Raw genomic sequence first — 72,089 nt, forward strand, 5'->3', positions numbered from 1 at the left:
CATGTTATCATAGCCCTAATTATTTTTTCCTTTTGGAAAATGTAGGCTCACTTTCTCATTCACATAGATAAATATACACATCCTCAATGATGTGTTTTGCAATAGTGACACTTATATCTGGCCTGTGGCCAGTACATCTTATTGTGCCTTGAACTATGGGAGACTATTGGGTAACTCAGCAAAGCATCTGGGAAACTGAGCTTTTTACCTTTATTTTTCTGGAAATGGTGCTCCACTTCAGTTCAGACAAAATAGAGGAGGGGGGAGAGAGAGAGGGGAGGGAGAGAGGGAAAGAGAGGAAGGAAGAAAGAAATTAAATAATTCAGCATATATAAATATTATCAATTGTTTTTAGGATTTTTTTCCATCAGTGCTGATTGTTTTCCCTTTCTTTACTGCATAATAAATGTACATTTTTATTTCCTTTATTTAGGAAATTTTATATTTTAGGAAAAATAGCCCATATTACTTTAATTTCTTCTTTCTTTGCTATAATTCAGTAATTTCATAGAAATACTCCAGAATGCTTATGTTACATTAGTAAAAGAGTTTGATTCATACTGAACTCACATTCAAATCACTTATTTAATATCTTCTTTTCTTCATGTGTCCTCTTTACACAAGTGATTTTTGATCAGGATATGTATTCTAATCATCTGATGTACCTCAAAAACAAAAATATTAGTTTGGATTACCCCCCCATGCCAATTAATAAAACCCTCTATCATGTATTTTTATTTGACCACTCTTCTCTATTTTTTTGAAATACACTATACTTACAAACTTTACGTAATTTAGTATGTTTGTTACAAAGTTAGTATATACACATATATACCCATGTTTGTGTTATATCACTCAAACTCTAATTACTAATTGGAGATTATTTAAACAAATCATAGATTATTAAGAGTTTAAGGAAGTTTTTTTTTCCCTCATGTCTTTCAATTATTTAATCACTTCATTATGTGATAAGTAAGAACCAGGTTTCAGAATGTACCATTGTCTGATTTAAGTGGGAAAGGAATGAGAATTAATATATCAGTTTACATGAGAATTTGGGAAGTATCTCTAAATTTACATCAATTATTCTCACTCTAAGACTGAGTTGAATAGAGAGCACACTTCTTTAGAGACTAGCTCAGTTACACTGGTGTTATACACTAATAATTTTATATACGTACACATCCTTATTTATGACCCTTCCTCTCTAAAAGAAGTCAGTTGATAGCATTAAAGGATAAAATTAACACCAATTTATTGTTAAAGCATGCACTTTTATTACATCAAATTAACATTAAAGACAAAATTATTAAAATATTATCAAATTCTTGCAACATTCCACCGCTTAAAATTGGTGTTCATCTTTTACTTTTGCAGTTACAATATGAGTCATTAAATATGATGTGTCATGTACATGTTGGATATGTAATTGGATGTATTAATTCCAATACATTGAAATTGTATTTTTGATGAATATTGAAATGGTAAATTCAATGCTTGAGAGTATAATCTGAAAAATAATTATCCTAGACTCTTAATAGATTTAGTTTCCCAGGCTGGCCTTGAACTTGGAATTTTTCTGCCTCAGACTCCCAGATTTCTGGAGAACTCTTTTTTTTTCACTTGGGAAAAATACTCTGCATACCATCTGTTCATTGAAAAAATTATACTCATTGTTTTTCCACTAAAAAACCCCAACTTTCCACTCTGCTTTATTTCCTCTGGTTTTGATTAAACAATGTAAGAAATTAGAACAAAGAGGAAAAGGTTATATAGACTTTTATTGAAAGGTCATATTTCTGAAAACTAGTTCAATCTAATTTATAGCACCTTCATTATACAGAGAGTTAGGTGACTCTTTTTGTTGTATTATAAGCATATTATTTTTCTACCTTAGGGTTGATTGCCCTGTTAAGAATTTTTTTGAAACCAAACCAAGTTGGTACTGCTAGAAGAAAATTTTGATGTATCTCCCCTAACAAAAAAATACTTTAAAAATACAGTTTACTTTAAAATGCTAAATAGATTAATTTCTCCAGTTTTACAATGACCTTACCATTGTTTCAAAAAAAGTCTTATTGTCACAAAGATGAATGGATTATGTCCAGGAAAATTTGCAACTATAGAATTAATGGAGTTTTTCAATCAATTTTTTTTTTAGCAGAATGTCCAAAGTTTCTAATTAAGGTCAGTCTCTGAGTAACATGTAAATTTATTCAATCTAATTTTGATGAATTTAGATACTACATAATGATTTACTATGCAGTGCTTCTACAAAGTTTTCAAGTTAAAAAGATTAATTGTCACTATATAAAATAACTTGTTATATGGAGTACCTGGTTGCAAATAAGTGTCTTTAGTACTAATAACACAGGGTACTTCAATTATGAAATTGTGAAAACCATTGTTACTATACGAAGACTTTTATCTTCTTGTTCATTTTAAATTACTAATAGAAATTGGAACTGTTGAATAAATTTTATTGTAATTTTTAACCAACTTATATGAAGCATTAGATATAGCATTATTGTTTGCTAATTTTAATAAGCAATTATAGAAATTTAATTTAAATATTTTCAATTAAATGCTATTAAAATTTCTACAAGGGGCTAGGGTTATTGCTCAGTGGTAGAATGTTTGCCTAGCACATGTGAGGTCCTGGGTTGTATCCTCAGCACCACATAAAAATAAATAAATAAATAAATAAATAAATACATACATTGTGTCCAACTACGACTAAAAAATAAATATTAAAAAAAAATCAACAAAATTTAATAAATGAAGAAAATTTTAAAAGAATTAGAAATGCTCTTGATCCTCAGCAATTGTTGAATTTTAAAGAAACTAGATAGATAGATTCATGCATACATACATACATGGTTAAAGACTGTGATAACATGCACATATCTTTGTACCCCAAACCATTTGTCCAAACAAGAAGACATTTTTATTCAAAACATTTGTTCCCTTTTTCATCATTTATTGAATTCTATCAACTAAAATATTATAAATTTAATTAAATTTCATAGGAATGTCTAACTGCATAATGTCATTTCAAAGGACCCACACTATACCCTGAGATAAAGGAGGAAAATATTTTTATATTTATTTTTAAGAAAAGAAATAGAGTGAACAACAGGCTCTATTTTGTGACTTCACATGCATCACCATTAATAGTCTCATTATTCATGAGAATATAAATAATTTCTAAGCATGCCTCATTGCATCACACCATAATGGTCCTTTTAAAAAGTGATTACTTCTTACAAAGGAATTAGTAATAATGTTCTTATTTTAACTCACTATTTATCAAATAATGTGTTTCCTGAATTGATACATTGTGACTACAGGAAATATCCACAGACATTGCCATATTGTTGAATTCTGTTAAAAAACTAGGAAATCTGGGTTAACAAAGTGGCTACTTAAAAGGCGCAGGGACTTCCAAACACACAGAAAATCAGATAAATTGTTTCCATGGTACAAACACATAGATAGTACCTTAGAAGAAAGTTTGAAATGATATAAATAATTTACCTGTATATAAGAAAATAGTATTTGAAATATGATTTTGTTTTATTTAGTAACATTATTTATGATATAAATGCTTTTTTGAAACTGGAATGGTATATTTATTATTCATTTTTAAAAAATCTTATTTTTACAAACAATCATTCAAGGACATAATAAATTATAAATCATGCTTAAGTTCTATTTGACTTTTATTCAGAAAAGATGGATCTCAAATTTTTAGTAACTTGACAAGTCTCTTCAGTCTTTCTCTGGTATTTTGGTTAGGACTGTAGCAGCACCTGATCCTTGACTATCAGCTCAGTGTGCTCTGTGACTGCCAGAGAAAACTGACTGACTGCTAGAGAAAACTTATTTTAAGGAACTTCCCAGACATATAAAAATGTGTTCTAAAAATACCACCTTTTGACATTTTGTAATCATGTAAATTTGATTCAGTGTTTATGGTAGCACCATTAGCATGTTGCCATTGTCATAGTTCACATTCGGTACATTATAAAAATATGCAAATAACACACTTCACAATTAGTTCACAAGAACAATTAAGTAAAAATATATAGATATCTCTTCTTCAAGATCCAACTGTGTATTATATTGGGGTATTATAACATGAAAATATAAATAAGTAATCTAATCTACCCAGGATGTCTTTGGGAATTATTTTTATTCTGTTTTCCTGAGGGTATGGTGCATCATTAAGACAAAAATTAAATCAATTAAGTGAATTATTTTAATGTATATGCTCAAAGAAATGAATAATTTGTATTTTTCTTAGTTTCTAAAACAGGAAATTTAGTTATTTTAGGACCTAATAATTACAAATAAACTATTCTAAGAAATTTGCATCTTTTTACTCTCTCAGGACTTTTTTATTGTTGTAAAAAATATTATTTTTCTACTTTCACAGTGGTTTAGAAGAATGTACTTAGTGGAAAAAATTAAACCACAATACTTTAACTTTTATACTAACAAGCTTAGCAACACAAAATGTTTTCACAAAATATCCTTATTTTTCTTGCAATTTTACAATGTAAAACAAATTTTCACTAGTAGTTTTCTAGTGCTTGTATAGATTTTATAGATATTCCCTTTCTTGGAGATTTAGTTTAAACACCTGATATTTAGATTATGTCAGGATATAAATGGTAATAACTTCCTGAGTTTCCAATATTTTTACCAGTGAAATTTAAATATCTTTGAACAACAGTCAAACTGTAACAGAAATAACTTTACTGATTTATTTTGAAGACATTTGTATTAAATCTTGTTATAATTCTATTCTTGGAAGAATTTGATATTATTTTAGAATATAAAGAAATTTTTGCTAATTTCCTACTATACAATGGCAACAGTTAATATGCTTATGAATGTATTAGGGTATATACTAAAGCATTTAAATACACATTATAAAATGGCAGAATACAGAAGTACTGGTGTTCTGATTCAAAATATTTTACTTTCATATTAATTCACATTTGTAGAATTAAATTGTAGTAGAGGGGATGTGTTCAATGTTGATCTCATTCCACCTAATCAGAAAGAATAGGCTAAATTCATTTTATGATTCATAGGGTGGAGCAGATTTTGGTTACTGGTAATTGAGCAGGTAGAGTCAGTATTTTTCAGTGAGTCATGTCATTGTTTCCAGCTGTTCATTCCCTTGTTGCATTCTGAGCCCAGCTAGGAAAACTGCACCCATACACTTGATTGGCAGTGTCATGAAATATGTTCTTAAACTTTTGCTCCTGTGTTGGCTTACACATTTTTCTCAACAGTGAGAAACATGCTGCTTTTAGAAATGAGGTAGAACCTGCAAAAGCTGAGACAATGCAAACAGATTAAAAACAATGTCAATATCTTACAAGATATTTCTTAATTTTTCAATGCTTATTTTATTACATAGGATGCAGCTAGTATCTGTAGTTACAAGTGTATCTTCCTATACTTATAATTCCAATCATAAAACCAAATTTGGAGATATCAGTAATATATCAGTAACAACTGGTAAAGATAATTCTTGAAAAATAAATGGTAAGGCCTCACTAAGTTTCTAAGGCCATCCTTGGAAACTTAGTGAGGCCTTAAGCAAATTTGCAAAAGCCTGTCTTGAAATAAAAGATTTTAAAAAAAAACAGGTGAGAGGCTGGGGAAATATCTCAGTGGTAAAGTATCCCTGGGTTAAATATCCAGTACTCTCCCACCCCCAAATCTGCTTTTCTCTAAATAGTGTGATGTCTCCACACAAATTCCACATCTTGGAGGAAACATCATAATCTGATGGACTACCTAGGTTCTAGGATTTGCTCTAGCAATGTTACTTTGGCCACATATCCATAGTCCCTTAATTTTAGTGCTTTACTTAGAGAAGAAATAATTAGGAAGCTATAGGGTTTCTAAAGCCAGTGTAGAGTTTATTTCTTCAATACACATTTAGGTAGTGAATGGAAAAGTTGAAAAACTGAAGGAATCATGGAAGCATTGTGGAAGTACCAGTTCTGCATATTGAGCTCATTATAACAAAAGGCCTATATGTTTTAAGTTTGACTATGAGGAATGGGCCCAATATCCAGAATTGACTCTGCTGCTGTTTGAAATAGTGGTACTCCTGTTGATCTTTCAGAAAATTTTACTTCTTTAAAAATCCTATAATCAATTAATAAGCTCCTTGAAAAGGAGCAGGTCATGAAAATTCTGTTTGTGTTTAAACAATGACAAAATGTACAGATGTACTCAATATATAACTTTCTAACATGAGTCAAGAAAACATTTTTACAAGTGTCTTGAATTTCAAATGTCAGATCTCCAAGTATATCAGTTGAGACAAGATAATTGGAGATTTAAGAATTTTACCTAAACGTCCAATTTTGACTTTGGGGGTTCTTTCTTTTCTTTTCTTTCTTTATTTTTCTAATATTGGTCTGTTATTTATTTGGTTGTAGTGATATTATATCATTGTACATATTAACTTTTTTTCAGTGTACTTTTGTTTCATTACATTCTATCAATTAATAGTATTTTATTCATTTTTCTGCATTTACCATTACAAGAATATATTTGTTAATTGAATTGTGTGTATATTACACATATATTTTATTTATCAGAGCTATCGATGCTATAGGTTGTCATGTAGAAACACTACAAAGAAGACTAAGAAAATAACAGTATGAGCTATATTAGAGCATATTCAATGGATAAAAATGTGAGTTGGGCTAGGATGTCTAAAGTTCACTAGTGAGTAATTGCATGCAGTTTTATGAGATTTAAAAATTTTAACATTAATTAGAGACATTTTAGGGGCTCATTTTTCCCTGTGAACTGAGAGGTGATTACATTTACCTCCAAAAGGGTTTTTTCAAGGATCAACTATTTTGAAAGAAAAGAGAAAATTTGTGGAGTAACATGGAAGTACTAAGTAGGAGTGGGGGGAGGCTGAACAGAGAGATGACAAAGCCAGGCTGGACTTTGAGACTCCTAGACAGGGAGGGCTGTTAGCAGATGGTCACAAATATATAATTGCCTAATGATGACATACTACAAATCTGGCATATAGCTAAGTTTCAGGAACCTGAAAGAAATGAGGTTCAGTAATAATGTGGAGGAAGTAAGTTTTCAGAAAGCTACAGATGGTTTTTGGTTTTGTTTGGTTTCTTTTTCTTTTCTTTTCTTTTTTTTCTTTTTGTACCAGTGATTGAACCCAGAGGCACTTAACTTCCAAACCATATCTATAGTCTATTTAATTTTTATTTTGAAATGATGTCCCTAAGTCATGGAGGGTCTTACTAAGCTACTGAGGCTGGCTTTGAACTCGCAACCTTCCTGCTTCAGCCTCCCACGTTGCTGGGATTACAGAAATACACCACCAACCCTGGCTACAGATGTATTATTAAAAGGACTTTCTTTGATCAGGTTTTGTAGGGTTTTGTGTGATTTATTCATATATTTATTTGCAGCATGTATGTGTAATTACTATATCTCATGAAACTGAGATTCACTAATTTTCTTTGAGATGTGAAAACTATAAAATGTATAGTTAGTAATTTAATTCAAGTTAATATAAATTAAATTCTTTATTAGCAAACAATAGCATTTCCCATAAAAAGATTCTAAAAGAGAGATGGATGTGGTTTTTTACTATAGCATTTAGTAGGTAGTCAAGAGCAAAGTAAAATTGTGGGGAAAGTGGAAGTAGCATTTAACTTGCATAACTTAACTTGATAAAGTGGGAGTGTGTCTTAGAAAAAGTATCTAAACACAGCTGTATTCTCAAGCACCTTTTAACACTGTCCTTATAAATCCTTCCATTGCTGGTAACACGTCTGGAAGTGTCCAACGCTTTGCCACCATTATCTCACTTAATTCCACATTGATCCTGAGGTAGCATTGTTGTTTAGAGTTTGAAGATCAGGTTTCCGTGGCTTAGAGGTTAAGTAACTTGCTAAAATTCACACAGCCAGTGAATGGGAACTCATTTAACAGGTAAAACATGGACTTAAAACCAAATGGTTTCTCTGGGTCATATGTCCTTATAGAACTGCAGCAGCTTCTAGCTGCATGCCAGAATATCACAGCTTGTCTTTAACCTGGCAAGATTCACAGTCCTTCTTTTAATTAGCTAATTATAGACTTTCATTTTTCTAAATTAGCTGTTCTCACTCCTTAGGGGTGTGGAACCCAGAGAACTGTCACTGACTCTGCTCTGGAGACCACCAGGTCCCTGCTGAAAAAAAACTTACACAAAATTTATCATGTTTAATCCTCTTCCTTTAACTATAATTTCTTGACAATGAAGGTAAATTTAGGCAGAAACTAAATACATGATGCATAATGTTTTCTGTGTCATTTGCTTCTATATGACTTCATATTTTGGCAAAAGCCTGGGGTTCATGTCAGACCAGGTTATTTTATTTAAGATATGTGAAAGTATTAACTGTGAATCATTATTGAACAGCAGTACATTACAGTTTTAAAAAGTACACACTTGAGTCAGACACCTGGGTTAAAAATCTCATTTCTACCAATCATTTCGAGTGTAACTTTGGACAAACTACTTCAATTGTTTATACTTCAATCTCTTAATCTCTTAAATTAGGGAAACCCTCTTCATAGGATACATGTAAAGTGCTTAGAAAAGGATGTGGCATATAAGAAGAATTGTAAAATAAATTAATACTGTTGAGTAGCAGTAGTAATAGTAGTAATTTTATTAATGCAATTAGTGAAAAAAATGCATTCTAGAAACTACTTGTATCTCAATAGTAAACTCTATTATGTATCATATTTCAAGTATAACATCATCATTACATAATAATTATTATATATACAATTATATACTATAATAATTATGAATATATTATATATACTTATGTAATATAACTAATATTATTATAAACAACAAGTTTGTGCTTCAACAAGTCAAACAACTCATTCTAGCCATGCCCCTAAAATCTCAGTGATTTTACCAATGCAGATTTAATTATTGCTTGGGCTGGACTCTCCAGTGTGGGTTGGAGAAAGATAGCTATCTAGCTTCCACCATGTGCTTTCACATATCCTTTGTTCTCCCTCAGAGAAAGTACAAACATGTGAAGTTTCTAAAGTTACCAACAAGAAGAAACTTATCACTTTATTCAGGTATTTTTGTCCCTTTGCTTTTGCCAAATCAAATCACATAGTCACACCTTACTTCAAAGAAGAAAAGGATGACATTCAGTCTGTAGCAGAAGAAGGGCTTTTGAAAAACAGCCCCATGACCTCACCCTGGGAATGAGCTCATCTTCTTTCTTGCACTGTGATCTTAGGTGCATAGCCACTGACATTCACCCAGAGCTTTCTAATGAAATTAATATATACCAGGAACCAGTTAAAATGCTTCAACTCATAATTTGAATATGTGTTTTTTTAAATTGTCAGGTTGCTGTAACCGAACATGAAAATATGAATGGAAAATGGAAATTCTCCAAAAGGAGTCAGTACTGGCAGAGCACCTCTTAGCACTATGATGGCATGAGAAAACTTTCCCCACCCCCATTGCTTACAATATGTGCATAATTGCTATGAATATTTTTGGATTATTTTTATTCAAATAGTTTAAGTGGGTATAGACTTACAGCTACTATGAAGAAGAAAATGAACTAATTATTCACAATGAGTTAAAATGAAGATAGATTGCATCAAATTTAGGTGATGATCTACTTTTCATCCATGTAAAATGAAGAATCATAAGCTATGCACCTTGTAACTGAATCTCTTCATGGAAAATGAATAGGGCATGGCAGAGTCAATCTGTTCGTTTCAGCTATATTAACCAGCAATGAGAATTCCTGCACTGTCTCTCAGAGTCAATATACAACAAGTCGATGACCTTAATGAACAGATTGTCCAACAGTTAGTGAGACTCACTGAAGTGTAAATGCAAAGATTGTGTTTTGTGTGTTTTTAAAGTAATTATTTTTGGAATTTATCTTATTATCACATTTGATAATGTATTTAGAGAAATTAAAAATTCTTTTAGCACAGATATTGTAAATTATAAGGAAGAAATTAAAATTATAGGTCAAGAAATATTCCAACTGATCTTAAGCAAGTCAAAAATATCAACCCAGTCATAGAACAATAATTTAAACATTAAGCAACCTTTTCATTTTTAGGATTTACTATTGTAGAATATTTATAAGGAGAGAGTAAACAAAGGTAAGAATAATTTTATTGTGAAAATGAGTGTATATTTGAGAGAATTTTTTTAAGACCTTTTAATCTAATTACTAAAAGGTATTGGTTTGGTAAATTTCTAATGACATGCTGCAAATACTTGTGAGAATTATGAGACCATGACCTTAAAATAAGTGAATCTCCGAACTGTTTCTGTTTCATGAAGAGTCCAAGGGAAACCTTCTAATTCCTAACTCTGCGGTTGAAAATTTAAATTTCCTGCATCTCTATCCTGAAGTATTTGCCTAGCTCATAATTGGTCTACTTATTTCTACTCATCCCACCTATAGTTCATTTTCAACACTTTAGCCCCAATTTCTCTGATATATAAATTAGAGAATACAATTCCACAACTCAAGCCTTCAATAATCTCCATTTCACTCCAAACCAAAGTCTTTCTCACAATCTACAAGGTTATACACACTCTCACTCTTTCTGTCCTTGTCTCCATTCATGCACCTACTACCTCTCTCTGCTCCAGTCAAGCTGGCCTCTTTGCTATGCCAGGAACATCTCTTCCTCAGCATTTGGTGTGTGCTGTTGTTTTCCTCAATACTTTGTAATCCATATTGTTTTCTACTGCACCAAAATATGTTTCAGTCCTTTCTCAAAAGCACAGATAGCCCTTTACAGACCACCCTCCCAAACCATTTCCTATTCTCCTCACCAGGTTTATTTTTTAATAGCACTTGTTACCATCTAAAATAGTCTATGTATCCCACCCACCCACTTGCAATCTCATTTCCCTAAAATATAAGATCTATAAGAATAAGATGTGTTGTCTATGATGTTCAATGCAATCTCTCAAACTTGGCTAATGCTAATATTCATTCTTGAATAAATGTTTTTGCTTGAGATTCAAGGAGTTAAAATATTTTCTTCACTTGATTAAAAAATTTATATTTTAAATGAATAGAGATATCAACTTCAGATAGCATAATTACTGTGAGAGTTGTAAGATAGATAAAAATAAATACAGAGATGTTAAGAGACAAAATAATATGGAAACATGAGTGTCTAATAAGTCTTTTAAACCATCATAACAGAATTTATCAAGTCAAGGGCCCTGTCACCTGGAGTGTATAATGTGATGGGCCAAGTGTATGCTGAGCCTTATGCTGAGCCCTAGGGTATACCATGCATGTCTTTCCAAATAGTCACTTTAACCCAAAGATATGAGATTTTGCTTAAAATGGGCCACTGGAAGATAAGTTCTAATCGTTCTTGAATGTTTTCTGTATTAGGGAGATAATTTGTTGGAAAGATTAGAGAGACACTGCTTTAGCACTACCTATGTTTTAGAGCTGAATTGGATTTACTTCATTAAATGTTTATTTGATTACTTACTAAGTGCCACAGTACGGCTGCAGCAAAATAACCAGGGGGTGACGAGCAACTTGTGTACAGTGATACAGCAGGAGTGGGAGCCATTTATTGTAGGACAGGAGCGGTATATATACATTCAACACAGCTTATCTTGATTAACATAAACTAGATACAGCAGTCAAATAATAAGGAATCTCCACACTTAATGGCTTGCTGGTGCCATCTCACAAACCACTCCCCCTGGCAAAATGCCAGGCGCCATCCTGACTTGTTTACAGACTCTAACATTTCCCCCTTTTGTTTGATTTAAATAACGACCATAGTGGTTTTTACACAAACACCATAAATAAGCTGCTACAAGCAGAAGTGGGGGATACAAAATGCCACAATACCAAGCCAATTGATGGCTCCATGCAAGAAGCCCTTGGGAAAATTATACCAGCAATGACACCATTAGCAAAGATACCGAGTTACAATTTGTTGTAGATTACAGTTTGTTGTCTCAATAGATTAACTCACAGTCCAGGTAAGTAACAGTCCAGGTAAGTTCTGCAGGCAGCTAGCTTGATCTGAAGTCTCGTCTGGTTCTCAGCAACACTGGAAATTCTTCCACCTTTGTCTTCACTGGCATTGGGACAAAAGCAGGAACTCTGGATGGCTAAAGAAAATCCTGTAGTATTCCAGCAGGCGCTAAGAAAACAACCATTGAAAATGACCAAACATCAGGGATGCTTGTAGCGTCTTCTGCCGGCTGTAGTGTCCAGGGCAGCCCCAGATGGCTCTGGGGAGTGTCCCGGACTCAAACTGCTTCCAGGCACAGGGAGCAAGAACCCGCGAGACTGTGCCTCCAGGTCAGGTTTGGATTTGGGCTCTAGCAGTGGCGTCCCACTCCCTGAGTGGGGGTGGGGAACAGCCCATTGCTGATGCTTGGAAAGTCCTTGATACGCCATGACCAACTCACGCATGTGGCAGCCTCCAAGCAGCTTCACATATACTCCAGTAATGAAAAGTATTTAGTAGTAGCCTTTTGTAATACTTTTTTTGATAATCTTTCCTCCTCTGAACTTTTTTCTTTTTTCTGACTATAATTACTGAGCTTCCATCAACACATGCCCTAACTGCTCTTGGTTCCACTGGGGTGCCTTCTTTCCTTAGTAATTTATTTAGCACACCTTCTATATTTTCGTCACAAAGACAATACAATACACCAAGACAAAACAAGACACAAACATACTACATCAATCTTCTTCATTTTCTCAAAATGGCCATTTTTCCTCTCACCCTATCTGCCTAGGGATGAGCAGATTTGCTCCAATCCTATCTAGGGACAGGCAGCTTTGTTTTCGTCACTTACCCCTGAGTGTCCTGGGTCTCCCAGTATGGGACACCACCTGCTGTAGTCCGGCAGCAGCAAAATAACCGGGGGGTAATGAGAAACTTGTGTACATTGATACAGCAGGAGTGGGAGCCATTTATTGTAGGACAGGAGCAGTATATATATATATATATATATATATATATATATATATATATATATATATATACATTCCACACAGCTTATCTTAATTAACATAAACTAGATACAGCAATCAACCAATAAGAAATCTCCACACTTAATGGCATGCTGGCTCCATCTCACAAACCACTCCCCCTGGCAAAATGCCAGGTGCCATACTGACTTGTTTACAGACTCTAATAACTAAGGTCAAGAAAACCATTACTGAATTTGCTAGATTTCTTTTATTACTTCACTTCCTTGTATAGCATTTGTTAAGGATAGATTGGCTCTAAATTATCAAGTTCCTAGAACAATGTCATACACATACTAAGCAATAAATGTTTAATTTATTCTTCCATATCTGTCTGCCTTTCTATAGTAGGATCCCTATGTTCAAACAAATATTTTCACTTTCTCAGTATTATATTTCTCTTACTGTTGATGTATAGAACTGCATAGAAATCTTTTATTATTTGTAATTTTACATGGCAAAATATGGACTTTGTTGTGATGTTCAATGCTTTCAGGCTTATAAGACAGTTTGAAAACTATAGAGTAGGCAAGAAAATCTAATAAAAGTCAAAGACCATAAATATTTTATATAGTTGGGGCTTTAACATCCTGATGTCAACATGGCAATGGTGGAAACCCTGTGCCAAGAACATCATCTATATAAATCTTAAACCCCCCCCAAAATTCTTTCAGCCAGTTTGGCATAAAAGAGTAAGTATAGACAATAAAGATAAATTCTCTGAGTTCCAGCTTTGTTACTCTAACCATATTACTTTGGGTAAGATATTTAATCTTCCTATGACTTGATGTCCCTATCTGAGGGAAATTAATGTTTATACACCATAGAATTTCACTGAGTAAATATCTGTACACATTCTAAAGAGTGTCTGCATGTACTATGTTAATAAGTAGACTTGGCATTCACAGACTCTTATGGCTCCCAAATTACCAGATAAGGTTCTTGTTGGCCTTTTGTAATATTAACAGTAATTGTATTATAATATCTCAATGTTTTGTACTGGAGTATAAATTAACACATTTTTATGGTGACTCTTGTTGATAAATGTCACATCAAAGCACCATCATTCTTTCTTTGATTTTAATGAGGTCTTTGTTTTAAGCAGTGGCAAAAGAAAGCAAATAGAATTGAGACACCCAAGCAAATTAATTTTAATAAGTATTCTAAATCTATTAATTTTTTGGCTTTTTTCACATATCATGATAATTAAATTTTAAATGTCATTTCAAGAATAATGTTAAATATTCTTCACAAAAGTAATTATTGATTCATAGAAATAGAAGTTACTGTATAGTCACAGTTTTGATTATATTTGGAATTTCATTTACTTTCAAGTAATGTAGCTAAATAAAGCCCAGATGTAAATTGCCAATTTTTCATTTCTGTGAATACATCATTGTACAGATAGCTTGTATGGGATTTTCAACCCGAGAAAAATAAACTATAAATAAGTGGTTTTAAGGCATCATTTCACAGAAAATGGAGACTATATTCTGTGGAGTTTTGAATTTATATCCATAAGGTTTGATTTGTGAGTTGTTATTTCTTATACAGCACCATGGAAGCACAGAATTGAAAGGCAATGAAAAGAACTTGAATAAGATAGTGCATTGAGGAAAAAGCACAAGAACCAGCTAATGCCCCACATGTGTAAGGAATGAGAAATTTCATCAGAGGGTTATGGGACTGTTTAGGCAGTGATGAATAGGTTCAGCATTGGAAGGAAGGAAGGGAGGCATCTGCACTAGAGAACTCAAGTTCTGTCTTTGAAGTAAAACTCTTCAGTTATTAAATCATGTAGGTGATTGACCTTAGAAAACTGTAGAGTGCTAAGCACTATGAGTATTAACATAATAATTGCTTATGTTAATTTTCTCTTTAACTTTATGGTATTTTTTTTAATCCATATTGGTTTTCTCTCCTTCATGCTGACTATTTTCATATGCAATTTTTGAGCTGTTCACAGCCTTCAGAGATAATTTATCCATTTGACATAGTGAGAAAACAATATAGATCAATTGAATAAAGCATCAATACAGCATTGATGTCTATTTATCTGTCTATAAATACGTCATGGTGCTGAATAATTAACAATTTCATGTATGTTGATCAATTTTTACTATATCCATTCATGTACTTAGCAGCACATTTTAAGTATATGATAGAAGATATGAAAATAGGGATATAAGTTTTGAAATTTAGAAATATTCTTTTAGTATGTTTAATATTAATATCTAATCACTAGGTATAAACTAAAATATTTATATGGTGGTAGAATGGTAATATTATTAATCCAGGTACTACAAGGACATGATTTTATAAATATATAATCCACCAAGTTCCTGTCACTTGAGCCATGATCATTCTTCGAAGTTATAAACTTAATAAAACAGATGTTGTAGTGCTCACAATTTTATTGTTGGAAACATTATTGACCCAACTTCATCTAGGCACGTCATTTGATGAAAATTGCAGAGTGTAAATAGACATGTCAGGTTCAAAAAAGCATTAGCTTAAAATGTTGCCAACATAGGTTGATTCTCTCAGTTCTGTGGGCAGCTGAGCCCTCTCCAGATTCCAAATTCATGCTGGATGGATAGTAGAGGTTCTCAGGCTGCCAAAAAATGAACAGGTGAAGCAACAACAGGGCAATTTCCCCATCAAAAACTGCTTGAAAGACGGGTAGCACCTGCTTATCCTAAGATTTATGAAGATTATGAATTTTAAAAAAATTAAAGATTAAATTCTTAAACTTTCATATATATGTCATGCATTATTTTCTGTGTATACTATATTGTGCTCTGTGTATCAATCATAGATTATAATTGTTGGACACAAATGCTTAATGTTTAAAAATGCATAGCACTGTATTTTCCTTTAACCATGTATATAAGTGAAAAAATTTTAATATCTCAAAAGCTAAAAAAAACCCTCACAACATAGTTTGTGTGACTAATATCTTCTCTCAGTTGGTGGCTGTCCTTTAAATTTCTTGTTTGATGAGCACAGGTTCTTACTTTTAACAAATTTATCAATCTTATAGCTAGTTCTTTTTTATATTTTGTTATAAAATCTCAAATTAGATTTTTCCTGTAATATTTTCTACAACACTTGGTTTTTCATAATTAAGACTTCAATTCCTCTTTGACATTATTTTCATAAGGTGAGAGATAGGATAGTCTTGTTTAATTTTTGTTGTTGCATTATAATCACACATACAGCAAACCACACAATTTAATCAGTTTGATTCCTCAGTACCGCTCCTCATCCCCTTTCTCTGTTTTATTGGTCTCTCTTCTATTTTCATCAGCATAACTACTTGTTCCAGACTCAATCTGTGAAAAGTTCCCTTTTCTACATTCAGCTGCAGGGCAATGTCTGTCATGTATTCATTTGTGTGTTCTCTCAGGCTTCAATTCTACTCTACCAGACAGTACAACTACCTCTTTGCAAACACGACAAACTCTAATCACTATAGATTCTTAGGAACTCTGGACATTTGCAAGGTGATATCTTTGCAAGAAAAAAAAAATAATCCCCTAACAGAAAAAAAGCACTTCCTTGGTTGTATTTTGCTTATTCTTTCAGAAGTCTGGACACTATTTTTCATGGACTCCTCTCTACTCTGCTACATAATGAAGGGCGGTAGAGCTAAGAGTTTCTATCCTTGATGGTCCTTTGGAAGATCAGCAGTGCCTTGAAACAGTTGCCTACAATTACTTTGCATCTGGACAGTCTCTTGGAACATCCAGTAAACCAAAATAATTTAAATAGATGTCCATATTTCAAATAGTATATTGTCAAATATTATCTTTTAAGATAAGGAATATAAATAATTCATAAATAGTAATATTATAGATATTTCTACTTCAAAAACTTACCATTTAGTCCACCTCATTTAAATCACTGTGAATTATCTTATAATGATACTCTCAGTCTCTTAAAATAGCAGATGAACTCTTGTATCTACTATATTTTAGAATCAAAATTTTCTCATTCATACACCGTTTCCCCCTGTAGTTTCACAACATCTTAACAATGGACATTGGAAGGTTGAGCTTTCTGATAACTAGAAAGGAACTACACGGTCTTTTCTGGTACACCAGCATGTATATCCGAATGAAGGTTAAGGTTAACTTAATTTCTCACTTCAGTTGAAGATCAGTTCTTCTACACTTTTGTCATAATCCTATCAACTACATAGAGAAGCTGCTCTATTTTTGAGTTATATTTGAATTTGCACAGGGAATTAAATTTTAGCTTTCAGAAACTGAAAGGTTTTATAGGATGACAGGACCTTTTTGTCTGTATTTACCATAATAAGTAGTGACCCTGGAGTACTAAAGGGGTTTTCATAAGGGGCCTTCAAAGAATAAAGGGGAGTCAGAGAAGGAAGGTGTGAGTGGATGGTGTTTCTGCTGCTGGCATATGGTGTACAAAAGGCATTGCTAAACTCATATGGGCAAAAAAACAATATTATATTTAAAGAACATTTAAAACCTGGGTGTTAGCATAGTCATTTACATTGATGTAGTTATTCTTGAGCAGTTGATGTTTTTCCATTTAAGCATCAAACACTGTCCTTATCAAGTTATAAAATAACATGTAGGAGCAATAAATTGTCTGTACTACATTCTGAGCTAGAATTTTTAATTATTTTGCTGAAATTCAATCCATTAAAAAAAGTCAATCAGATGACAAAGAAACTTCATGGAATGTAAGGTAGTTGGCCCATCTAGTTACATGAAAGGACAAATTTCATTTGTTTATTGGAGCTTTTTTTTGGACTTTGCTTCTAAGATCACTGAGCTGAGCACTAGTAGCCTTGGAAACAGGGACGTTCATTAAGAATGAAAAGTTCTATACCTCAATATTGTAAAAGCAATCTATGCTAAGCCTCAGCCTAGCATCATTCTGAATGGAGAAAAACTGAAGGCATTCCCTCTAAAATCTGGAACAAGACAGGGATGCCCTCTCTCACCACTTCTGTTCAACATAGTTCTTGAATCACTGGCCAGAGCAATTAGACAGACGAAAGAAATTAAAGGCATAAAAATAGGAAAAGAAGAACTCAAATTATCACTATTTGCAGATGACATGATTCTATACCTAGCAGACCCAAAAGGGTCTACAAAGAAGCTATTAGAGCTAATAAATGAATTCAGCAAAGTGGCAGGATATAAAATCAACACGAATAAATCAAAGGCATTCCTGTATATCAGCGACAAATCCTCTGAAATGGAAATGAGGACAACCACCCCATTCACAATATCCTCAAAAAAATAAAATACTTGGGAATCAACCTAACAAAAGAGGTGAAAGACTTATACAATAAAAACTACAGAACCCTAAAGAGAGAAATAGAAGAAGATCTTAGAAGATGGAAAAATATATCCTGTTCATGGATAGGTAGAACTAACATCATCAAAATGGCGATATTACCAAAAGTTCTCTATAGGTTTAATGCAATGCCAATCAAAATCCCAACGGCATTTCTTGTAGAAATAGAGAAAGCAATCATGAAGTTCATATGGAAAAATAAAAGACCCAGAATAACAAAAACAATGCTAAGCAGGAAGTGTGAATCAGGCGGTACAGCTATACCAGACTTCAAACTATACTACAGAGCAATAGTAACAAAAACAGCATGGTACTGGTACCAAAACAGGCGGGTGAACCAATGGTACAGAATAGAGGACACAGAAACCAATCCACAAAACTACAACTATCTTATATTCGATAAAGGGGCTAAAAGCATGCAGTGGAAGAAAGACAGCATCTTCAACAAATGGTGTTGGAAAAACTGGAAATCCATATGCAACAAAATGAAACTGAATCCCTTTCTCTCGCCATGCACAAAAGTTAACTCAAAGTGGATCAAGGAACTTGATATCAAATCAGAGACATGGCATCTGATAGAAGAAAAAGTTGGCTATGATCTACATACTGTGGGTTCGGGCTCCAAATTCCTCAATAGAACACCCATAGCACAACAGTTAATAACTAGAATCAACAAATGGGACTTACTCAAACTAAAAAGTTTTTTCTCAGCAAAAGAAACAATAAGAGAGGTAAATAGGGAGCCTACATCCTGGGAACAAATCTTTACTCCTCACACTTCAGACAGAGCCCTAATATCCAGAATATACAAAGAACTAAAAAAATTAGACAATGAGATAACAAATAACCTAATCAACAAATGGGCCAAGGACCTGAACAGAAATTTCTCAGAGGAGGACATACAATCAATCAACAAGTATATGAAAAAATGCTCACCATCTCTAGCAGTCAGAGAAATGCAAATCAAAACCACCCTAAGATACCATCTCACTCCAGTAAGATTGGCAGCCATTAGGAAGTCAAACAACAACAAGTGCTGGCGAGGATGTGGGGAAAAGGGTACTCTTGTACATTGCTGGTGGGACTGCAAATTGGTGCGGCCAATTTGGAAAGCAGTATGGAGATTTCTTGGAAAGCTCGGAATGGAACCACCATTTGATCCAGCTATTCCCCTACTAGGTCTATTCCCTAAAGACCTAAAAAGAGCACACTATAGGGACACTGCTACATCCATGTTCATAGGAGCACAATTCACAATAGCAAGACTGTGGAACCAACCTAGATGCCCTTCAATAGATGAATGGATAAAAAAAAATGTGGCATTTATACACAATGGAGTATTACTCTGCATTAAGAAATGACAAAATCATAGAATTTGGAGGGAAATGGATGGCATTAGAGCAGATTATGCTAAGTGAAGCTAGCCAATCCCTTAAAAACAAATGCCAAATGTTTTCTTTGATATAAGGAGAGGAACTAAGAACAGAGTAGGGATGAAGAACATGAGAAGAAGATTAACATTAAACATGGATGAGAGGTGGGAGGGAAAGGGAGAGAGAAGGGAAATTGCATGTAAATGGAAGGAGACCCTCAGGGGTATTCAAAATTACATACAAGAGGAAGTGAGGGGAAAGGAGGAAAAATATAAGGGGGAGAAATAAATTACAGTAGAGGGGGTAGAGAGATGTCTGCATCTACATCAACAATGATGTTGTTTTGCCTTTAAAAGACCCTGAAATGCTCAGGCTCAAGGTTGTTCCTTGCAGAGACAGTTATGGGTCTTGCAGGGAGCAGTCACCAGCCTACATGTTAAACAAAGACTCTCCAATTCAAATGGACTTTCTGAGTGGTCTGCCCCATAATACTTTCATTTACCCAAATGCCCATTTATATAGTAACTATATTCCCAAGAAAGAATAGCTACATCCCTATAAATTTCAATTTGAGTGTGACACAGGATCCACAAAACACCCTGAAATCTCACCAAAAACTTTAAGCTTTTTGGAATTTTCAGGACCCCTGTGATAGAATGATAGAGATGACTGAGGAGTAAAGGGGGGCAGCTAGTAGTCCTAATGTGTTTTTCTCTTTGTTTAAATTTATGTACGCACTTTTGTTTCACTGCCAAGGCCATCTACATACATGTTAACTCAAAAGGACATGACAATCATTTTTCTGCCACTTTACTGGTGGGATAACAAGGTCAGTCACTTGTCCTTAACTAAGAAAAGAACAATTTTGTAATATATTTCCACTAACACAGATTATTACAGCTCCCTATGCCCACAACTTCATGGGTCAGTAGAGTCTGCACTTTTACAAAAAACTAAATTCTCATTCTCTGACACACATGTGCAATAACACTGTGTTTAGGGTGCCAAAAACACAGTATAATTTCTTTAGCAAATCAAAATGCTAATTGAAGGGTATTTAAAAACTTCTCCACTTTTTAATAAAAGTATTGTTGGAAGACTGTGTGACAGAGGTTGTCTAAGTAATTCTTTCATAATGAATTGAATATACGTTGGAGGCTATGTATGAAAAGCGGTTGTCTCTCTGAACTCATGAAGGAATTGAATCACAAAAATCTTATGTCAGTGATATTAAAGCAGGTAGAAACTAATTGGGCTATGGAGTTTAGTGGTAGGGCCCTTGAAAATGATTAGGTTTGATTACTTCATTCGGATGGAGCCCCTTTCATGGAGTCCTGGTGGTTTTATAAGGAGAAGGAGATAGGATATAGATTTGAGAGATACACAACATGGTGCCTACCATGTTGTGATGCATCCAAGAGGGACTCCTCTCAGAGCCTTAAACCTGTAGAGATCTGAAATATCTGAAAGATTGGATAAATGGCCATGACCAGAATGCTGATAGAAATACAGACAGTAAGGACCATGCTGTTGATAACTCAGATGCAAATGAAGATTATTCTACTGGAAATTGGAATCAACAATTGTCACACCACTGCTGTGAATGTGGCTGAACTGTGTCCATGCTCTGATGCTTATGGAGGGCCAAATCTAGAAGTGATGGACTATAATATCTAATGGAGAAAATATGTAGTCAAAACAGCATTCAGGCTCCTTCCTGGTTATTTTCAATTGTATTCTATAGAACTTGGAACCAATGGGATAATCTAAAGATGAAATGTATAATTTAAAAGAAAAAATATGGAGAATTCACAGCCTGGTTAGGGAAGGATTGAGAAAAAGCACATTTATGACATAAGGGTAGAGTGGAAAAACCACGTTCTAAATGACATGTGCTCATTAGTAAGACAATTGGGAAAAAGCCTAATTTCAGAAATCTTTGTGGCTACCACTACCATCACAGGCTCAGAATCCTGAAAGAGCAGAAATGTTTCACAGAAACTGAGGTGCTCTCTGCAGGTTCATGCAGGACTGTTTGGGGATCTGTTTCCCTGCATTTGGTCAGCAAAGCACTCAAAAGTTGCAGCCACTGTTTATGTGGACTCAAATATACCACATGAAGGTAGCACACCTTTGTGTCATACATATGAGGTTGGTTTTGCAGGGACACAGAATGCAAAATGAGGGGGTGATGGAAATTTCATAGAGACTTCACAAGAAGCCTTCGAAGAGCAGGCAGAAGTGCAGTTCAGGGCTGGGATTCTTGCATGGAGCCTCTGATGGCAGCAATGCCTTGTGGAACTGTCAGAAAGAAACTACAGAGGAGACCCCAGAGAGGAGACTGAAACAGCACTGGGATACACCTCTCAAGGAAAGCTGCAGGCAGCATGCAGAACAAGCCCCAAAGAGTGGCCAAGTGGCTTGTAACAAGCAAAGCCAGCAGGCCCAGACTGTCCACCCTCTTAGGACTGGTGAGTTTCAGTCTTATTTTGGCTCAATTACTCTTTTCTAATTACTCATTCCTTTCTTTTAAAATAGAAATGTATACCCAAAGTCTGTCCTACTACTGGGTTTTTTTTTTTATTAGAGCATTAAATTTATACATAGTATTTGTGTTCCTTTTGACAGAATTATACATTTAAGTAATTTGATTTCAATACCCTCCCACTCCCCTCCTCTACTGATCTTCCTTTCATTCCTTTATTTAATCTTAATTGGTACTTTCTACATATACATCGAGGGGATAGATCATCAAAGTTTGTAACTTGTGTTTGGTTTCAGAAGGACTTATAGCTAAAAGTCTATGGTCTCACATAAGAATCTGCCCTTTTGGATTAGTGCTGAGATGAATTAAGCATCTAGGACTTATTGAGCATGGAATAATTCTATCTTGTATGAGAAGACATGGATTACAGGGCCTAAATGAAAAGCAAAATCTTGAATATGTTTTTTTTCCAGAACTCAGGAAGCATTTTAATCAATAAAGTCTTGGTAATGGTATTAAGAGGTAAAAAACTTTAATTTGACTAAAGAATTTAGAGGTGGAGCCTTCAGTAAGTAAATAAATTCAATTAGATCATTAGGTGAATATTCACTTAGATTATTAGAGTAGTGCTCTAATTCAATCCACAATTGAATTACTGATGGCTTTTTAAGGAGAGGTAGAAATACCAGGGCACCCAGGAAGATACATCTTTGATGTGAGGAAGCCAAGGGTGGGGACAGAAACTAAGCCATACTCTTTGGACTTGCTTAAAAAATGAGAAGCTAAATAAATACTTTTCTTTGTCAATTAATTTAGTAATTTAGCTATAGTTGTAAAAAACTGACTAATAGAAAAGATATAAGAAGGAATTTTGTGGCTTAGGGGAAGATATGACCTAAAAACTGCACAGTGTGTAAGAAATTACAGATAAACTTGCTCTGAGGAACAAAATAAAACATTTCAAGCAAATGTAGCATAGGAAAATGAAATTGCCTCAGTCCCCACATATACAATCAAAAGCAGAGTGATGGAGTAGGATGATGAGCCCACATGGAGGTGACTATAACTACAGTCCCTTTTGGCCAGAAATCCTTGCATATGCATATATGCACTGGCCCGGCACACTCATACTTAAGCACAGGCACAGTCAATTGTCAAAAGTAATTAAGAATATGGAATATAGGTATGAAAGTAGACTAGCATTAAATAATACAAATAGTAGTAGCCTAGACTGATATTAAAAACTTGCCATTGAAATACTATACAGATAACCGTCACTATGTGATCTGTCCTTAGGGGAAGACAGAAAATAAGATTTAGGACAGACATAAATTAAATTTTGAAGTATATAAAAATTTAGATATTAAAGAATTTGTTAAATATTAAAATTATCACTAACAGACATTTGAAAATAAGAATTTCAAAACATACTATTTAATAATCTAAAAACTCTTTATACACTCTATTCATTTTTCTTAGGGTTGATGGTGTGTTGCATAAGCAAAGTTTTAAGTACTGGAAAAATTGGCATCAATTGATGTGTTCTAACTTATAAACCTGCAACATGTAAGCCAGTCTGCTTTTTTGAATTCATTTAAAGCATATTACACTGTAGTACACCTTATGGAGAAAATAAAGAGAAAACAGTTGTTAAGTTTATAGAAAAAAATTAATTAGAATTAATATTGGCTATTTTCCGAATATTTCCTTTTATATTACTATGCAAAGCAAGAAATAGTTTCTTCTATAGGAAAAAAAATTTGTTTCTTTCTAAGCCAACCTTACCAAATCCTATGCTTCCATTAAAAAATACCAACATCCTAATACTATTACTGATACCAAAGAATACTACTTTAAGCAGTTGAATTCTGTAAGTTAATAATACATGACATAAAATATTAAACATTTCCCAGAAACTATAGGATGACCCATAGTATCTAAAAATTAGAGTTGAGGTCCGAGAGAGATTTTTATTTCATTTGTCTAAAGGGGTAAGTTAAAATTTTGTTTGTACAAAGTTATTAGTACTTTAGATATCACAAGGTAATTCTGATTCCAGAGTGGCTGAAATACATTAGGCTATGGAGTCTGTAGGCATTTTCTAGTACCTTAGGCTAGTTCTTAACCTCTCTCAGATATTTTGTGATACAAAACAGGGATTTATTAGAAAGTGATAAAATTATTATTTGGGAGAAATGAAATCCTGTTTGTGAAGAACTTATCCAGGATCTGGTATAGAAAGCAAGTTTTCTATATTAGGTATGTGTTTTTATGCCTTATGAAACACAACTAAATAGTAATATAGAACTACCTGGTGTCTAAACTTATTACTTCTATGCAAAAATCTCTTCTGAGTTTCTATTACCAACCGTAACAGCTATTGAACTCAGAAACAGCAAGGAGAAAGCCTGAGTATTTCTCCTAAATTCCCCAAAAGAAAACTTTACTAGGAATACGTAACATAGGGAGGTTCCAAGATGAATAAAGAGTTTTGATAAGTTTTAGGGAGTCAGTATTTATATTCCATTCAAAAATTCATATTTAAAAAACTTACCCAGTGAGATGGTTTTAAAATAGGGCCATTTGGAGTTGATTAGGTCATGAGGATAGAGTCCTCATCAATGGAATTAGTACCCATAATAAAGGCCCTGAAGAGCTCTTTACCTCCTTAAGTCTTGAGGATGTAGGAAAAAAAGAGGCTTTTGTGTTGTGGTTTATATACATATGGTATCCCTCAAAAGCTCATGTATGAAAAAGTGCAAGAAAATTTAGAGGTGAAATGATTGAGTTATGAGAGCCTTAGTCTAATAGGTGCATTAATCCACAGATATAGATTAACTGGTGGCAATCCTAGGCAGGTATTATGTGACCAGAAGAGCTAGGTCACCCATGTCTTTGTATATATTTTGTCCCTTGTGACCTGTTGACTGTTGACCTCTCTTCCCCACCCCCTTCCTCATTGCCATATCCTGAGCTGCTTTCTTCCACCAAGGCTTTCTGCCATGATATGATATTCAGCCTCACCTGAAATCTAGAGCAATGGAATCAGCAGTCAATAGATTGAGAGCTCTGAAAAACATTTTTTTTCTCCTCTACATTGTTCTTATCAGCTATTTTGGTCACAGTGTCAACTAAGTTGATTAAAGCACAATGAATTAGGAAGCTGTCCCTCAACAGAAAGCAAATGCTCTGGTGATTTAATCTGAGAATTTTTAACCTCCAAAATGGGGAGAAATAAATTTCTGTTCATTATAAGTCACCCTATTGCATTTTGATATAGTAGTTAAAACTTTTTAAAAGAGTAATGCAAATGTAAGATATTCATCATGGCCTGGGTTTGGGGATGAAGCAAAGTGGTCGACTTTGGGGAGGTTTCCAATGATCAGCTTCTGCTAGGCAATGCATTGAGAAGATAATGTCTGTTTGCAGCATAACCCATAATGTTTTTAGTGTCTGAGAGCGAATAAATCCATTTTCTGTTCTCTTCACCATATGCAAATCTCTAAGTTCTCTTCACCATATGCAAATGTCTAAGTTTCCAGTAATTATGACACTCACAATAAGAAACGGTTCATATTTTAGTAGTAAGAGCAGGAGTGAAAATAAAAAAGGAAATTTTCCCAGGTAAGTGCTTCTTGGAAGAGAGCAGGGTGTCAGATATACTGATGTACAATTTAAGGAAAGCCCAGAATTATATAAGTATCGAGAATTTGTGTGTCATACACTGAAGAATCTCTGTAGCATTTTTGAAATCAGGTCAACTCTGATCCTACAAATTGGGGAGAGGCAAGTTTGCAAATTCATACTCAGAACTAGCAAGTTTGCAAATTCATACTCAGAACCATTCATTCTTTTTTTTTTTTTACCACTGTAATATTTTATTTTTTTAATTAATTTTTATTGTAGGTTGTTCAAAACATTACATAGTTCTTGATATATCATATTTCACACTTTGATTCAAGTGGGATATGAGCTCCCATTTTTACCCCATATACAGATTGCAGAATCACATCAGTTGCACAACCATTGATTTACATATTGCCATTCTAATGTCTGTTGTTTTCTGTTGCCTTTTCTATCCTCTACTATCCCCCTTCCCACCTCCCCTCCCCTTTTATGTTGCCAAACATGCTATGCTAATCAATTATCAATAGGTACCAAGGTGGAATGTTCCCATGGCAAAAGCATTTCTTATGTGACATGGAGTCTCGGGGTAAAATGGAATCTGTTTGGTTATTGCCCATAGAGCCTTGCCCATAACAGAAGCAGATAAAGCAGAGCTTTGTCAAACATAGATATGCCCTGAAACAATTCAAACATAAAAAACTGGAAGAAGTTGTATACTGGTAATACTGGTCCTTACCATGGTGATTCTGATGAAGACTGCGTAGAAGACTTCATAAACCTGATCTACCCAGATCCCTCAGGTCTATGACTACACCAACTCCAAGCAGGCTACTGTAATCTTACAGAAATGGTCACGTGTGTCTCAACAAAAACATAGGGGAAATATCCATGTGAAAGATGTGAGGACTCAATGATGAATAAAAAAGAAAATTTATTTACCTTAGTGTTGAGTCTTCCCTTTCAAGCAACAGAAATTTGGTTGTATTTCCTTCTGGGTGTTCAGTTTTGTCTGTTCGCTGCTAAAATGTTAACTTCTCATCCAGAGTGTCCAGACTTTCTTTGGAGAAGGCACTGAGCCACTGCAGAAATGAAGGCTTTACTCTATTTTATATCCTTTTTTGTGGTGTTTGAATTTCTAGCCATGTACAGTCATTTCTTTATGTCAATAGCAGATATGTGGATGGTGATTTGTAAGCCATTTAAAATATATTCTTTATAATTCTCTATTATAAAAACACTGAATGTTATTAAAAACAAACATATGCAAGAGAAATATAAGAATTTTGAAGGTAAAATGGAAGAGAGGTGAAGGGTATGTAGAAGTCATGGAAACTACATGAAATGAATATAGATACAATTTGCTTTAAAATATAGGACTGCTAATAAAAATAATAACATAATAAAAAGAGGAAGGAAAGCAGTGTAAAGTAGAGGTAGATGTTTCTGAAATCAAAGTACATTTCATTTACAAAAGAAGTCACTTTTATCATCATAAAAAATGAAGCATATAAAATTATTACATCCTATAGCAATGATTCTCGAACTGAGACTGTGGTTGCCCTCTGGGGGACATGGGCAATGTCTAGAAACATTTTTGAATATCACATCTTGAAGAGGAGAAATGATTCTAATGGTATCTGTTGGGTGGGGGCCAGGGAATCTTGAAAACTATCCTATGATGCACAGGACAGATCCTCACAATACAGTTATCCAGCTCAAAATGTCAGCACTGCCAAGGTTGGTAAAGCCTATTATACAAAGCAATTTGACGATAGTCTAGAAAGACAAGAATAACTTTTATTTTACATCCTTTTCATAATGTTAGATTTTTTCTTATTATTTTGAACTATTATTCCCATATTTATTTTGTTAATGATTTATTATGTTGCAGTGAAACACACTCAGATCTATAAATGTAGAGAGAATTTTATTTGAAGAAAATCTCATAAGAATCCAATATTACAATTAAAAAGTGGCTACATAAATAGACTAAAAACCAAATTGACCTTAGAGTCATCCTCTAATGCACTTGCAATTTGATCCCTCATGAATAATAAATCTTAGATGCAAGATCCCTCGATAAATTGCATTTCAAGGAGGAAAGTTTGAATTCCATGATTTCACTTTCTATCCTACAAGTTATTTATTCATGATCAAAGTAGAGTTGGATTCTTAGGCTTCTCTGGCTATTTGCCTTTGTACACTGGATGTAAATTATACATATATATATATATATATATATATATATATATATATGTGTGTGTGTGTGTGTGTGTGTGTGTGTATTTATATATATATATATATATACAAACACACACACACACATACACATATACTTAAGCATTCTACCTATGACTCTAGAAATGGAGCCATAAATTTATCTCAAAAATATAAATTTAGTGATTAATATTGATACTTGTTAAGCTTAAACAATTATTGTACATATATTTTTAAATGAACTTTAAAATTGAAAATTATACTGGAAATAATGAGTGACATACTTTTATTTTTGAAATAAACTACTTATTATATTATATTGAGATGTATAAGGAAAATAAATATATCATGCATTATTTGCATGAAGAAGAGACTAAATCCTTGGAAAACAGAAAAACAATCACAAATATTGGTACTCTATGTCAGAAAAGACACCATAATATCAAAAGGACTGTGGAATACATGGAACAAATAGTGAAACATGTCTATCCCCATCAATTCAGTGTCTATTGTACTTGTAAAAGCCAGAGACAATGAGTGAACATAACCTACTCATTCTAATGTGAGGTGACAAACAAGGCCACTGTTCTTATTGAAAGGTAACAAAGTTGGATTTGTCAGTTAATCCCATTCTCCACTTTCAGAAGATTTCAAGGGAGACACACTATATTCCTGGAATGGAATTTGGGAAATCAGAGTTGGCTATGGCTCATACTGTCCTTTCCTTAAAGTTTTCTTTCACCCCATGATCATGTGTCAAGGAAATTACTTCACACGCTGGGAAAGCCTGTCTCTATTGCTGACTGACATGTGCTGAGCTGCAGGATGTCATAAGCTCACCAAATGTTTTCACCTGGTAGTCATGAGGTGTGCTAATTTCTGAAATTGACCTACAGAGGTAGAAATGGGTGCCTGTTTCTTGCCAGTAGAATTCTGAATGTGGAATGCCATCTTCAGCAAACTAGAATAATAGGGTTGGAAAAGAGAGATGGCAGTACAGTCATCATTTATAGACTTTGGCATGACTAAGGTATCTGAGTTGTCTCTTGGGCCAGGAGATAAAATATAAGCTGGGCCTACATATCCATCTGCTGCAAAAAGGAGACCCAAGAAGAGAATCAATGAGTTTGAAAATTGTATATCCTTTTCCAGGAAAAGAGGTGTGTAGAATAAGTAATGGGAATGGCAGGTAAATCTTTTATATATTATAACATAGCACAAGGGTACCTGCCATGACAGTGGATGATGATAGACAAAGAAATATTGTAAACAGCTCCAGCAAAATACAGCCAAGTTACTCTTCTGTTTATTTTACCCAATCATATCTTACCCGGAAAGATCCAGAAGTCATGGGGGAATAATAGGCAGAATTGAAGCACTCCTTTCTTTCTCACTCTCAGATTCTGTGCATCAAGTTTCTTCATATAGAATTGTCAGGGTCTGTAAACAAGTCAAGATGGCACCTGGCATTTTGCCAGAGGGAGTGGTTTTTGAAGTAAGGCCAGTGAGCCATTAAGTGTGGAGATTCCTTATTGGTTGACTGCTGTATCTAGTTTATGTTAATTAAGATAAGCTGTGTGTAATGTATAGATATACCTCTCCTATCCTACAATAAATGGCTCCCACTCCTGCTGTATCAATGTACACAACTTGCTTGTCACCCCCAGTTATTTTGCTGCAGCCGGACTGCGGCAGAGAATATTCATGTTTGTGAAACTGATGTATAGACCAGACCAAATTATTATAATACAGAAAAATAAAGATGATTCAGTAATCAAGATTCCCAAATTAGGAGGTCACCAAAACAAGAAAAAAATTAGAGTGTAAAATTCTTTTTTGCTGTACTAGCGTCTGTGTGCCAAGGACCAATCTTGTAAAGGCAGGAAAACAGCCTGCTGTAAATTGAGGAGGTTCTCAGTTTAGAAGTTGCTCATCGCCTCCCTTCCTGAACTGAAATTTTTCACCTCCTGAGGGAAATTTAGTTTCCAAATTAAATCTATTTTCAACATGAGCAAAGGACTAACTTCATAAAGGGTTGGAGTAGAAATATTAATGCATACAGATGATGTGTCATGGATTCTACTTGCTCCAAATAATGAAGTGTGTATGTTTCTATGTGTATGTGTGTGTGCGCGTCGTCTCTGTATGTGTAGACAGAGAAGGAGAAAGAGAAGTTCATCATAGAGTTTAACACTCATTTAAAAGGAAATGAGTGGGAAAAGTATTTATTGAAACAATAATTGATTAGTTCATTAAACTATATGACAGCAATCTACATACATTGGCCAAAACCAACACAACTCTTAATTTTATAGGTAAAGTTTTGTTGGAACACAACTGTGCTCATTTGGTTTTGTATTGCCTATGGCTACTTTCAAAGCCTGAAGGCAGAAATGAATAGCTATGACAGTGTAATTGGCTGTCAGAGCCTAAATTATTTACTATCTGTTCATTAACAAGATATTTACTGATTCTCCTAGTACATGATTGAAAGCAATGACAGATCTTAAGTTGAAACTGTGAGGTGAGCTTGGGACTATAACTCAGTGGCAGAGGGCTTGCCTAGCATGTGTGGTTCGATCCTCATCACCACATAAAAATAAACAAAGGAATTCTGTCTGTTGAAAACTGCACACACACACACACACACATATATACACACAAAGTGAGGTGAATATGTACACATAATTTCACTCCTTCTTTTATTTTACTAAAATGATTAAAAGAAAACAGGATTTGAACAAAATATTGTGAAGTTAGAAAGGCAGAGAGAATAAAGGACTATACAATACATCAACAAAATATTAGAACTTGAAAACCGATGGTTTCAAGATAGAAGTAACAGCAAGAAAGTACAAATTTTAAGCAGAAAATGAGGAAAGTAGAGAAAAAAATAATGTTTGATACTGTAGAATTCTCAAAGTATTCAGAAAACAGTAGCAACAGAACTGGGGTGAGGAAAAATGATAAAAAACGATCATGCTTGACTGGGTAGAAAGAGAAGACAGTAAAAATGTGCAATCCTAACAGGAATGAGAGTATTAACATCTGCTACCTGTCTTCAGTCAAGACTATGGCAAGATCATATCAATCTTTATAAAAGGCCATGTATTATTAAAAAAATTAATTATAGAATTCTTGTAACTTTGAAAAGCAACACTTAATACTGAAGTTGCCTTTAAAAACTAAGTATACATAGAAAAAAAGATGTAAAACATTTTTATTGGATTGACTTTTTTCACCTTTAACATCTTTTTTAAATAATATGCATGTGTCATAAATAAAAAATGCCTTGTTAAAAGAGTAGTTATTAAATTAGATTTTTTTTTATAAAACTTATATCACATGATCTCAGGTCTCCAGGTTCCCAAAAGCCCATTGAGACCTCTTCTTTCCTGCATCAAAACCCTCAAACACACAAACACACACACACACACACACACACACACACACACACACACACTCACTCTGTTACTGAGCTCCATTTTTACCAAAGCAGCTCAACGAGAAAGAAGTAGGCAAGGCTGGCTCTGAGAGATGAGGGGATGACATTCAACAGAGGCAGTGAGTCTTTCCTGTGCCTAGAAAAAGTAAATTAGTTTGGGATTTTCCCAAATGTAAAGACCAATGTATCTGTGTCTTAGCATAGTCCCCATGGTGGGTAACTGTGAAGACAGATAGAAGATGGTGACTGAGTGCCAAGACCCTAAGCTCAGCAGTAGAGGTGCTCAAGTATGTCACCCTGTGCTCAGAAATTACACCTTCTAGTGACGTCATAGAGTAACCTAGAATACTAGTTTAAAATGATCCAATTTGTTATGGAGCAAAAGCCCATAAGGTAAGAGTCACTTTGGCTTATGAAGCCTATTGAATTTGTGTCCACACTTTGATTGATCTACAAAGCAGGGTATTCTTTTATATGTGTATATTTGAGTCTGTGTATGTTTTTATGTATTTGTGTATATTTTATGTATTTGTGCAGATATGAAGAGTAATAAGAGTGAGAAACAGAGAGATATGTATCTTTGTTTATTTGTTTTCCTGTTGGGACTCCATTAAAGTTTTCTATCTTCTATTTATGTGGAAAGCGAGACTAGCACATTTCAAATATTTTTAAATCATACTGACAATGCTGGAAAGAGGACCATGCTCTACATACCTGATTTTTGGTCACCAAAAGCCCAGTTTTACAGTTCTTTGAAACATGGACTTGTTGGAGGATTTACTGATGGAAACATAAAGAAATGCAATCATATTCAAGATGAAAACTGTCTTGGTGACAAATCAAAGGCTTCCCACCAAACTCTCAGATTATTTCTCTTACAAGTTTGAAGATAACTTAGTCAAGGAAAATTAATGCTTCTAAGCTTCATTGGCTTACAACAATTAAATTTTTGCTCACAGTAGAGTGTGATCACTTTCTTTCCTCTTTGATAAACACCTAGTGGAGCAAACAGAATTATTTCCCTAAACCTCTTTGGTAAATGATGATAATGGATCCAATCCCTTGATCAGGATACCAAAACAAAATAGGTTTTTCTTTTTATCTTTCTATAAATATTCCTTTTCCTGCCTCTCCCTATATCTGTTTGTTTTTCCTCTCTTTTTCTTCTTTAATTCTGAATTTTGTCACCTTGGTCTCTTTAAATGTTTTTGTAGTAACATTTTAACTCACATTATATTAATTTGCTCTAAAAAAACTTGTACCAACTTTGTTTAAATAAAGAGAATAAAGTTGGAAAAAAATTTTAAATATTTTTATTTGTAGATGGACCCAATACCTTTATGTACTTATCTTTATGTGGTCATGAGCATTGAACCAACACCTCACCCATGCTAGGCTAGTGCTCTACCACTGAGCCACAACCACAGCCCTGACAAATATTTTTTCTTATTATCTTAGGAATATGTTTATCAACTTAATATTAGTTAAATTATGCATGTGTGTGTTGACTTAATACATTTAAAGATTTTTACAGTGATGGATTTGATGCTTAATTTGTGAATATTATGTATGAGCATGCATTGAAAAAGCCTTAAAAACAACAGAATTTGTACATTTTCCAGTGTTTCCTAAAAATGAATATATTGGGGTCTTATATTAACACTTATAATGCACTGAAACATAAGATCATTGTTTTAAGCAACTAGATTAATTGAGTTTATGGACTAATAAAATAATTTCAAGTTTTGAAAAAAAATTCTATCCTAATGTGAGGAAGATACATTAAATTTTCATGCATGTATTAGCAGTAGGGAACATTAGTGACTTAGGGGCTTAGAGGACATTGCAGATAAATGGAACAGAAAATACAATAATTCATGCAAAACATTATAAAATGCAAACAAAAATACCAAATTTTACTGGGTGCAGCAGTGCATGCCTCTAGTCTCAACTTCTTCAGGGACTGAGTGAGACAGGAGGATCATAAGATAAAGGTAAACCTATATTTATTTTGAGACCAACCCTATCTCAAAATAAAAATAAAAAGGAGTGTCGGTGTAGCTCAGTGGTAGTGTGCCCTTGTGTTCAATCCATGGTATCAGAAAAAATAAATTCCTTAAGACTCATCTGAGATGATGTCAACCATTATAAAAACTAGGTCTGGAAGACAGAAGATTTTTGTCTTGTGATGTGGGTGCACTTGAACATGACAATTTCTAACAAAGAGCAAAGTACAGTTTTCTGTTGGAGTTTCATGAACCTGAGAACTCAGTCATACCCAGACCTGCAGAGGCAAAGAAGAGGAGACACAGAAAAATGGTAGACAGGTGTAGAAGGAAAATAGAGGCCAAATATCAAGATGACCTATCTTTCCAATCAAATCAGTTTTACAAAATTCCCACTGTGAAATGAAGACCAGGTTCATGGAATTCTAGGAATACTTTCTCTCAGGTCATTGAAAGGGTAGAAGAAGTACCCTGCTGGCCAGCACAAGGAAGTTCCTAGCTAAACAAAGTTCAGGATTCAGATGGCCTGAAGACTACTTTTCACTGGCCACTAATACAAATACTGACACCAATGTGGCACAATAGAACAGACTGATGGCCTTTGCTCTTGGCCTGAATTGCTCTTGCCTCTTAGCTGATGGCATCATAAGTGAAAAACAGCAAAGAAGATACTACTTTATCTTGTTTCCACAGATTCCCCTCCACTGTGCTCTCTGCCTGCTATAAGCTTTGAAGATATAGTGAAATTTAGAGCATGCAGAAAGTTCTTTTAAAGAAAGAAGCTTTTGAGAATGACTTTGTGAGCTTCCCCCACCTCTTTGAAGTTAGGGATGGCCACATGACAAGTCTGGCTGATGAAATGTGAGTGGAAATCATCTGTGGAACTTTACAACTTAATCTTCACCCTGCTGGTGCTTGACTCTCATGCTGTCTCTTGACCTACCATGGTAATTGAAGAGACTTTGATTTCCAGATGATGCAGTTACAGAATTGATGAGCCTTAGCTTTCATGAGTCCTGAGTTATTATGAATAACTTTTATTCTTTGATAACTTGCTCTGAATATGTAGCATGTGGTGTGTGTGTGTGTGTGTGTGTGTGTGTGTGTGTGTGCGCGCGCATGTATTTGTATTGGGTCTTGCATAGCATGCTGAATATGTCACCTAAATTCTAAAAGAAATAAAGAACATGGTAATTAAATGTGAGATGAAAATCAAAATATTGTAGTTATTTCTGTTATTGACTAAATTGGAGGGAAAACAATGTGATAATTGGTCTTTTAATTCAACTGCCATGCTGGGTAGAACAGCCACTAGTCATGGGCAATGCTGGTTCTAAGCAGCCTCCCTGTGAAGTGAGCATTCACAAGGGCTGGCAGCCAACAGCATCCAGAGACTTTTCTTTTGCCACAGCCACTGCTTCTTTGAATTTGTTTGAAATCCCTGATGGAAAATAATCATTTATTTCCCAAAATGTTTTGAAATATTTTGGGAAAATATATTAATTGTACTAACTCCAAAACTACGCTTTTGACTAAGGCTGAGAATTTGTCTTTTATTTATCACCCTTCCCTAAATAGCATACTAGTAGATTGTAGGAGATTAGTTGACATTACAATTCTCCAATTAATGACACTCAGATAATTATATACAACTGCCAACATTTTAAATATTAACCACTTTTTAATTTTAAATTCCAAGGCTAATTAATAGTTAAGATTAAATTTGCCTGTGAATTTGTGTCCAGATATATTGAAATTCCCCAAATTAAGATACAAAAGTTAATTTTTTTGACCACTATAATTCTAGGTATTCAATGATCAAAGCTTCTTTAAAGGCATGATTTTGTCCACTTTCTGTGGCCATAACTGAATACCAAAGCCCAAGTAATTTTTTAAAATAAAGGTTTATTCAGCTCAAACTGAAATCTTGAGTAGAAACATGACATCAGAAGTTAAGACAGAAAAGCAAGACAGAGAGCTTATTTTTATAACAAAACCATTTCTAAAAATAACTTGTTAATCCACTAATTCATTCAGCAATGAATGGATTAATCCATCCACGAGAGTAGGACACTTATGATGCAGTTCCCTTTTAAAGGTCTCACTTGGTCTCTCCTCTTAATACCTTACAATAGAGATTAAATTTATTCATGAATTTGGGTGGAAACAAATAAATCAAACCAATCAGCAACCACAATCCTCTCTTCTCATCTGCTCACTTTCTTTACTGCTAATTCTCAAACTAGAAGGTTTTTTTTTTTTAATCTGGGAGAAATTGAAGTTATATAATTAGATGAAACCTAATTTTTATATCAGTGGAAATAGTTAACTTCAGGACATGTTTCCTATGAATTTATCAACGAATATTTGAAATCACTCACTTTAGCATCTGGGAGTTAGTAAAACATTTGTATGAGTTACTTTTGCCAGGTAATGAACCAACCCAAAACTTAGAAGCTTAAATAATCATTTACTTAATTCACTATTCCATGTACTGTTTGTCTGGAATGAACCTAAACATTCTTCTGATTCAGCTCAATTGACCTTAGCTAGTTTATTTGTCAGCATTCAGCTATTGTGACATCTGGGAAAAAAAGAATTGTGCTAGGTAACTGGAGTCTTATTCCACATGGTTTCTGATCCTTCCCCGGTCTGGAATAAAGCAGTTTATGTGGTGGTTGAACGCAGGACAGTTCCCTAGGTGGCTTTGGATTAGCCAGTACTCACTGTATCCTTCCTGACTTGTAAGTCTCCAGAGTTACCACAGAATGTGCTGAGAATGCAAAATCGCACATCAGGGAGAACTGGCCAGAATAGCCTGGCATCTGTTTCAGTGTCCCCATAGAAATAGGAATGCTTTAGCTCAGAAGTCACATTGCCCCAGGAAACAAACCTATGGCAGGCTGCTTTCTGGGGTCCCTCAGCTGTGGCACAAGTGAAAAAAAATGTAGAGGAGATTTGATCCACCCTGTATAGTTTTTCTGAGTTGTAGGGGACTCACTTGTAATTAATATAGACGTCTGCTGTTCCTTGTTCCCTATCTGCTTATGTAAATTGTGTTTGTGGATATTCTGTCTTACCAGACTCATGTGATAAGACATGTGGTAACCAGTTCACATGTGGTAAGACATGTGTTAACCAGTTCTCATGTGGTAACCAGTTCACAGAGGAACTGCTACCCATTTGAAGAGGCCTAAGAATGGTAACATGATAAACCCATTGCATAAACTCTTTTTAATCTTTGCATTATTCTTATTAATATCTGCTTGTACAAAATAGGTCACATGCTTAAGTCAGAATACACGACTATCTGTGTGTTGTGGCAAAGTTTCTTCTTTATCAGTTTTGGAATATGCCAGACACAGAAAATTATCAAATTGCAATAAAATTTAGAAAGTATGCTGCATTAATCAGAATTTTCTAGAGGCATTGAATCAAAAAGATTTATTAAATTGTCTTACTGGATCAGAAGCTGGTGAGTCCCACAGTGACCTTCTGTAAGCTGGAGAGCTACAGGAACCAGTGGCTGATCAGTTCAAAAACCTGGAATCTCAGAAGCCGCCCATTGAATGCAGTTCTATTCGAGGCCAGAAAGCCTAAAGATTCTGCAGAATCACTGGCTAAAATTGATTTTTGAAGAGTAAAGGAACTGAAACACAATGTCCTCAACTGATGAGCAAAAATCCTGCTTAAGATGAAATAACTGGCATCTGTGTAGGCTCCCTCCTTCCAACTTTTGTTCCAAATTGCCACCCACCAATTGAACTATGCCACCCACATTCAGAGTTTATCTCTCTTCTCAGTTTTCTGTACTACCTGCTAATCAATTCTGGAAACAACTTCCTTGACACACCAGTTTTTTGTTTGTTTGTTTTGATTTTTGTTTTTAATTTTAGGCATATCTTCATGAAATCAATGTGACAATACAGATTAACCATCACAAATCCATATATCAACTTGACACAAAAATATGTCTCTTTATATCACACTTAATCTCTATGTAAACACAATAACAAGGTTATCATTCCAACTATCTTGATAATTCTCAATTTACAATAAAAAATGCTTCAATTCCCCCCAGAATGGGAAGAAAATTTTTCTGAATAATGTTTACTGAAATCCCTAAACTTAAACACTACAATGTAGATGTAACATCACGTTAAGCACTAACATTAAGTAAATTAGTATTATATTACAGGACAAGGAAGAAAGAGAAAAGTAAACAAATATATTTGCTTAATGTTTTTGTATATATGCACAAACATTTTAACAAAATAGGAAAGTAATATATATGACAAATACAATCCTCATTTATGCAGATGGTCATGTAGTATAGTTAAAATTCATAACCATCTTCTTCTCACACCCATGCTACAGTCTGTCTGCCTCAACAAGTACCTTATCAGGTCTTGTATCTTGGCCTGGAGGGGTGATCCACACCTTTAGTCCTGAAGGGTATGAGGTGTTTGACATCTTTCCTGGATTGGGTTGTTGTGGTTTCCAATTGACCTTAATAAGGGCATAGCAGTTCTCAGAGATGCTCTAAGGCATACTCTTGTCTTCCTGGCATACTCACCGTTACCTCCATTGTAACTATCCAATTTCCCCTTGATAATCTGGATTATTTACCCCTGACAACGTCATAACTGCCTTCTTAGCCTGTTGAATGAGAGGCAAGAAGAGCCCAAAGAGACCAGGGGAAAGACTTAACTTCCAGTTCAGTGGAATCATTGATCCTCTCATACAAACATTCTTTGTTCTGGAGCTGAGTCTTCTAGGTCAGTAGAGCATAAGGTTGCAAGAAGAGGAAGAAAAAAATTCCCAGGCATAACAATGGGTAATGGTGAGTGGTACTATTCCTGTTTCCCATGAATCCTAGCTGTGGGTGAAACAGTAGCATATAGTGGAAACTGATTCAGAGCATGCACAGCCTGATACAGAATCTTGCTCCAGCCCTGCAAGATACTGCCAACTAACAATGCAGTACCTGCATCTTCAAAATGCATTCCACTGTTCTATCAAACTAGCAACTTCAGGATGGTGGGGAACAGAGACTAATATCTAGTCTCTCACATAATTACACTGTCAAAGTTTTGTCCCCAAAAATAAAGAATGAAAGTTGCCAAAAAGGAAAGCAAAGATCATATGCATTGGAATGAAGATGGGGAGAGGGAAATAGCCATGATATACCTAGGCCTCACCAAAATTCAGTGAGTTAATGCCATTAGTCCAAACCTATACCATCCAACATGGTATAAACAAGCCACATGTAAATGTTTGCATCTTATTTTAAATTATGTGAATTAATTTGAATTAAATTTAAAAGTTCATTTCCGTAATTACACTTGTCACATTCCAAATGCCAAGTTGCCCAAACAAAAACAAAACACCTGATCACAATAACAGACTTTTCACAATAGGATAATTCCATCTTTACAGAAAATTCTTTTCAACATGGAAAGAACAGGTTAAAACACTGTGGCTTATGAACATAGAATCAAATGGTAGAGGTTGGTATAATTTGAGCAGTGCTTTTGAATTCAAAGTACTTTCCTGATGTTAGCATATTAATTAAATTTTTCATCCTCTGAGGAATCACAATCCATTAAGAGATCATAAAAATGAATGCATCAGAAATTACCAATTTTTTCTCAGTTCTGGAAGTGACTCTTTTGACATATGTCCACAGTTAATTGTCTGAAATAGTCACATGTCCTCGCCTAACATTCACAATGTGCAGAGTACAAATGTATTACATGTTCAGAAAGAAGAATATATTTGAACAATACAGTTTTGTACATTTTTTTGTTAAATTTATTCACAGGTGTTTTGTTATTTTTAACTGCTCTTTTAAATGTGATCCTTTATAGCAACACACAGACACACACACACACACAAACACACACACGTACATACACACACGATTGGTTGTATTTCTTTGAGCAGACTGTTGACTAATTTTATACCAGTAGACGGCACCCTAATTTTATATCATGTTATTTTTTTCAGTATTTTTTATTATTTATTAGGTTCTGCAGATTCATAACAAGACTATTTGCAAAGAGATAGCTTTACCTTCATTTCTCCTACCTCAGTGCCACTCTCTTGTTCATTACTCCTTTCTGTATTATTACAGTCCCATTCAGGAATGTCTCTACATGAAAGCATTCGTAGGGAATGTTCCTCTGTTTGTCCACAGTGCCTGCAATGAAATATGACCAGAAGATTTGGTTTACTCTGCATCATGGGCAGTAGCCAACAAATTTACTGGACAGCCAATGACACAAAAAAGAACAAGACTGAAACATGTATGACAAAAAGCTCTGGGGGATTTTTTTTGTAGCTAGGCCTCATAAAAAGAAAAAAGATGATGCTGATTTATTTAGTGTGTCAAAGCTTATCAAAAGACATGCACTGCAGAAAACTGTCAGATGGATGGTAGGATTTTCTCTGATGTCTCTAACTGCTTGGTCCTCAGCTATCATGTACTTGCTTAAGGAGTCTACCTACCATAATAGATGGGCAGTGATGAAAGCTGTGCTTAAAATAAAAAATATAGATTATCCCAATGATGCTTCTGGCCATCAATCCTGCTGAATGGCTGCATTTCAACAGCAGAAACCAACACTGACTCCCTTATATTATTCTCTTAGGGGAAGCAACTGTCCATCTGGTAACAGGTTGATTACATCGGAATTCTTCCATTATGGTGTAACGTTTTTTTCCCCACTGGAGTAATCATATTCGATGAGTGGATTTGATTTTTCTGTCCAAAGTGTTGCTGGCACTACCATTGTCTATAGACTTATAGAATGCCTTATGCATTTTTTTTATTTTCCAGCACAAAATCACTTTTGAGAAAATAATTCATTTCACACCAAAATAAGGCCAGCATTGGACTCCTGCCTATGAAACCAACTTTGAAACAAAGCAATGGCCTAATAAAAATTTAGTTGCAGCATAAACACACAAGGGAAGTATGCTTTACTTAAGAATTGTTCGTATATTCTCAATCTATATTCTTCATCAGTCATGGATATCAGGAATTCTTTCTCCCATTCTGATACATAACCTGTATATTCAAAGTACAAAAGCAAATATTTTTTATAAATTTAATTTTTATTTATTTAGTTTTTGCTTGATATAACTAAAAATTATTTCTCTATGCCAAAGTTATAAATATTTTCTTTTGATCTATCTTCTGAAAGTTTTAAAATTTTTAGCTCATACATTTTAGTGTATTGTCTATTTTTATTTAATTTTTGTTATATGTTATGAAGGGCCAGAATTTAGTTTTCTTGCCACTCAAATACCCATTTTTTCTAACACAATGCACTGAAATATTTCACCCAATTACATGCTCTGATACTTTTGTTGAAATACAATTGGCTATATACATGTGAGTCTGATTTTGAACTATGGCTAAGTTGATTTGCTTTCCATTTCAGAAGTAGAGTTTTTTTTTCTTTTCTTTTTTTTTTTGGAGGGTAGTTTAAGAAACTATCATAATTTAATAGGACATTTAATATTTTCAAAATGTTTCATTCTATTTAGTTATATATTATTGATGATTTTAGATAATATTTCAAAATAGAATTTATTTCTTTTTAAAAATATTTTTAGTTGTAGATGAACACAATACTTTATTTTTATCTATTTATTTTTATGTGGTGCGGAAGCTCGAACTCAGTGCCTCCCACAGGTTAGACAAGCACCCTACCATTGAGCTACAATCTCAGTCCAGAATTGTTTTTCTTTTTAGTAGTATTTATTTGAATTTATATCAATGCATTTTGTATTTAATAAAAAATGCAACTTTTCATGCTTTCTTTGTGCTCTGGAGGGATTATGGAGCCTTGGGTCTGGTTAGTTGATCTTTGAACATTTAGTAAACTTCCAATGTGAGAAATTATTCCTTCTTGGGACATTAGGATTTTTTTCTGTGCTTCTTCTATGGAAAGAGGTTTATTCAGAAATCCTAATTATATCAATTTGTATACATGACATTGTTTTTTGAACTGGGGATTGGACACAGGAGCAATTTACTATCAAGCTACATTCTTGGATCTATTTGTTTTTTATTTCAAGAGAAGGTCTTGCGAAGTTGATGAGGCTGGTCTCAAACTTGTAATTTTCCTGCCTCAGACTCCCAAATTGCTGTTATTTCAAGCATGAGTAAACTGCCTGGTTGTATATTCCTGACATTTGTTTTTATCAAATATATTTGAGAGTAATTTTAACTTTAAACAAACTAATTGCTTATGTATATTTTAAATGTTTAATTGTTTTAATGGTTATTCTTCATCCTTTTGTTATTATTTGTGTGATTTTTTTAGCTTCTTCTTAAATTTCCTTACTTGGTTTATTTTCTCAAAGAACTGTTTTTATTTAGTTTTTTTTATATTTCTATTATATTCCTACTCGCTGTATTATCCATGTTACTTCTTGCATACTTTTCTGATTTATTTTTCCATATCTGGTATTTTATTTATTGTATAATTTGCTCATTTGATTAATATATGTAATCAACATTCCCTGTAAGCAGTACTTTAATAGAATTCTATAGACAATTAATGTATGTTTTTCCTTTTTTTTAAAGAAAGAGTGAGAGAGGAGAGAGAGAGAGAGAGAGAGAGAGAGAGAGAGAGAGAGAGAGAGAGAATTTTTTAATATTTATTTTTCAATTATCGGTGGACACAACATCTTTGTTTGTACGTGGTGCTGAGAATCGAACCCGGGCTGCATGCATGCCAGGCGAGCGCGCTACCACTTAAGCCACATCCCCAGCCCCTGTTTTTACTTTTATTTTGTAGAAGTTCAGAAATTTTTTACATGAAAATAGGAGGTATATTTTCTATTATTGATAGTGGTTTTGGTCAATATATTATTTTTGGTAAGATACTTTGGAAGCTACTTCTGTTCACAAGATGACACTGGGTTTGGTTTTCAGGGAGATTATCTTTGTGGTTACATGAAATAATACAGTTTTTTTAGAGCTAAATATACAAGCTTTCATTTATACAGAGCTTTTAAGCTGGGAACTGAAAACCCTGAGCTCATCCTTTTCTTCCTATACTTTCTCAAGATCAATTCTGAGCAACTAGACAATTTTATTATACTCCATTATAATTAATCTCCATTAATTCCATTATAATTATTTAGACTAAAAGGTATCAAACCTGAACCTTGCCTCTGTAGGCATTCTATTAAAAATAACCAAGGGTGATATTCTGTATATCTCTATAATAAGTTCATACCATGGACTATCTATGCTGCTATTACCAGCAGAAATAGAGTCATTAAGGCCTATACATTTAACAAGATCAGAGAATTAATAATTTTCTGATTCTGACTCAGAAAACACATTCATAAGTTTCTGTTCTTAGATAACCACTCTAGTGCAGAATTGGACTCACTCAGTTTTTGACCAGAGAAACACAATCAGTAGGAGATATAAATTAAGAGACTCATATGGAATTGATTTATATGATTGAACATAGTGGGCAATCAAGTCCAAATTCTAAGATATGTTACCAGGAATAACAGGCTAAAATTCTTGAAATAGGCTAAGTTGCTATCCATAGACACCATATCTTCTTGAAGAAATTCTCAAATCTGTTCTTGAGAACTTTCTATAAATTAATTTTAACCATATAAAACATATTGGATAATTTTTCTTATTTAAAGTCAGTGGCTTACAGACTTTAATTTCTTCAACAAAACACTTTCATGGTGAAACCTATCCTTGTTCTTGACTGAATAACTAGGGAATACAGGCTAATGAAGCTGACACATAAAAAACATTGTCTACTAGCTATTCCTTTTTAATTGTTTTATGTTTTTCATATTATTATTAAATTTTTTACTTGTTCTATCTTAATAAATGTATTTTATTAGTTATCTTTTTCTATGTAGCAAGTTATCATGAAGTTGCTATACTCAGGTTTAGGGATCTTGTGATAATTTAGCTGTGTTATCCACCTCATTTTCTATCAAAGGCTATATTTAGGTGTATTCAACAGATGAGCTCCCAAGTGAACAATTATCCAGGCAGGGTCCTTTTTCCAACCTCATTAATGTGACTCTTTGGCAGGTTGGGTTTCTGCTAGATGCTTGGACTGAGGGCCTCAGTTTAAAACTGGCTAGTAACCTGAGGTCATTCTTGGTTTCTTATTATGTGGATTTCCTGACATGGCAACACATTTCATGAAAACCATCAAAAGAGATTTAACCATCAACAAGAAAGTTGTCACTCTCTGGTAATCTAATGTCCAGGTGATATTTTCCTAAATATTGAGATATACTGTTGATGAGGATAAAGTTATTCAAAGAGATCATAGGAGATTTTCAATATCAGGATAACCTCTTCATCTTGGATCCTTCCTATCATGTTGTTTCTTTTTATCCAAATATGTCTGTCTAACCCTCTTTACCTTGCCTGCAGTTTCCTTCCTGCAGTAAGACTCTTTTCTTATACATACACACAATGTTTTGGTACTGGGGATTAAACCTCAGACCTTTACCTCTAGCTACATCTCTGCTCCATTTTGTTCTTTATTTTGAGTGTCTCTCTAAGTTGCCTAAGCCTCCCAAAAATGCTGAGGCTGTCTTTGAACTTGTAATCCTACTGCCTCAGTCTTCTGAGGTCCTGGAATTACAGATGTGTGCCACTGTAACAAGTATTTTACTTTCATATTTTATCTCTATGTATGTAAGGCAGAATCACTTGTCCCAGGATAAGTTCATCTTTGAATTGTTTTATCCATGGTAAGTTATTATTGAAACATATAGATTAACTTTAAGTATCTGCATACTCTGGAAAACTTTAAGTATTTAATGTTTTACAATCTTTTAAATTTTTTTTTTTAGTTGTACACGAACACAATATCTTTATTTTGTTTATTTTTATGTGGTCCTGAGGATCAAACCCAGTGCCTCACACATGCCAGGCAAGCACTCTATCACTGAGCCACAACCCCAGCCATAGTATTTTAAAACCTTGAAAACACATTTAAATAAATATTTAGGGTTAGAACTCTTCATTCTGCTAAGCAACATGGTACTCAACATTCAAGAAGAAACAGACTTCTAAATTCTTTTCCTAATGATGTTTTATTTTTCAATTAAATGAATTTGGTTGTTTTGTTCAGTAGTCCTTTACACACCTGAAACTAATACCATAGCATCATTAAAATATTATTAGACTGCACAAAACATAGTGCCCAACCAATAATGCCAGAAGTAGGAGGTGATTATTAAGAGCAACATTTCTCAAATGTTAATTTGCAATCAGATTCTTCTTTTGTTACTTTTCTTCAAGGCAGATTTTTTAAAAAGGTTGTTTTTCTTAACTTTATTATGATCTTCTACACTCTATACTAAGTCTATCTCATCCACTTATTTTCTATCATTTTTAGTTTCCATATTTATAATAATGTCAATGGTAAAAGTTAACAAATTAATATTATATCCCAGCTCTATTCCTAGCCCACCCCACAATTAAAACTTGGCCTCTCCTTTTCTTCCAGTAAAGTTACTGACTGGAAATTATCAATCTACTGGGAATTCAGTTGTCATGGGGCCTCCTACCTTCCCCAATATTTTTGACTAATGGATTTCTTTCCAGATACTGTGATCTAACATCTTTTTCTTTCATTGGTTGATAATTGAATTCATCCAAACTATAGGAAAATATGGTTACTACTCAAGGTTGTGTTTCTTTTTCATTATTAAGCTGAACATTTATGCTATGGATTTAATTGTGTTTCAGAAAGTTCATGTGTTGAAAATCTAACTGCAATTATAAATTGTTTAAGAAGATAGGGATTCTAAAATATAATTAAATTTAAATGAAGTAATATGTGTTGGATCCTGTTCTGATGGGATTGGTGTCCTTATAATAAGAGGAATGGAGAGATCTTTCTGCACATATACCAAAGAAAGACCATGTAAGAATCCACAGTAAGAAAGACACTGTCTACAAACCAGAAATATAGCCACCAGGAAGAACTGGCTGGCACCTTGATCTTGAACCTCCTAGTCTTCATGACCATGAAAAATGAACTTATTTTAGCAATGACACTAAATATATTATATTTTGTTATGGAAGCCAGAACAGAGTAAACCATATGTCATTCTGGAACAAGTGGTACACGTCTACTCACCTGACAACCTTCTGCTCTTAACATTTATGTCCACTCACTTTGATATCTAGGTTGAAAACATTTAATTAATTCTAATTTAATTATTAATCTGCATGAGATTATCATCCACCTTTCTCTCTCTTTTTTCCACAATTGAGAGAAATGAGCTTCCACAAATTATAGAAAACATACTACATTTGTTTCTGAGTTTGATTTATTTTGCATAACATAATACTCTCAAGTATCATCCATTTTCCTTAAAATAACATGATTTCAATTTTTCTTTATGGCTGAATAAAACTCCATAGTGTATATATACCACATTTTTAATCCATTAATACATCAATGGACAACAAGACTGGTTCTATAATTTGAACATGGTGAATTGAGCAGTTATGATCATGATTATGCCTACAGTGCTATAGTATAATGACTTAATTCTTTAGAATAAATACTGAAAAGAGCTATAACTTGATAGTATGGTGGTTCTATTCCTAGTCTTTTGAGGAAACTTCACACTGACTTCCCTAGTGGCTGTTCTTATTTAAAATCCCTAAGAATAATGCAAACTGCTCCTTTTCCCCCTTATTCTAATCAATGTTTTATAATTTGTATTCTTGATGGCTGCCATTATAATGGGAATAAGATGTAATCTCAGTGTAGTTCTTATTTGCATGCCCTCAATTGCCAAGATGTTGAAAAAGTTTTAATATATTTGTTAGTCATTTGTATTTTTTATTTTGTCTGAGGAAAATTGTTTATCAGGTGTTTATCATGGTAAAAATTCATCCTTCCAGAAAACTACGAATATTCTTATTTAATAATGAATAATGTGAACATGCCTACACTTTAGAACTACTAGATATGAAAAAGTCAAATATGTGTTTAAACTGATTTTGATCATGGTGTTTTATGTTTTTTAAAATCATGGTAAATCAACTTTTTTGATTCAGTAAGAGGCATAAAAATAGATTTTAATGGTCACATTTTTTTCTATTTATGAATCTTTTAAAAAAATCTCAGTAGTAATTTGGTGTTTCCTTTTTCCTGTCCTCAAAGGTCTTCTTAAAACACTAGTAAAAATACACAAATTTCCAAACCGTTTTACATAAAATGTCTGAAAATATTATTTTTAAGAAACCCAAACTTGGACCTATCTGGAACACTGAGCCAATTTCTTTGCTGTTTGTTTTTAATTGGTTCTATTTATTCACTAAATCATTCATATTGAATCTTGATGCTTCTGCACGTTTATACTCAGTAATCATATTATCATTTTTAGATAATATAATTATAGAAGGTTAATATTAAGTTTATTGCAACATAAGATACTCAATGCAGTTTTTCAAAAAAAAAAAAAAAAACAAACAAACAAAAAACACCTATCTTACAATTTTGGATTTCCTTGACCGTCTGAACAATCATGTAAATGAATTAATTACAAATCTCTTAATGTATGTCTCCTACTGATTTTGCTTTTCTGGTCAAAAACTGAGTGAGTCCAACTTTGGCACTAGAAATGGTTATCTAAGAACAGAATTTAAGAATGAGTTTTCTGAATTAGAACCAGAAAATTATTGATTCCCTGATCTTGTTAGATGTATCAGTCTTAATGACTCGATTTCTGGTGATAAAGGCAGAAGAGATAGGCCATAGTATGAGCTAATAATAGAGATTTTTAGGATGTCACCATTGATTATTTATAATGGAATGCCCTCAGAAGGGAAGCAAGGGTCACACAGGAAAAATAAAGTATATAATTTAGATTCTATATTTCAATATACACTGCAATAAAATGAAATTTTTAAAGATTTCTTGTTATTATTTAAATATAGAAGTAATATTTTTAGGATTTTGAACATATTAAGATTCTTTCTGCTTAATCCTCAGCAGATATTTCTCAATCTTTTTCAAAATAATTTAATTTTTTACCATTAATATATTTTAACATGCTTTTGACATATTCTTTCTGATAAATAAATTGCTCAACTGTCAAAAACATCCAAAAGCCTATAAATTGAAAATTTATTCATTCCTCTGATACAATTTTAGTAATTTCTATAGGGAATAATTTTCTGTGATTTTACTTATAGTCTGGTGTTTATCTGCACCAGTTATATATTTATGCCCTATTATCACTTGGTGTTTTAGTTTGTTGTGATTTTTTACTTCTTTTATGAAAATTAAACTGTCTACCAACTCCTCCCACATTCTCTTCAATTCACTGATTTCACAAAACTTCAGTTTAAATTATTATTATTTATATTTTATATTTTTGTTATTGTGAGATTTATAATTATTAAACATAAGTATCACAACATAACTATGTGTACTATTACCATTTTGTCTATTATAAATGTTATAACTATGCAATTATTTATATTATGAATGGATCTATTATAATTGTTAGTATAACTAACAATAATTTCACTTTGAGTCAAGACTTTCTTTTTCTTGAATCCCATGTTTGTACTTTCTTAGATTATGCTGTTTAAGCCAATCTTTAATGGATTATGCTGATTAAGCCAATTTAAGGAACCTGGTATGTTGCATTAAATTTTCCTTCAGAATTCCTAAACTGTCATTTTACCCTCCTTAATCATATTTTAAATTCGAACTGAGTGATTTTATGCTTTCCAGATTTCTATTGTTTTTTTTTCTGTAATTTTAAAATATCTTATCTAAATCTTAGTTTTACAATGTTTCATGATAATTTAATTTGAGGGTGTTTTGTTGTTGTTGTTGTTATTGTTGTTGTTGTTGTTTGTGGTGCTGGGCTTTGTGCATGCAATGTAAGCACTCTACCAACTGAGCTATATCCTCAATCCCTGAAAGTGGCCATTTTTAAAGTCCCAATGAGATTAACTTCTTATTTGTGGATAATTTTTCCCCAAAATTTGGTTTGTGATTCTTCATTTTACATGCTCACTTTACTCACATTCCTGATCATACACAGCATCTTAAAGTTATGCAGTATAATATTTTTCTTTTTTCTCTATTTTTACATTACTTTGTCTTTGTTTCCTAATGGAGACTTTTCTCAAATGTCAGTCTATCCTTGATTATCCATCTATACTTAATAATTAATGACAGGAATGCAAATATGAGTTGGGGATTACAAGAGATGGGACTACTGAATGGGAAGTATAAATAAACTGAATAATTTTGGATTTCCTTTTCTTGTGTTTTTTTTTAACATATTCTCTCTGATACTTTTACTTATTTTATTATTCTGTTTTTTTTTTTTTAATTTTCCTTTAATATCCTTGCTTAATTCTTGGTCTCTTTTGGGCAGAAAATAAAAACTGATAAAATCATGAAGTAGCAGGCCTACTTAAGTAGACCTTAGGCTATTTTTAGAAATGAAGCTTTCACTTTGAATGAATTGGGGATGATTATAGCCTTGGAAGGGGGAAATGATATTTTTTCTAATTTATTAGTCTTTTGTTCATTATAGCAAAATACCTGGGGCAGGCTAACTTTAAAAAAAAAGAGAGAAGAGGTTGATTTAACTCTTGTTCTGAAGATTCAAAGACATGGTAATGGCACTGGCTCTGCTCTGATGAGGGCTGTCTTGGTGCATTGCAACATGGTAATGAACTAGAAGCTAGAGGGAGACTTATTTCCCACAATATCTTCTGTCCTTTGGAATCTCTCTAGTCACCACCTCCAAGAGGACCATCGGTCAGAACCACCAACATGGAGAGGAAGTCTTCAACACATGAAACTTTAGGGAACAGACCACATTCAAATAAGAGCATTTGGATAACTACTTATTTATTTATATATTTTAATAGTATTGGATATTGGGTCCAAGAGCATTCTATTACTGAATTACTCCCCCATTTTTGTTGTTGTTATTGTTTATTTGTTTTGTTTTTATATTTTAACAGTTTCTCACAAAGTTTCATTGTCTGGCCTTGGACTTGCAATTCTTCTGATTCAACTTCTTACATCACTGAGATTACAGTTATGTGCCCCTGTGCCTGGTTATATAACATTTTAAAAGAATAAAATGGTAAAATTACTGTGAATAAATTTGTGGTAGTAGAGATGGGAGAGAAAATTAGGGAAACAAGTTAGTGTTTATTTAAACAAACTCAGTAAGAGTTCAGTGTTTTAGATGAAAATATTGTAAGAACTGGTAGTAGTCTAGATATTTTGCACTCACAGGTATATATAGGGTTGTGTTATGTTCTTTGCTCAAATTAGACAAGAAATAAAGATAAACATTTTAGAGTACCAAGATATGTTAACACCAGTGAATTAGTTTTCTGATATTCTTGTACTATTCAAATTACAATTGTTAATTACAAAGTTTAGGCCCACTCATTATTCCTTTAGAGAGGCTTTTGTCTGCTTGAACAGGGTGTGAAGAAAACATCTCTGGAATTTCTGAGGTTACAAAAGATTTTGAGTCACACTTTCAGCTTTTGCTTCAAGTCCTGCTTTCGTATGATAGGCGTAGCTATGATCTTTGATTGGAAACCATTTCCTAACTTTACCACTGTTTGTCATTTGGAGACACTATGAATCTTTAATTCCAATAAATCCTCATTCCTTTTACTTTAACTGTCATGCTTTAGCTTATTACTCTCTTTTTATATTTTACTGTAAGCAACAAGAAACGGGAAAAAAAGGCAGATTTCAATACTATAGTCTGAAATCTCCTTATCTAGGTCACCTAGTCCTTTGGGTACAGTTTTTACTCTATGCCTTGCTACAAACAATAGGATTTCTGAATGTTCTGCAATTCGTTTACTAGAAACTCCTTTCCTATAGTATTTAATAGGAATTTTTTCACCGTTTGTTAAACTGTCACCAGTATATCTTCAAAGCCCCAAATTCTACAAATAAGTATTCAAAGCTAAAGCTTTCACCACGTCTTTCCTCAGAGTTTTTTCAGCACTTTTCTAAATCTGTTCACTGCTGTTTTCTCAGCCACCTCCAGATCTTCACAGGAATTTCACTTTCTTTAAAAAAATAAAACTGCATTAACTGCATACTAGTTATTTAGCAATTATTTATAGCTCTGTAATATATTACTTCCAAGTATGGGAGATAAAAAGTATACATATTTATTACAGCATACCTCCTGTGGGCTATGTACCCGTGCAGCAACTTGGGTGCTTCTAGTCCAGGATCTCTCATGAAGCTACATTCACTTGGTCAGTCAGACCTCTGAAAAGCTTCTTCCCCCCTGGTTGTTTGCTATGTTTAAGTTCTCTCTGGCTGGAGACGTCATATCCTAGCAAAATATGCCTCCCCTAAGCTCACTGAAAGTTCTCACAGTATGTGGGCTGCCATCCCACAGGGTGACTGACTGAGGGCTTAGATACAGAGGTGGGGGTGGGGGTGTGGTGTTAATAATTTATGCTGTTAGTCATTGAGCCTGTTTCTGCTGCTATGACAAATGATTAAAGACTGGGTAATCTATAATGAACATAAATCTGCTTTCTTACAATTTTTGAGTCTAGGGAATCCAAGAGAGAAGAGCTGGTATGGAGTAGGGCTTTATTATGTCATAACATGGCAGGTGAAAGAGAGAGACAGAGGATGCAAAAGGGTGGAAACTTGCCCTTTTATATCAAACCCACTCCTACAGTATATTAATCCATTCATGGAGGCAGAATATTCATGGTCTAGTTTCTTCTTAGATCTGGCTTTTTAATACTGTTGCAAAGGTAATTAAGATTTCAGCATGAGTTTGGGAGTGGACAAATATTGAAACTGGAGCAAGTCCCAAAAACCTTGGAACCCTGAGGAAGGTGTGAGCACTAGGATGAGGGGGTTCTTGGGGGTCACCTCATAAATTCTCCACACTGGGAATGATTAAGCTTATCTCCTATCTTCACAGGAAGCCTGAGGTTTGCAGTTTTCTGACACTCCAGTTTCTCTTGTTTCAGAAATGTGTGGTACTGAAGGCATCTAATCAACAACAGTGAATTATCTTAGGAGTCACTGAATTTACCATGTTGATTTTGTTTTAATTCTGATAGTTCATTTGGAAAACATGATTGGCTTTTAAGAATAAGATGCATGGCAGCTATCAAAAAAAGGCCATGGTATTTATTTTTATTTTTATTTTTTTTAGAATTAGAATTTCTGCATCAGTTTTCACAAAAGTCAATGATAATGTGAACTGGCATTCAATATAAATATTAAATACAGGTTGATTTTACTCCTGGTCATATGCATTTAGATGATCCCAGGTGGATTTCTTTAGACCTCATGAACCATAGCCTTTTAAAAGCAGCTCCTGTTCTTATGAAAAGTGATTTGATTTTCCAACAAAGTAAGCACTTTAAAAGAACACTGACATAAGCTATAGGATGTGTAAAGGTCTGGATATGAGCTATATATTTTGACTGTAGGAACATTGAAGATATGTGTACTGTTTTAAATAAAAATTTGTACGTAATTTCTAAGATATCTGACATAGAAAATAAAATATCTTTCTATTCTGGAACTACCCAGAATTTGAAGTATGTTGTGACACTATGCTTTAAACCTTGGTGGAATAAAATCTCTAGGGTATTATTTTGAATGGGAAAGAAAAAAGAAAATAAAAGTCCTCAAATGTTACATATATAATATATATGTTTTTTTCCTTTTTTACTTTCTTTTTTTTTTTAATTTCATGATTCCATTCAGGTAACATTCTCAAATAACAAACTACAGAGATCAAGAATAGATAAATGATTGTCAGGGATTAATATGGTGGAATAAGTAAGTACAATTTTTAAAAGATGGCACTAGGGCATTCCTTGATTGTGAGAATACAGTTTTGTACTGTGATTGTGATAATGATCACATTAAGCTATAAATATGGTGGAATCACATGAAAATAGTCACATGCACACGAATGAACATGTGTAAAACATGTTGAAGTCTAAATAAGGTGTTTAGATGTTATCATCTGACCAATATTTATGTCCTTGTTCTGATATTTTACTATGCTACATAAATGTTATCTTTGAAGGAAAATGAGTTAAGATAATATAAGGCTATTCTAGTCTATCTTTCCAGTTTCCTATGAGTCTCTATGTAGGGCATTATGCTGGGTGGACTTGGACTGACCTTGGTTTCTTGCATGTAGCTCTTAGGATAAGGGCTGAATATGCTGGGAATGCAGTATCCTCAGATATGGAAGTACTGCCACAGCAGACTGAATTTAACATCTATAGCTAGGGAAAAGCTGCCTGTCATAGCCCCTGTTTTGTTCATCTCTCTTTAGATAGAATGGCCTTCAAAGTTTTTCTCAGTGAGTCACATTGCCCCCGAGGTAAATAATCTGGGGTGAGCTGACATTTGGGGTTCCTCAATTGTATTGCAAATGAGGAACACACTCAAGAGACTCTCTACCTTGACAGCTGTCTCCAGGGTTTGGGAACTAGTCACAACAGACTGTGTTCTTTTATTCCTCGCTGCCTCTTTGTCAGTAGTAAATGTACTTTATGTAAGTGGGGTGCATTCTGTCTCACTGGGCACAAACAACTCTAAAAGCTGTAGATGAAGATGCAGCAAGGAGTGTTAGGACTCCTCTTCCTCAGAGTTGGCATGGTGATGATGTTAGCTGTATTCCATGCCAGTGAGTCCTTCCTTGGGATTGATGATTAAACAATCTGCTTCTCAAATAATAATTTCAAGATGAAGTGTTAAAAATTAGAAAGCAAATCAATGAAATTTTAAATGGAAAGAAATTTGAGTGGACTTTTTTTTATCAGTTTTTATACCATATTCTTCAATAAAATTTATAAGGCCCATACTTATCTATCAAAATTCAAGAACAATTAAACTAACAATAAAATATTAATTTAAGTAAATTACATAGGTATTCTAATAAATATGCTTGAAATACTAGCAATTATAAATTGAAACTCATATTATATAAGATAATACTATAGTTATTATAATTAATTTATGACACATATATGGTTTTAAGGAAATTATTACAGTAGTGTTAATTCCAAATTAAAGTAACTACCAATGTCTTAAACAACTGCTTTAAAGGTGCTAGTCTTTAAAATTATACAATTTAAATGTCACTGTATTTTTTTACTATGATATTATCTAAACCAAATTGTCAAAAATCTGTGTAAATAGTCAAGAATTTATATAGACAAACACCATGCTACAGTAAGGCATTTAAAACATGGACACCTGGGCATGGTGATTAGAACTGTGCATGTTTTTTCTCCAAGGCTTTTATTTGCTTGTCTTTTAAATCAGCAAGACTATATTATTCTTGGTCATTATCACAATATACCAAATTAAAATAAATGAATACTTATCACATCTATCAATAATTAATTAACATTGCATTTTAATGTAAAAAAATCATGCTTTCATTAATTATCTATTAACACAATTTTTCATAATAAAAATAAAATGCATAGTTAAGTATAAATTTTAAACTATTAGGAAAAGCTATAGAGAACAGATTTGTATTAAGTCATGATATACATAGTAATTTTTCTTTAATATTGATAGAAGTAAAATTAAAACTTTTGATATTTTACATACATATAAATTAAATATTCCTTAGTATATTAAAATCATACTTCAGAAGTACTTTTGCATTAAATATAAAAAGTTTTGATTTCTGGAAAACTCAATAATGCATCAAACTGAACTGTGACCATTATAAAAAAAAAGATACACTTTCTTATAGATTGATCATTATTAAAAAAATTACACTTTTTTAATAGGTAAGCTAAGGGAAATAAGAGAGAAGCTATTAATTACTAAAATTAGTTAGCACATTATATAGTTCAATAAGCTTAAATATCATTGAAAATCCAGAGTACAGGGCATCAGTAACTAGTATAGATCAAAGACCATTTATTCACAGTATTGTGAAAGCTCACTGTGCCAGAACATGTTTCTTTACATGAACAAAATAGAACTCCTCCATTTATGGAATAGCAGCAAAGCGAGTTATAATATTAATCTCTCAAAAATAATGTGAAACATAAGAACAGTATAAGTGAATGGATAAATTGCCGCAGCCCGGCTGGCTGGGCAAAATAACCAGGGGGTGACGAATAACTTGTGTACGTTGATGCAGCAGGAATGGAAGCCGTTTATTGTAGGATAGGAGTGGTATTTAAACATTTTACACAGCTTATCTAATTAGCATAAAATAGATACAGCAGTCAACCAATAAGGAATCTCCACACTTAATGGCTCACTTTTGTTACTTCACAAACCACTCCCTCTGGCATTTTGCCAGGCGCCACCCAGACTTGTTTACAGACTCTAACAATAAATAGTGGTATATCTTTATGATGTGCTGATACTCAGCAACAAAGAGGAACAGATGACTAATTCACATAAAAAGTTGAACGTGTAACTGAGAGTAAACAGGAGATAGTGTAAGAAACCAGATGCAAAACTCAGCACACTTTAAAATTCAAATTACATGGTACTCTGCAAAAGGCAAAACTTCTGGGAAAAAAATAGTTTTCTGGATTTACTACAAAGAAGAAGCAGAGCAACATTGTTTTGTTGTTGTTGTTTATTGTTGTTGTTTTTTGTCATGGAAATATTCTATATATAGATAATGGTGGTGTTAATATATGACCATGTATATTTGCCCAATTTTACTGATTCGTACATTCAAAATTGTGAATTTTATTATGTGTTAATAATAACTCAGTTTGCCTGACTTAAAATAAAGGTAATATAAATAGCAAGAAACATAGCACTTAATTGAAATTTAAAGTACATGACATAATTATGTAGTATATTACAACCTAGTAAAAATGTATTTAATTGGTGTAAATTAGAAAATTTGTAAGCTCAAAATGTGGAACATGTTGAGAAGTATGTAAGCTCAGAAGAAAGCTTGAAAAAGTGTTTCCTTGAAATATAAAACTGGACATTTGAGAATGGAACAGAATTTTCAAAGATTTTTCCAAGATCTCTAAAATATCATGGAGCTACAGCAATTTTAACAATTACTACAGATAATTTATTGTTAAAATTGCTGTAGCTCCATGATATTTTACAGTATAGGGAAGCAATAGCCACAAAACTGTACTCTTGGTTATGTACTGATTTTGCAGACAAGAAATTTCTCAGGGACCTCTGGGTATTTCCCTGAAAGTCTCCCTTAGTGTTGAGTTAGCTTGTGATCATCACTAAAATTCTTATGTTTTTTTCAAAGGTATTCCTGAAGCTAGCAGAGGTCTCTCCTTGTTTTTATTCCTCCAAAACTCCTAATATTTCTATATGCATTTAAGTCTCTGCATTTAACTTTCTTGTTTGGTATATAATATTGGTTTCCTTTTTCTTTTCAGGCTGAACTAACACTTGGATCATTATTTGAATGTAAGGTAGTAGGTAGGGAAGTGCACTCAACAGTTTAAAATGAATTGTTGTTCCCATGAAAATCATAAAAAAAACTATTTTTATTCAACCCGAGACCTAAATGATTATTTTATGAAACATGATTTATTCAATTGATTTTCATTAGTTTCTGGTATAAGTCCATTTGCTCAATATTTCTAATTGAATTGGATATTAGGTGCCTGAAATGTTTAGTTGTACAACTATCTGAACAAATTATGAGCAAATAAATTTTAAATGTTCATTGGGTATACCTCACTATATAAAAGCTCAGATTATTCTGTCAAAATAGGTCCACCAAATTTAATGTCCTCTTCAAACCTTAACACCACTCTTTTATAAAACATAAATCTGATGATAAAAACAGAGAAGGAAAATAGCTCTGCTTTTTTTTCTTCTTAAAATGTATTACCTAATGATTGTAGAACTTTTTGCTCATATATAAATGTTTATTTTTAAGGGTTCTGTGAATTTTATAGAGAACTTTGGCTTTAGCCATTTATTATTTAAATTGCAAAAATATTTTAACATATTTTGCTGTAGAACAAATCTTTATTAATGCTCAGTTTCATGGGTAAGTTTTCTAAATGGTGGTATAGAGTAACACAATACTTTAAAATAACCATTAGTCAGTGACCCTTATTGCTGTGATTTTGAGGACATAGTTTGGTCAAGTCTCCCCAAATTTTGAAATATTAAACCACATTTTAATTTGTCTGTACTTCAACAGATGTGAAGATGCCCATGTGGAGAAAGTTTGTATGTATAAAATAACCAAGTAGCCAGCATGGTAAAGTGATTCTCCATCACCAAATGCAATGAGTCTGAAAAATTAAGAACCTTTTAAAGATAAACTTCATGGGTTACAAAGTACTTGCTTCTCCTGAAATTTTGAAAAAAATAATTTTCATTCTGTCCACTAAACTCACCTTTCATTTTGTCCTAAATTAGATGTTCTGTTATGAAAACAAACTCATATTCATATACCCAAATTCATATACATTTTTTCCAAAAGAACTTCCATTTTATGATAATTAAGAATATTTTCAAAAAATTATAAGGTAGTGCATAATTAGAACCATCATTTTCAACAGTTCTTTTTTTGTTTTTTATTTGTTTAAGAAGAAATACATGTTGTGATGTAAACCTGGATTTTAAAATTCTATAAGATAGGTATGAATTGGTACAACCATCAAAACATGGTGCATCCTTATTTGTATATTTGGACATAGAGTGATATAAAAGCAGCTATGATTTGGCTACGAGCTAAGGGTTGGAAAGGCAGAAGTACTGGAATAAAATAAGAGGGTTAAATATGTTAGCTGAGTTTAATGCTCATTTTGAAAACTAAAGAGCTTTGATTACCCTGGCTGAATGACAGACAGCCTGGAGGAGCCCTAATCCCCCTATATGTTTACTCAGCAGAGTTTCACAAATCATGGGTAAAGTTCTGCAGTACTTGAGTCCTGTATTTTGTATGTTTGTTTCTTATTGCTACTGAAATCAGCTCTCCTAGCTAATTAAGTTAATTCAATAAGTCATCTAAATTCCCAAATTTGATAAATGAAGAAATTTTAAGTCCAAATCATAGGATTCAAAATTCCAATTTCTCTGTACCACGTAAAATGTTGTGTATGTGTCAACAAGTGTGATGATAAATAGGTACAGATAGGGCAATATCCTTCTGAATGTGATCACTCACCAGGCATATGGATATTTCTAAAGAAATTGATTTATAACCAGCAGGCCTTAGTAAATAACAAACATATGATTTTAAAAGCTGTTCTTTCATTTGCAAGATATGACAGCTATGTGGTACTATTTGTAATACTTTTAGACTTTCTTGACTTTGTAAAAAGGAAAAAAAAAATCTCTATGTTTCTGAACATTGCAGACCAAGAGTCCTTATGTTTTTTCTCCCTGGCTTTGGAAATCCTCCATGATGATGTTTTTTTTTTTTGTTTGTTTGTTTTTATTTAATTATTTGGGAGTTAATCTTCTGAGAGCATGGGTGTCAACAGTGCAGGCTATCAAACAAGGATCATTTATTTGACTAGACAGCTAGTGGTATTGTTTATGTTCCAACTCTATGTAATTTATATTATATTTTAATTTGTTTCTGTTCCTAGGAGATTATATTGCATGTTTTTAATATCATAGAGAATTTTCCTAAGTTAGAAAAATTTTCCCTAGTGATTTTTTCTGCTTGTCATTCACACAAATACAAAAAGAAAATAGTCCTTGGGCCTCTTGTACCTTGTGTGTTCCACCCATTGATTTATTCACAGATAAAGGCAGTTTATTTGGACTTTCTAAAAATCTTTTTTTTCCTCCTAAAGTAGACTCCTTAATCAACTCTCCATGACTCATGAAGACTATCTTACTTAAATACAAGTATGATAAAAGACAAATAACTTCTACCCTTAAAAATCTTTTGTTATTAAATGACCATAGAACAAAGTCAATCTCTGTCTCTATAACTAGTAGAGTTCAAGCTTCCAGAACATTTTTTTATGTTTGTTAGGTACTTGGTAATTAATTTTTAACAAGTTTTGAGTTTCTTTAATTTTTCAATAATTAAATTTTTAATTAAAGGTGTAAGAACTTAGGTTAATAAAAGCCTGGAAAGAAATACTGTCATGAGTCAAAGGATTCTTGAAATGGATGGTTGTGGGAAAACATTAATACAGGCCCCTGGACAAAACAGCAAAAAAAGGGTTTTAGAATCATGGAGAGGAATAAAGGTAATGACACCTACTCTGGACTCCAAAGTGCCAAGTTTTAAATAAGGTCAAAATGTTTAGGGAATATTCAGTTACAAGATAGGAACATGATAAAAGTCTCTGTTTTTTTTTAAATGAAGTATGCCTATCATGTTCTGCAACCTTCTGCATACATCTTCAATGTATGATTAGCTTAACAATGACTAAAATGTGTTCTCTGACTCTACCCAAACTCCTCCTCTCCCTGTGTTCCTCATTCCCATTAGTGGCATTTTTTGGTGTCTTTCAGTTATGTAGACTGGTAAGCAGAATCATCCCAGAATCTCCTCTTTCCCATTAGGATTGTTACTCTTCAGTTTTCTTCAGCTTTGCTGTTCTATTTCCACCCATTTCTATTTCTTGAATACTTATGCCCATACAAGTTGTCATTTCTCTCAAGTATTATGATAATTTCCCCATTATTTTCTGGCTTCACAGTGAAAGGCCTCTTGGCAGAAGGTTTTGAACAAATCCTGGATATGCATTTTACTTGTATAAAATATTTTGGACAAGTTGATTATCTACATTTTTTATTTGTAAAATACAATAATAACTGCATAAGAAAGTGGGGAATAAGGCCAGAAGCAATGTCACATGACTATAATTCCAGTGGCTTGGGAGACTGAAGCAGAAGGATCCCAAACTCAAAGCCAGCCTCAGCAACAGCGAGGTGCTAAGCAACTCAGTGAGACCCTGTCTCTAAATAAAATAGAAAGTAGGGTTGGAGATGTGGCTCAGTGGTTCAGTGTCCCAGAGTTCAATCCCTGTACCCATCCCCCAAAGAAACAAAAGTGGGAAAAGAAAAAAGAAAAATTTCACATAAATTAAATAAAACAACATATGTAAACACGATCTAATATTTCCATTAGCAAGTTTGCTTGTGTTGAAAAATACTTTCCATTCAACAATTGGCAAAATAGTTATAAAAGAGAAATTTGACTGTCAGTCCTTTATTTATATGTTACCAATGATTCTATTTATTTTTTATAAAATTACATTTCCCATGATTGAGTCCTCTGCCCTTTCAACATCACATTCTGTTTTCATCAGGTTTTTGCTGCTGGCTGCAACAAAAAGACCTGATCAGTACAGCTGTAGTGGAGAAAAGTTTTATTGTGGGCTTATGGTTTCAGAGCTCCAGGTGAGGCCCAGGTGAGGCTGAACATCATGGTGGAATACTGCAGCAGAGGGAAGCAACACTCATCATGCTGATCAGGAAGCAGAGAGAGTCTCCACTTGTCAGACACAAATATATACCCCAAAGCCATGCATGCCCCAATTCCACCACATCATACCACTTTATTTACAACTCAGCTAATCCCTATGAGGAGATTAACTCACTGATTGGGTTAAGACTCTTAAAACCCAATCATTTCTCCTCTAAACCTTCATGCATTGTCTCACATGTGAGCTTTTTGGGGACACATCACGTTCAAACCTTAACACATTCTTTTTCTTACCTCTACACATGTATATTATGATAAAATTTGTTATAGTTTGAATCTGGAATATCATCAAAGGGCTCATGTGTTGAAGTTTGGCCACTGTGAAGCAGTGTTCATAGGTGGTGCTTTGGGGAAGTGATTGGATCAGGGGAGCTTTGCCCTGTTTAATGTATTAATCCACTAATAATTTCATTATTAAAAGGACTGTTGGTAAATGGTTGAAACTGTTGGAGGGGCCTAGATAGAGGAAGTAGGCACTAGAGACAAACCCTACAAGGGTACTTCTTGTCCCTGGCCTCTCTCTACTTCCTGGATGCCAGAAGGTGAGCTGCTTTGCTCTGCCACCTCTCCCTACCATGATGTTCTGCCTCACTGCAGGCCCAGAGGCAACTGAACCATGTGAAAATGGAATGAAACCTCTAAAAACATGAGGATTTTAGATAAAATAAATAAATTAATTAAATCTATCATCCTTTTACTTGTTCTTCTAGGGATTTTTCCACAGGTATGGAAACCTAACACAACACGGAACTCTTCAGAGTCACCCATACATGATACTTTCCCATTCCTGTGCCTTTTTCTGATTGACACTCTATGAAACACCTGCTTCCCATGTGTTTGCCTAAACAAATCTTAAGCAACCTGCAAGCCTGAGTCTCCAAGTACTTCACAGAACATTTACCAGACTTCTAGGGTAAACTCGGCTTTTTCCATAATACCTCTCAAATTATATTATACTTAAGGTATGTATGTAAGAGACATATAAATGTCCCAAAAATACTGTCAATCATGATGTTTGATGGCTCTAGATTGCTCACCTTCATATTTACCAACACAAGGTATGGAGTTTACTCATCACAGGCACTGAATAGATTTTTTAACTGAATTTAATTTTGTATTCCTGTACTCAAAATTTATCCAGATTCCTCTTTTTCCACTGAATATTAGAGATTTGTTCTACTCTTAGTGTTAGCACTAAATGTATATTTTACACTTCAATACCTTTCTAATCTATATACCCATAGTCTAGAATTTAGTATCAAACCAAACTTATTGGTTGGTGCATGTTTATTTTTTTAAAATGAAATTTCAGTATATCACTCTGGTTTGATGTTAAAATATATGACCTAGAATGACACTTCCAAGTTTTAATCCATAAGCATAAAATTGTCAAAGCCATTCTTAATGATGGAACACATTGTTTTACATGTGATGAAAACATTTTTTATAATGGGGTGGTAGAACTCTATCCTTGTATGTCAAGACATGGAAAAAAGCTGACTGGCTTACTGATAAATTCAGGTACATTGTCTTCCTCTGAAGATTATTTATATATTTCCTTCAGAACATTAGTATGTTTCATATCTTTCTATTTCCAGCATCCCCAAACACATTCAATATATAATTTATATGTTTTAGCTAATTAAAATGACAGATTCTATGGCCAAATAAGTCACAAAGGAAGAAACTATCCGAAGCATATCATATGCTCATAACTGTGCAAAGAATGGATTGGAACAATAGATTTGAGACTCTAAATTAATCATATATTCTTTATTCGTGTGTCTTGAACAACTCAGACCTTTTCTGTTTCTTCAGTGTGACTTGTATGCAGCAGCAAACCAAGCCCCTATGGATGCGTAATAGAGTTTTCCTTCTTGTCTTCTACTCTGATGTCCCCATATAGATATAGGGAAGGTTGTAATAAACATATTTATCCCATAGAATTTTCATATGCTCTGAATTTTAATGAATTAAAAGTGTTTTATAAAATCTAAACTGTTATAAAGATACAAATTATTGTTATATCATTATAAAATACTCACAGATTTTTTGTAAATATATTAACTAATTCATAAATTTGGCTCTGTATAATAAGTAAGTACTAGTATTTGTACATAAAATGCTGTTAAATTGAATGTTATATTAAGGAAAAATAGCAAAACATTAGAATCTTAAAACATATTTTGGCTTTAAAAATAAATGATGCAAATGAGATATGAAGCATTCCTAAATAAAGATAAGACATTTATTATAATTTGGGAATTCGCATTTCTTATTTTGGAAATAGCTGGTGTAAGCAGAAGGTAACAAATTATACAAAGTACGTAATGTAAATTAAATGGTTATATACATTTAAATTCACATATGCTCAAGGACACTACTTCTGAAAATACTTACTAAATGTCAAGCTTAATTATAAAACTGAAGAAATCATTAATTTTTAATCAATATAATTTTAGAGGCTTTTGAGAATTTGAGAATCTCTCCAATCTTACTTAAATCAATTTCATTTAAATTGTCAATGTAATCAGCTGTCTTAAAATTCAACAAAATATATTTACTACTAACACTTATAAGATTCTTTATAAAGTCAACAAATAGAGTTAAAATTTAATCAAAAAATTCATAATTAATACTAAACTCTAGAAGTGGCTTCTGTCCTCAAAATTTTATGATGATAAAATATTTTACAGAAATTATTTTCTGTAATTTTAATATCAGCTAGTTTAATAATGTATGGATAGAAAAAAATCTAATCAACTATTTGTATTAGTAATCTTTTGTTATGTAACACATTACCAGGAATCTAGTGGATAATACAATAGCAGTGATCTCACAGATTCTGCAGTTCAAGAGTCTGGACATAGCTTCCAATGCTGAGTGTTCCAGGCATTGGCCAGGGCAGAGGTTTCATGTAGAGGCATGAACACTGAAGGATCTGGTTCCTGCTCACTTAGGCCACTGGCAGAATGTGTTTTCTTCATGTTGTAGGACTGAGACCCTGGCTTCTTTTTGCTTTGCATGAATAACACTCTCAAAATGAGGCTGTCTTTCACTCCTGAAGGTCTCCTAGAGTTTCTTACCACATGGACTCCATATAATGAATTTTTATCTCGTTAGTACACTACGGAGAATTTCTAGAGAGACCCTGTTAGCAAGACACAAATTTATATAACATAACATGAGAAGGGAATACATTAAAGTGTATGTTCGAATAAGGGCAATCTTCGGGAAATAAGAGTCTTTAAAAAAAAAAAAAAAAAAAAAAAACGGGGCTGAGGATTAAACCTAAGGCTTTCACGTATCATGCTAGGCAAACATTCTACCAAGGAGTCACATACCTAGTGGTCTACTTTCAGTCTTAATACCACACTATAAAGTCAATACAAACTAAAATTTTAAGTTAAATTTCTAGAACATTATATGAATTGCGGCTACCTAGACATTTAATTCTCTGAGCATCTTTTGCCATGAAAGTTTACTATTAGTGATATAATGAGATTTTTTACATGTTGCAAGTATTATTCTTTTTCTCAAGAAGGCTCTTCAAACTTGTTATTTTTATATTAATTTTCCCCCTGCCTGAGATGTTTTTCTTCATATCTCTAATTTTTACCTCTTAAACTCTTGTCTCAAATATTATTCTCATTAGGAGTTCTATATTGATTTCATTTGCAATTTCTTACTGTACCATTTTCTTCTTCCCCTAAGCCTTACACACCAAATTTAAATTACTTGAAAATATGTACTCTTTTATCATATCACCATCACCAGTTTCAATAATATGAAATTTACTTTTTATAATATGCTTTGATTATGACATATCTACCTTAGAAGTCTGAAATTATTTATTCTGTTTACTGATGTGTTCTATATTCCTAGAAGAGTCACCACATAGTACATAGTATATTCTGAATGTTTGTTCAAAATTTATGTTGATCACTCTAGAAGGCATTATGAAGATTCCTCAGAAAACTTGAAATGGAACCACCATTTGATCCAGTTATCTCACTCCTCATTTTATGCCCAAAGGACTAAAATCCGCATACTACAATGATGCAGCCACAACGATGTTTATAGCAGCTCAATTCACAACAGCTAAGTTACGAAACCAACCTAGGTGCCCCTCAACAGATGAATGGTAAAACAAATGTGTGTATGTGATATATAGAATAATATATCTAGAATAATATTCTAGATATGAGATATATAGAATATTACTCACTCATAAAAAAGAATGAAATTATGAAATTTTCTGGTAAATGGAAGAAACTAGAGTCTCATGGTAAGTGAAATAAGCTAATTTCAAAAAATCAAAGTCCGAATACTCTCTCTGATATGTAGATTCTAACACAAAATAAGTGGTTGGGGAGGAAAAATAGGAGTTCATTGTATTAGACAAAGGAGAATGAAGGGAAAGAGAGGGAAAATGGGAACAGGAAAGAGAATGAATTTGACATAACTTTCCTATGTACATATATGAATACATACCCAGTATTACTCCCGTCATGTTCAGCCATAAGAATGACATCCTAATTAGAATAAGTTATACTCCATGTATGTGTAATATGTTAAAATACATTCTAAAAATAAAATGAAAAGAATTATATGTTGAAAGTTAAACCCCGACATTGTAGTATAAAGAAGTGAGACTTTGGAGAGGTGTAACAATTAATTTTATTTGTCAGCTAGCGTGAACAGCATGATATCTTGACAGATGGAGAAGTATTGCTCCTGGACATGTCTGTGAGCATGTTTTCAGAAGACATTGGTCTGTGAGTTGGTAGATGCAATGGGAATTATCTACCTTCATTATGACTGGGCACCATCAAATTAGTTGGAGCCCAAGAAGGAAGAAAAAGATGGAAGATGAATTCTCTCTCTTTCAAGTGAGCTGCCATTGTCCTCCTTTGCTTGGACATCAGAACTCCAGGTTCTTTGGTCTTTGACTTTGGACTCTATCATCAATCTCCCAGGGCTTCCAGGCTTTCAGCTTTGAAATGAAAGTCACAGCATTGGCTTCTTTAGTTCATAGACCTTCCAGGTTGAACTGAGCCATTCCATGGATTTCTCTGGTTCTTCACTTTTCAGACAATCTATAATGGCACTTCTTATTTTCATAATTGCAAGTCATTTACCCTATTTTTTTCTCAGGTATCTATATCCACATCATTTATAGTTGTATGTGTGTAGATATCAATATTCTATCCTATTCAGTCTATCTTTCTAGAGGACTCTGACTACTATAGTAGATGATTGGCATATAAGTATAGAGTTCTTATGCGTTGTTATGTCTTAGATATGAGGTTTCTTTCAAAAACTCATGTATAGGCAATGCAAGAATGCTCAGAGGTAAAATAAATTATGAGTGCTTTACCTTAATCAAATATTAATCCACTGATATAGATTAACTGGGTGGTAACTGTAGGCAGGTAAGATGTGATTGGAGGAAATAAGTCACTAGAGGTGTGCTGCTGGGGCTTTGTCTTTGGGGAACAGAGTTCTCTCTCTGCTTCCTGATTACCATGTCCTGAGCTGCTTTCCTTCCCCATGTGACCTGTGCTGACGAAATGAGCTGGGTTAAAAGGAGATGGCTGCAACATTAAACTAAGAAAATGGCAAAGGAATCACACAACACAAGGACATGAGTTTCTCAGGTCAGGAGTGGGACTGCTCTGTGACCTCAAATGTCCTCTTCCACGTTGGAAGACAAGAGAGCATGGACCCAGATCTCTTTATTTTTATGGGGGGGGGGACATATAAAGGAGTTTTCATGGAATGTTCTTCACAAAATAAGCCAGGGGATAAGGTTTCAAAGGGCGCTGCTCAATCCCACTGGATAATGCTCAAGTCCAGAAGCTGAAGCCCTTCTTTGCTGAGTGACGGTGAAGGCCACCTGCTTCATCCAGCACGTGGTGTGCAATGCCAGTCTGACACCCCCACATGAGACCTCTGAAACTGTGAGCCAAAATAAACCTTTTCTTCTTTAAGTTGTTCTTTTGGGTCTTTTAGTCACTGTGATGCAAAATTGACTAAAACATAAGTGGAATTAGTTTCCTTATAAAAGACACTCCAGGGAGCAAATTAGACCTTTCCACCATGTGAAGACACAGCTAGCAGGTGCTATACAAGCATAAGCAGGGTCTCACCTGGACACCACTGTCCCATCCTGTGCAACAGCTTTATTCAGGGCTACATGAAACCAGGCTGTGAGGGGGATTAAGAAAAAACGGACAAAAGCACAAGTAGATAAAAAGCTGGAGGAAGACTGATCATGAGCAAGCTCAGCACGTTTATTGTATAGGTTTAAACATCAGAAGGATTGATTGTGAGAAAGCTTACCCTATATAAACAGACTGAAGCTGAGTGTAAAAGCAGCCCAATTAGGGCTTATCAGCTTGCTACTGTAATTCTCTACCTTCAGGCAGCAGGCAGGTGTTCAAACACAAGGTTATGAACTAGTAAAATTCATTCACTAAAAAGGAATTTCCCTTTGAACAGGGCATTGCCAAAAATGTGGGTAGTTTTCTTGGTCCCTTTGCACTGACAAATTCCCAAGAGATTTGTCCCTTCTGTCTCTGAGCAGTTCAAGATCCATAATTCATTTGCAGCATGCAACAAACCAAATCTGAAGATGTTTTCCTTCATCTTGGGCTTCTTACCTTCCTACATTGTGAAGTTAAAATTGTTTAAAATACACTGCATCTGTGATAGCAGAGGTTTAGTTGGGAAGGTAAATATTTTTATATTTCATCAATGAAGAAATATTCCTCAATGAAGGAATAAATGAAACTTTAGACTTCGTAGGTGGCATAATTAATAGTTTTTACTAAATATAAAAATTCAGGCTTACATTTTAATACATTTTTGAAATAACTAAAGGTAACAGGAAAGAGAAAACATGAACCATAATAGAAAATGGAAAAAGTTTGGAGAGCTGGAAGGAAAAGAAATATAAAGAATGATTTCTTACTGTGACATTGGAAATTGGAGAGAATCTATCAATTTGCCAAAATTCTGTACATAATTCTAGCTTTTCAAAAATTGAAGAATGAGACCATTTTACCCTTAATAAATAGAACAGTGAATTATTTTCAGAATTTACTTGACTGAGTTTTTAAGGTTCTGTATAGCTTTCAGATTTGCATTCTTATTTATTTTTCCTCCATTGTATTCAATAAATAATCTAGATATGTTTTACCTTTTGTAAAAATGGTCCAATTAATAACCAAGATATTTCCTAAGAAGAAAGCATCTAAGGTACAATCTTTAAAAAAGTCAATAACCAACTTTGGTTAAAATTAGCCTTGCAACACCCTTAATATAATACTTTATTCAAGAAATACTTACTCTTCCATCCTAAGCCTGGCCTAGCCCATTGCCTCTTCAGTGAGGAATGATGGTTATTTCCACAGCAGAATGCCAAAAAAGAGTTTGCCTAAAATTTAGGAATTTAGTTTTATATTAAAACATCTTCACTCTTTAAGACAATGTGCAGATTGGTGAGTTGGGGTGAAAACTGAGGAAAAGGGGTGCCATAACACTAACTGCAAGAGATTTCATAGATATCAGTTCACTGAGTAGAATTACAGATAGAACTTCTGGATTTCCCTCATTGGTTCTCTCTGCCCTCTCAATGTTCCACAGAGGACACTTCTAAGTCATAAGTGTTTGATTCTCTCCATATCACTGTTGATATTAGCAATAATAGGCTACCATGATTCAAATTAGTTTGGGGATGGTAAATATCAGATTGTACTTTGGCCTCCAAATAAGTACTAAGAAAAATGTCGTGGCTCTAATGGTAACCTACATTTTTCTTCCAAATCTTTGGTTAGTCTTAAAGAAAGTCTTTAGAGAATTCAAGCATAACTAATTTATAACTAAGTTATAAACGAGTGACTACTGCAGGACTAAACATAAAGCAGGAAAAATTCTGAAAATATGACCAAGTATTTGATTAGTAAGTCTGGGTATAACATATGTCACCATATAATGCTTGGAAAATTAAATAAAGTAATATGCATAAAACTAGAAGTAAAGTACCCTGGATCAGGCTAAGCAACATATGATGATGTTAATGATGTTGATTTATTTATTGCCCAAAAAAGTAATTTTTTGTAATTACAAAAAAAGTAATTACAAAAAAGTAATTTTGTTATTTAGTTATTCTAAAATAGTTTTCATTTCAGGAATGCTTCACACTCCTAGACTTTATTGAGGAGTCAAACGAGTTATTACTTTTGTAAATTATATGTATACAACCTGCATTAAAAATGGGAACTTAGAAAATTTCAAGATATTTATTTGAAATATCACACAAACTTTATATTAACAAAAATAGCATTCTTTGATAAAAAAATAACCACCATTTACAAAATAAAATATTTGGAGAAAGTGACATTGCTTTACCTATTTTATTTAAATTTATTTATTAACTGGCTTAGCATTATTCAATAGGAATACAGTACAAGATATATATATATATATATATATATATATATATATATATATATAAAATACACTATATATATATATATAATACACTATATATATATATACACACACATATAATATATATATACATACATGACACAGATATATGCAATATGATTTTTTCCTGCCATCACATAAAAATATACATGAAATTTATTTAAATAAAATTTTATTTATCCACAAATTCAAATTACTTTTATTTTATTTTTTGTTTTTTTATTTTTTAAAGTTTTTAATTTTTTAAATTTGGTTTAATTAGTTATACATGACAGTAGAATGCATTTATCCACTTCAATATATCATACATAGATGGGATATAATTTCTCATTTTTCTGAGTGTACATGTTGCAGAATCATATTGGTCATGTAGTCACATATATACACATATATACATTCAGTAATAATGTTTGTTTCATTCTACAATCTTTCCTATCCTAACATCTCTTCCCCTCCATTCCATCACTTCCCTCTACCTAATCTAAGGTAACACGATTCTTCCGGAGTGTCCCCCACCTTATTGTGAATTAGTATCCACATATTAGGGAAAACATTTGGCCTGTGGTTTTGTGGGATTGGCTTATTTCACTTAGCATGATATTCTCCACCTTCAACCATTATGGGCAAATGCCATAATTTCACTCTTCTTTAAAAGCTGAGTAATAGTCCATTGAGTATATACACCACATTTTCTTTATTCATTCATTTATTGAGGGACACCTAGGTTGGTTTCATAGTTTAGTTATTGTGAATTGAGCTGCTATAAACATTAATGTGGCTTCGTCACTGTAATACACTAATTTTTAGTCCTTTGGGTATAAACCAAGGAGAGGAATAGTTGGGTCAAATGGTGGTTCCATTCCAAGTTTTCTAAGGAATCTCCATACTGCTTTCTATAATAGTTGCACCAATTTGTGGTCTCACCAGCAATGTTTGTACCTTTTTCACCACATCCTTGCCAACATTTATTGTTGCCTCTATTCTAAATGATTACCATTCTGTCAGGAGTGAGATGAAATCTTAGAGTAGTTTTGATTTGCTTTTCTCTAACTGCTAGAGATGTTGAACACTTTTTCATATATTTGTTAATCAATTGTATTTCTTCTGTGAAGTGTCTGTTCAGATCTTTAGCCTATTTATTGATTGGGTTATTTTGTTGTTGTTGTTTTGTTTTGTTTTTTGGGATTAAGTTTTTTGAGTTATTTATATATCCTACAAATTGGTGCTTGCAAAACTGGAAAGGCATATGTAGCAAAACTAAATTAAACCTCTCTCACCCCACACAAAAATCAACTCAAAGTGGATCAAAGACTTAGACACTAGAACACAGATCCTGTGCCTAATAGAATACAAAATAGCCCCACATCTGCACCATGTTGACCTAGGTTCTGACTTCCTTAACAAGACTCCTAAAGCACAAGAAGTAAAATCAAGAATCAATAAAATTTTAAAAAAGCTTCTTCTCACCAAAGGAAACAATTAATAACATGAGGAGTGAGCACACAGATTGGGAGAAAATCTTTACTACATGCACCTCCAATAAAGCCTCAATCTCTAGGATACATAAAGAATTCAATACTTTTAATGCAACAAACAAGTATTAAGATAATTTAAATTCATATTTTTCATTAAAAAATCGTTGAAATTCAGTAAGTATTTACAGTTAATCTCAAGGACAGAATGATCATATTTTAAGTACTTAGTAGCCGTTTGTTAATAGTGGATTCTAGAACAGACCTGATTCAGTAGAAAACAGCTACATTCAACCTGTTAGCCTCAGCATCAAGGGACCTCATAAAATATCTGTGCTCATGAGAATCCAAAATATAAACAACAACTTATGATTGTTATAAGAATGGCTTGATTTCATATACCCTCCAGACATGGCTCTGGGAACACTATGGGACCATAGATCACACTTGGAAAAAACACTGTCAATGCTGAAAAGCTGAATCCATACATAGCCTTTTTTTAAGAGAGAGAGAGAGAGAGAGAGAGAGAGAGAGAGAGAGAGAGAGAATTTCAATATTTATTTTTCAGTTTTTGGCGGACACATCTTTTGTTTTGTATGTGGTGCTGAGGATCGAACCCGGGCTGCACGCAAGCCAGGCGAGCGTGCCACCGCTTGAGCCACATCTCCAGCCCCCATACATAGCCTTTGATGTTTTAAAGTGTAGTGAGACTCTTTCCTACATTCTTGCCCCTACTCCATGCTGGTAGAAATACACTAAACGCCTCTCTACATCTCTGGGTCATAGACGGCTGGGCATTAGGAGGGAGGGCTGCAGAGCTCTCTGCCCTAGACTAATTCAGCTACCACACAGACCAGGAATATCAAAATACTATTCTTCAGGCTGCTGCCTCCTTCAGGTTCATATTGAAAATTTTCATGTCTTCTGACCTCTAAATTCTTCAAAATGTGCCTACATTTCTTTCTTTCTTTCTTTCTTTTTTCTTAGTAGTCATCTTCAAAACAGCCTCATCACAACCTATCCATATTCACACATCTGTTACATGGGGGGAAGAAGAAAAATCTTGTCATTCCTTTTTGGACAAATCGATGAGAGAAGAGTTCTTACTGTTTTTTTAATATTAAAAAAAGAGGTTAAAAAAATGAAAAATGAAGCTAAGAGAGAAATTTTTAAAATGACATGAATAACATGAACCAGAATTAATAGTTAGGGATTTTAACTCTCTGCAGGATAATTTCCATATCAAATAGTTTCTCATTTTCTTTAAAAATTTAATGATCAAAAAAATGCCATATGAAAATGTCATAAATAAAAATAAAGAAAAAAATTTAAGCCAGTATTTTTATGTAGACGCTGTTACAGTTTGGAACTTAAATGTCCACCAACGTGTATATACTCAAGGCATGTTACCAGTGGAGCTACTGGGAGTTGGTGGGACTTTTAGATGAGGCCTGGTGGATAAGTCATTTGGGGACATGCTTTTGAAGGGGATGTTGGTACCCCAACCCCTTTCTTCTCTCTCTTTTGTTGCATGGCTACCTGTAGCTGAACAACTTTATTCCATCCTGTTCTCCTACTCGGGTTTATTTCTTTGTCATAGGCCCAAAGAGAATGAGTCAAATAACCATGGACTGAAATTTCTGAAATCATTAACTAAATATAAATATTCTCTACTTTTAAATCAATCATTTTTGGGGCTGGGGATGTGGCTCAAGTGATAGCGTGCTCGCCTGGCATGCGTGCAGCCTAGGTTCGATCCTCAGCACCACATACAAACAAAGATGTTATGTCCGCTGAAAAATAAAAAATAAATATAAAAAAATCAATCATTTCTGGTATTCTGTCACAGAGATGGAAAATTGATCAGCACAGATAAGGAGTACTATTTTGGAAAGGAAAACAAAATTAAAATAAAAGTCCAGCTTTCTTCATAGAAACAATGGAAAGATATCTGTCCTATATTTTACATATTGCATATAATTTAGGAAACATAATCTTATACATTTTCTCTATTCTTTGTTATATATATATATATATATATATATATATA

This window comes from Callospermophilus lateralis, chromosome 11 (assembly GCF_048772815.1).
Source record: "Callospermophilus lateralis isolate mCalLat2 chromosome 11, mCalLat2.hap1, whole genome shotgun sequence".
In the NCBI taxonomy this organism is placed as follows: Eukaryota; Metazoa; Chordata; class Mammalia; order Rodentia; family Sciuridae; genus Callospermophilus; species Callospermophilus lateralis.